General features: G+C 38.7%; 1 pseudogene; it reads right to left on the bottom strand.

Annotated features, from left to right (window-relative positions):
* Positions 1 to 48,550: 48,550 nt before the first annotated feature.
* Positions 48,551 to 49,689, bottom strand: LOC102912924 (tissue alpha-L-fucosidase pseudogene; annotated as a pseudogene).
* Positions 49,690 to 72,089: the final 22,400 nt, after the last annotated feature.

The raw sequence follows: 72,089 nt of genomic DNA, 5'->3' as shown, positions 1-72,089 counted from the left end.
TGACGGCAGGTCCGCTTTCCCGCAAGGGTGGCAGGCGGTGGCAGGCGGCGGAGGAAGCGGCAGGAAGCGGCCGGCGTCTTAGTCCGAGCTGCTGGCGTCCTAGTCCGAGCTGCCGGCTTCCTAGTCCGGGTAGCAACTTCTAGCCCGGGCCTAGGTCTGTGAGCAGCTTGCCTAAAGCCGGTGCTACAAACAACTCAGACCTGCCCTGCCGAACAGGGCCCTGCCTGTAAAGCCAACGCACGTGGTCGGAGCTTAAGGAAGCCAGACCCAAGCCTTGACTCGGCACAAGAGGGAACACGTGGCTGCATTTAAGCTTTAGCCGGCTACGCTTTCTTGTGCGTTCTCTCTTTCCTCTCTCTCTCTCTCTCTCTCTCTCTCTCTCTCTCTCTCTCTGGATTTACACCTGGGACACTAGGTGGCTGCTTTGAAAATCCCCTCGGATTTCTACTGTTCTACGCAGATTTGGTAAGTCATAACATATCAGATATTTTAAAGGAAACTATCTAAAAGAGAATTTTTTCCACATTAAAAAACAAATGGGTTTTATGTGTACATTGGAAAAAAATTGGTTTTTGTTCGAAATTTTAGGCAGTCTGGCAATGGAACAACTATATAATATTAGTATTGGTGGAATTATGCACCTTATCACTATAATTATCCACATTTTAATATTTAAAAAGATAGTCAATTTAAGTGCCAGGATAACAGCTTTAGAAGAACTTGTTAAACCTGTAAAAATTCAGACAGAAGAAATTAACAGTGAAGTTGTTTCAAGTCGGGATCATAAGGTTGCAGAAAGAAAGCCTGTTTTCACACAGTCACCCTTAATTTATCCTGTAACAGTACAGCAGATGCCTGATCAAATGGCTACACAAAATACTTGGGCTCCAATTGAAATGTTGGATTTAAAAAGGTTTAAGGAGGCAATAGTATCTTATGGCATGCATTCCCCATATGTAAAGCAAATGTTAAACACTTGGTCAACATATAATAGGATAGTACCACAGGACTGGCGGGACCTCGCACAAGGTGTTCTGGAACCCAGCCAGAGACTTCAATTTCTGACTTGGTTTAAGGAGGAGGCTAAAAACATAGAAAAACAATGGAGGGATAAAGGAGTACAAGTTTGCCAGGATCAGCTTATGGGCGAAGGCCAATATGCTTCAGCACAAGCACAATGTTTATATGATGTCCAAACCCTAATTTTATGTCGAACGGCAGCCTTGAATGCATGGGACAAAGTTGAGGAACCAGGAAAAAAATCTGAGTCATTTACAAAGGTGAAGCAAGGCCCAAAAGAGTCTTTTACAGATTTTTTACAAAGACTGGCTTCAGCAGTAAAGAGAACGGTCTCGGATTCAGAAGCTGGTAAGGCAATAATTGAATCTTTGGCCTTTGAGAATGCGAATGCAGCATGCAAAAGAATAATCAGGCCATTAAGGGCAAGATCTGCACCTATGGAAGATTGGATTAGAGAAACAATTAATGTTGAAGCTGATGAGCATGATGATACATGGGTAGGAGAAGTAATTTCAAAAGGTTTGAGGAGTGTTAGATGTTTTGGATGTGGAAAGCAAGGACATTTGAAAAGGGACTGTAGACAGGTCATTTCCAGAAACAATGTTTCTTCAAGGAACAATGGCAACAGAATGCCCCTTCCTTCTGGAGTGTGCAGAAGGTGTGGTAAGGGAAAACACTGGACCAACGAATGTAGATCAACAAAGGACAGACAGGGTAATCCTTTGCCTCAGTCTTCGGAAAACTCCCAGAGGGGCCTCAGGCAGGCCCCCAGTGCAAATCCAGTTCAAACCTTTCCTGCAGCCATAGAGGAAATGCCTGCTCTGGAGAGCGATTAAATAACCAAATGCCTATTGGAATAAATCATGCTGGTCAGGATGATGAAACAGAGAGAATAGAAAATTCAGGAGAAAACATAAAGAAAATTTTTTGGCAAACTTCTATTAATGAACAAAGACCAAAATTAACAATAAAAATAAATGGTGTTTTGTTGTCTGGTCTGGTAGACACAGGTGCGGACATTACCATAATTGCACCAGAATTTTGGCATCCAACTTGGCCTCTTCAGGAGGTAAACGTTCAACTGTTAGGAATTGGGACATTATCTCAGGTGAAACAGAGTGCAAGATGGCTCGAATGTATAGGTCCAGAAGGACAGAGAGGAAAATTAAAACCATATGTGGCTAACATAACTATGAACCTGTGGGGTCGAGACTTGTTGCAACAATGGAATACTCAGATTAACATCCCTCCAATCTCAGAAACAAATCATAAACTAGCACATGTTACTGAGAGAAATATTAGAAGATATTGTTCTAATGAGTGGTCACCAGCCATCCATATTATACAAGAACAGGGCACAATAACTGATGATCTTCCAAAGACACCAACAGCTCTACCTTTAAAATGGTTAACAGACAAGCCTGTATGGGTCCAGCAATGGCCTTTAACAACAGAGAAACTCCAGGCTTTAGAAGAGCTGGTAAAAGAACAGTTAAATGCTCAGCATATTGAAGAATCAAGCAGCCCTTGGAATTCTCCTGTATTTGTTATTAAAAAGAAATCTGGTAAATGGAGAATGGTAACAGACCTTAGGGCAATTAACAAAGTAATTCAGCCAATGGGTTCTCTACAATCTGGGATGCCTTTGCCTACTCTGTTACCAAAAGGATGGCCTCTCATAGTTATTGATTTAAAAGACTGTTTCTTTTCAATACCCTTACAAGAAAAAGACAGAGAAAGATTTGCTTTTACAGTGCCTACTTATAATAATTCTCAACCGGTTAAAAGATTTCAATGGAGGGTCCTCCCACAGGGAATGTTGAATAGCCCAACTCTGTGCCAATATTTTGTACAACAGCCATTGGAAGTGATACGTAAAAAATTTCCTAAATCTATAATTTATCATTATATGGACGATATTTTACTAGCTGACTCAAATGCAGATACTTTAGAAATAATGTTTGAAGAAGTAAAGAAAATTTTGCCTCGCTGGGGATTACAAATTGCTCCTGAAAAGATACAAAGAGGAGATTCTATTAATTATTTAGGATATAAAATAGAGCTACAAAAAATTAGACCCCAAAAGGTGCAAATTCGGAGAGATAGACTACAGACTCTTAATGACTTTCAAAGATTATTTGGAGATATTTCTCATCTACGAACTATTGTTGGGGTAAAAAATGATGAACTGACTAATTTGTTCAAAACCTTAGAAGGTGACAAGGACTTAAATAGTCCAAGAGAATTATCACCTGAAGCTGAGAAAGAATTAGCCTTGGTAGAAAAGAAAGTGCATGAAGGACACGTGAATCGTATTGATACAAAGCTGGATTGCATTTTGGTTATCTTACCTTCTAGGCGTTCTCCTACTGGAATATTAATGCAGAGGGAAGATATTATATTGGTATGGATATTTTTACCAAATAAACCAAATAAAAAATTAAAAACTTATGTGGAAAAAATCTCTGACTTGATTTACAAAGGAAAAATGAGACTTCGTCAATTAGCAGGCATAGACCCAGCAGAAATTGTCGTACCATTAACTAAGAAGGACATTGAAAAATTATGGACAGAAAGTGAACCTTGGCAAAGAGCTTGCAGTAATTTTTTGGGAGAAATTAACAGCAAATATCCCAAAAGCAATAGAATTGATCTTATAAAGAGAGCTGATTGGATCTTGCCTCGAATTGTACGGCAAAAACCCATATCTGGAGTTCGTACATTTTATACAGATGCCAACAAAGAAGGAAAGGCAGGTTACAAATCAGAAAATTTAAGTAAAGTGGTTCAAAGTCCGTATAATTCAGTTCAAAAATCAGAATTGTATGCTATTCTGTTGGTATTAATGGATTTTTCAGAACCTCTCAACATAGTAACTGACTCTCAGTATGCTGAAAGAGTGGTGTTACATATTGAGACTGCAGAATTTATCCCTGATGCTTCAGAATTAACTTCACTATTTATTCAATTACAAGATACAATCAGGAAAAGGAATCATCCTTTATATATAACTCACATTCGATCCCATACTGGTCTGCCAGGCCCTCTAGCACAAGGCAATGATGAGATTGATAAATTATTGATAGGAAATGTGCTGGAGGCCTCAGAATTTCATAAAAAACATCACATCAATAGTAAAGGTTTAAAAAAGGATTTTTCCATAACCTGGCAACAAGCCAAAGAAATAGTAAAGAAATGTCCTACTTGTTCCTTCTACAATCAGACGCCATTACCAGCAGGATGTAACCCAACGGGTACTCAGAGAAATGAAATCTGGCAGATGGACGTGTTTCACTTTGCAGAATTTGGAAAATTGAAATATGTACACCACACTATCGATACTTATTCAGGATTTCAATGGGCAACTGCTTTGAGTTCTGAAAAAGCTGATTCTGTAATCACTCATTTGCTAGAAGTTATGGCCATCATGGGTATACCTTCACAAATCAAAACTGACAATGCTCCATCATATGTCTCTGTTAAAATGAAACAGTTTTTTGCTTATTACAATATAAAGCATATTACAGGCATACCACATAATCCTACAGGTCAAGCAGTTATAGAAAGATCAAACAGAACTCTAAAGGATATGCTAAATAAACAGAAATGGGTAACAAAAACCCCCAGAAATAGACTGCATAATGCTCTTCTAACTTTGAATTTTCTGAATGCCAATGAGAAAGGAACAACAGCTGCAGAGAGACATTGGATAATAGAAAAAACTACAGAATTAAATCAGCCTATATACTTTAAGGATGTGCTGACCTCAGAATGGAAACCAGGGTATGTATTACATTGGGGACGTGGTTTTGCTTTTGTTTCTACAGGAGAAGATAAGCTGTGGGTACCATCAAAATTGATAAAGGTTCGATTTGAACAAGAGAGACCTCTTAATTAGAGGAGGTGATAGTTCATCAACCAGCATGAACATCCAATTTAAACTAACTTGTATCAATAAAACATGCCTTTTCATTTCATCAGATAATAACTTGCCAAAAAGGAACATCCCCAAAATTAGTCTTGGGGAAAGGTTTTTGTTTTTGTCTTTTAGGAGAATGAAGGTTAAGGAATCTGAAGAACACTGGACAAATGAGACAACTGAAGAAAAGGGACAAATCATCTATCCCAAGAAACAGAGTGAAACGGTGTATGGGTATATATTATCTAAAAAAAATTTTATGTCTTCCTAAATGTTTGTTTCTGCTTTTCTCTAAAGATTTAACACTATTGGTCTTCTAACAGTCCCAGTTCAATTAAAATTTAAAGCTGACTTTGGAGTTGGAGAATGGCTCTCTCCTTCTTTAAAATCAAGCATGTTATTAAAAGGAAAATGCAAACTCCCTGTATCATGCCAGAATAAGAGCCATCTTCTGCTATGGTACAGGACAAAAGCAAAATCAATTAAGGGACTATTCTATTACTAATCTCAACTCTTTGATTCTATCCTGATTCTTTAAACTTTTCTCAAAGTATAAATTTTATATCAAAATTTACAAGATTAATATATATATATACATTTTAAACTTTGTTAAGATATGAATGGTCATATAGAGTACTAACTAATTCTAGAAAAAAGGCTAGCTGCATATACATGTTTTTGTGTTCGAGTCTCTTATCAGTTTTCTGCAGGAAATCACGGCCAGGCCTAACATCAACTGAAGTCTCCAGAAAGAAGATGGGGCCCCACAACAACAACAATTCCACGTGGACAATAATAATATCATTAAGCTGACAAACATCATCCATAGATCAGCTTTGAACTACAAGGTGCTCAGAGCAAATTTTTAGATGACTAGCTGAGATGATCCAGTCTCAAAGACTACTTGAATAAGGACTTGAGATAAACCCTGAACTTTGGCATTATACACAGACTGGATAATGAAGGATATAGTTACCTCTCCTAGAATTTGACAATTAACCTAAAATTTTTCTTTCAGGATAAAGAAAACTTCACCCATACCCAGCAGGAAGCAATTTTAAGAATACGACGCCCACATTCCCAAAGAGGTGGTGTGGGGCGGGTGGTTTTTTGGTCTTTTAATGGGTTTTGGGTCTGGGATAATTTTCAGTATTTAGGGGGGTTGGTTACAAGTTATTGTCAAGGGTTAGGAAAAAGGCTAAGCAAAGGAGATTAGATTTAAGGTTCTTGTTTAAAAAAAAAAAGGAAAGAAAGAAAGAAAGAAAGAAAGAAAGAAAGAAAGAAAGAAAGAAAGAAAGAAAGAAAGAAAGAAAGAAAGAAAGAAAGAAAAGAAGAAAGAAAAGAGAAAGACAATTACTAGTTTTAAATACTTTACATTGGATTGAATTGTTTTATATTGTACACAAATTTGAAACTGATATTGTTAGAAAATGCTATATGTATATTTCTAATTGTATTTATTCCATCCATTTAACAATGTAATGCAAATTTCTGATCCTTGAATGTTATTATTATCAACTATTAGGATATAAAGAAATGAAAGCTAGTAGTTAGACATTATCATAGAACTTGTAGTCATATTGGATATGTTTTAAAAATTGAGCAGAGATGTTTTAGACAGGTCATCTTCAAACCCTTCAGAGATCTACAGAATATGGCATTTAAAATGTTTTAGTAACTTAGAAAATTTTTCTTTTTTGAGACATGTCGGCTCCTGGCAATACCAATCTACTTTAGAGAAAATATGGGCATTGAAGAAACTGCATATGGAGTCAACTTTCATTCTGGCAAAAGTTAGCCACTGGACAACAAAGTATCCTCGAATCAACAGGACAAAATGGACAGACAGATCACGAAACAAGGGACTACTGATTCTTGCCAAAACAAGTGTGGTTATGGCTTTATCAAAAGGCATCTTCTGAGGCCAGGACAATATGGCCCCATCCCTGAAGTGGCCTTCGCATCCGGAAAAGGTATGGTGCCCTTTTCTTCAAAGGCAGCTTAACAGGCAGAGGGCCGATGGATTCTGTTGTACAATGGAACAGCAGCTGAAAGCTCATGCCTCTCAAAAGTAGACTGGCATTTAATAGAGGGATGTGGAGAAGAAGGGGATGCTGAGATGAAGCCATATATACACAGCCAAGAAGAATGGACAGCTGAATTAAAAAACTGTCAACAATTTCCAGAATTTAAAATCCTGAATCATGACAGGACACTAGTGGAATTCAGGTGTTTCTGGTACGTGGACTGCTCTCACCCAATGTGAGGTTGAACTGTTGACCTTGTGTACATCCTACTTCACAAATGAGTCTGTCAGATACACTAAACCTATAGGCTGAAGATGATGCCCCAACACTGCGGAGAAACCTCAGGTGACTGCCCAGGCAGCTGGCTGTTTCTGTCAACTCACAAAATTTTTTGGAAGTTGCTTGCATGCACTTCCTGTTTTTATTTTTGTTAGCTAATATTATTCCCTTCTTGGGTCTCTGAGGGAGTTGAAGATTAGTTAGTTATGGTTGAAGATTAGTTAGTTATAGTTGAAAATTAATTAGGATAGAAAGTACATTAGATACATCTTGGGATTACCAAAATAGGATAGATAATGGAATTATTTTCTCTGATTTGTCAAATACCTGTTTAGGTATTTATTACTTGTATATATTGTATATAGTTATTGTACTTTTGTATATAGTTTTTCTTTTGTTAGTTATAACCTTTTGCTTTCTTTTTCTTTTTATTAAAATAGAAAAGGGGAAATGTGGTGATAATCTAATTGTACTGAATTGTTATTTTGATTGTATGTTAATAAATAAAGTTGTCTGGGAGTCAGAGCTATTAGAGCCATAGCAAGAGTGTGGCGGTGGTGGCACACGCCTTTAATCCCATAGATATCTGTGTGTTCAGGGTCAGAGCTATTAGAGCCATAGCAAGAGTGTGGCGGTGGTGGCACACGCCTTTAATCCCATAGATATCTGTGTGTTCAGGGTCAGAGCTATTAGAGCCATAGCAAGAGTGTGGCGGTGGTGGCACACGCCTTTAATCCCATAAGATCTCTGTGTGTTCAGGGATACAGCCAGCATTGGAGACATTTGCCTTTAAGACCTAGGGGGCTGTACATTCAGACAGTGACGAGGCAGTCATGTGTTTGGGTTTACAACCAATGAGAAGGCAGAACAACATACTTTAAAAAAACGAACCGACAGGAAGTAGGTCTCTTTTCGCGAAGCTGGGACAGCAGGAGGAAGGGTGAGATTTTAGCTCTGAGCTCTGACTTCTCGGCTCTCTCTTTTACATTGTTTCTGTGTTTCTTATTTAATAAGATGGTTGGTTACATCTACATCTTTTTTTTTTTTTTTTTTTTTTTGCTGTGGGACGGTCTGTATGTCAAATTGCTCTGATTGGTCAATAAATAAAACACTGGTTGGCCAGTGGCCAGGCAGGAAGTAGGTGGGACAAGGAGAGAGGAGAATTCTAGGTGGAGAGACACTGCAGCCGCCGCCATGACCAGCAGCATGTGAAGATGCCGGTAAGCCACCAGCCATGTGGCAAGGTATAGATTTATGGAAATGGATTAATTTAAGCTATAAGCACAGTTAGCAAGAAGCCTGCCACGGCCATACAGTTTGTAAGCAATATAAGTCTCTGTGTTTACTTGGTTGGGTCTGAGCGGCTGTGGGACTGGCGGGTGACAAAGATTTGTCCTGACTGTGGGCAAGGCGGAAAACTCTAGCTACAAATGGCACCCAACGTGGGGCGAGAGTTTCTACTTAAAACCTGAGAAAAGATTCTAAAATGGAGCTAAAAACAGCTTCCTAATTGTCTCTCTCAAAGGAGCGGCAGCCTGCCGGTTTGAGCTACTGGTGGGTTCCTAGCATGCGAGCTTGATCTGCAGTATGGCGGGAATGAGGCCTCTGCAAGTGGCACATTAAGCTGCATGGTGGATTTAACCTTTGCTAGTACAAAACAAAAAGAGGTTTCTGGGCTACACACTGCTTGGATAAAAGCATAGACCCAGGATGGCTCCCAGAGCTGGCGGAAAAGGTACCATCGCCATGTTGGGAAGCTGAAGTGGGCGGAGCCAGCAGCCGCAGCGCCGTTTCAGGCTTAAAAGGCTGCAGTTTAAGCAATAGGCTCAAGGTAATATAAAAAATAAGCCATGTAAAGATGGCTACCACACAGAGACTCTGGATTATGTTCTCTTTGATATTTGTAACTGAAGAAAAACATTTGATTGCAAAAGCTGTTGAGTTATGCCAAAATGTGTATTTTAAAGGTTCCTTGACTTCAAAATTTGGCTATAAGGATATGTTGCTTTGGAAAAGAGGCCCTGGTTTTGTTTCCACAGAAAGCCAGAGGCTATGGATTTGTTCCAGATTAAGATACATCAGGTTTGACCAGCCAAGACCACCTGAAAGATCTCTGATGACACCATGACCCAGATGATTCAACATCCAGAATCGTTTCAAGGCAACTGGCTCAGACAATACGGTCTCACGGACTACTCCATGATCCTAAAATTTTCTTTGTGTCCCCATAAGATACAGCGCCCCCCTCCAGCAGGAAGTAGTAAGAGAAGCTACGCCCAAATTCCCAAATATACCAAGCTGACTTTGGAGATGTGTAAAAGTTAAAACCTTCCTTTAAAAATAAAAAGAAAGGGGAAGTGCTGTGGGACGGTCTGTATGTCAAATTGCTCTGATTGGTCAATAAATAAAACACTGGTTGGCCAGTGGCCAGGCAGCAAGTAGGTGGGACAAGGAGAGAGGAGAATTCTAGGTGGAGAGACACTGCAGCCGCCGCCATGACCAGCAGCATGTGAAGATGCCGGTAAGCCACCAGCCACGTGGCAAGGTATAGATTTATGGAAATGGATTAATTTAAGCTATAAGCACAGTTAGCAAGAAGCCTGCCACGGCCATACAGTTTGTAAGCAATATAAGTCTCTGTGTTTACTTGGTTGGGTCTGAGCGGCTGTGGGACTGGCGGGTGACAAAGATTTGTCCTGACTGTGGGCAAGGCGGAAAACTCTAGCTACAACAGAATCTTCCCCTAGGGCTAAGGAAAGCTGCTGAGACCAATCATGCTGCAGGGGTGTCCCTGCATAGAAGCCTAGATAGGCCACTATGTGAAGCTATGAAGGTGAAGCCTGGATTGCCTTGGACACCCCAAGGTGTTAGACATGTTAGAGCCTTGGGATACCTGTCACAGAAAGCTACTAACAGGGCATGGGACCAGTCCAAGAGAGAATAGTGTGTTGAAGTCAACAAATCTGAAAGGAGTTGGAGATCTGAAGAGCATTTTGACATCAGACATGAAGATGCAGAGTTTAGAGTTTGCCCAACTTGTTTACAGTCTTGCTTTTGTCTAGTATTTCCTTAAAATCCTCCATTTGCTTCATTTTGGAATGGTAATTTATATCCTCTGCCATTGTATATTAGAAGTATACTTTTGTTTAATTTTGATTTTGTAGGGGATTAAAGTTAAAAGAGTACATGAATATCACATGAGATTTTGACCTATGGACATTTTTAAACATGTCTGAGACTGTGATAGACAATGGGGACTTGTTAAGTTGGACTAAATGTATTTTGCATTATGTTATGGTTAAAGGCCTATGGGGGCCAGGGAGTGTAATGTGATCATTTCAATAGGTATGGCCCCCATAGACTCATATGTTTGAAAGCTTGGCCGCTAAGGAGTGGCAGTATTAGAAGGTGTTGCTTTGTTGGAATAGGTATGGCCTTGCTGGGGAAATATGCCAGTGTGAAAGGAGGCTTTGAGTTCTCATATATTCAAGTTTTGACCAGTGTGGTACACAGTCACATTCTGTCTGCAGATCAAGATGTAGAAAACTACTCTAGCACCATGTCTGACTACATGGCACCATGATTCTTACCATGATAATATTGGACTAAGCCTCTGAAACCATAAGTCAGCCCCAGTTAAGTGCTTTCCTTTATGAAAATTGGCATGTTCATGGTGTCTCTTCACAGAAATAGAATCCTTACCTAAGGCAGAGGGCCACTAGCTTTTTTTCAGTTAATCCTGCATCTAACTAATTTGTTTAACATGCTTAGTCACTTCTAGGAGTTGTCTGGTAGAAATATTAGGGTTACTTTTATAAACAATCATGACATCTACAAATAGTGATATTTTGACTTCTTCTTTTTCAATTTGAGTCCCTTTGGTCTCCTTTTGTCATCTTATTGCTATAGCTAGAACTTTAAGTACTATATTGAATATATATGGAAAGACATAGACTATTCTCAGGATCAACATCTGGAAGGCCCTAGAGATACCGGTGAAATTTCGTTCACAGCCTGATGAATCTGGAGCCCCAAATTCAGGGGTGAAGCCAACAGGACAAACCTGTTCAAGAGGAGTTGTACAGATGAGCAAGCATAGCTCTTCTGGTTCTCAGTCAATCCCTAACTTCAGCTGTTGGACAAGATTTCATATTCAGGGCAGGCTTCCCTCATCACTGCTCCAATCCCAGAGCCAGCTCTGTGCAAGCAGTATCATAAACATGCTGAGGACTGTTCTTAACCAATGCCACACAATTCTCTAACCATTTAAGGTGGCAGCCAGGAGTAGTCATCACAGAAAATAAGCCAGACTGATGGGGGAGTTGATAAGACAATGTTAGCATCAAGTTTATGGCACAGAAATCAGAATGTATTTAATATGTTAGCGTGCTGACAGAGGAGGAGGAAAAAATGTGAATAAGACCAACTGCTAGACAGGAAAGAATGATTAAAAATTACTTTGAATACTACATTGCTAAGAATGAAAAATATATCATTGTAGAAATCAGATGGCAATTTCTTATAATATTTTATGTATAGTTAGCATATAACCTTATAAACCCAGTCAAAAATTGATGATGCACATTTATAGAAACAACAGTGTGTGGGCACTTGCGGCAGCTCCATTCACAGTCAACCCAAATCAGAGGGGAAAATTATAAATGCCTTTTAATGGTTGAAGGATTAAGTGGTTACACTTACAGTTACACAATGGAATATTTGGAGAATAAATAAGAATTAATTATTGTACAATAGAACAACTTAATTGAATCTTAAAACACTATTTCTTAAAATGTAAGTTTAGAGGCTTGTGGGATTGGGCAGGAATTAAGAACACTTGATGCAAAAGCTTGAAGAGAGTTCAAATTCCAGCACCCACAAAGCAAACCCAGTCTTGCCACTCATCCTACCACAACCTCAGCACAGAGGGGACAGAAACAAGATCACTGGGGTTCACTGGCTACCAACTACCTGAAAAATGTAAGGAACATTTAGGAGAGGTTTAGTGGGGGTCACAGTCTCCAAAGGAATATTCAGAGTAGTAGAAAGACGCTCAATGCCCCCCCCTTTGGCAAGCATTGGTTAATACAGGCACACAAATCTGCACACACATGTGTACATATACCACACACACACTCACACACATGCATGTGCTTATACATACACACACAAAGAAACTTAAAGAAACATAAAAGAGCTTATACAACAGGAAAAACTTGGCATTGAAAAGCTATATTCTTCAGTACTGAATGTTTTAATTTGCATGTTAATCTCAGAAAGATGGTATTAGAAAAAAGGGAAAATCTGAGTACTTCTAAAGGTAGCACACTATCATAGAATGTTGTGAGGGAGCACAGCAGGATGATAGAACTGCTAGGCCTCCAATGTGCTGGCATCTTCAGGGTTCTTGAGTGTGTTGATTGAAGGCAGATCTGAAAAAGTGGTTTTACTATAATATAATTATGCTTCTAAGATAAAAAATTTTCTAAATATAAAAGTCACATATTAAATAATTCCTTGAAAACACTTTCAAGAATAAAGAGTAAAGATAGTATAAATAACCAAACAATAAAGTTAATCATCCAACTGAGAATCATGTGTGTGTGTGTGTGTGTGTGTGTGTGTGTGTGTGTGTGTGTGTGTGTGTGCATGTTAGTATGTGTGCAGGAGCACATATGCATGTGGGTACTCGTGGACAAGTGTACTTGTGGTCAGAGAAGAACCTCAGGTGCAATTTCTTATGTTCAATCCACCTTGATTTTTTTGTAACAACAACTTCATTGGTCTGGGACTCACCAAGTTTTCCAGGATGGATAATTTGTCAACCTGCCTGTTTCTACTTCACCATTGGCATTATAAGGATATACTACCATGCACTTCTTTTGTTTAGGTGAATTCTGAGAGATTACACTCAAGACTTCATGTTTGCCAGGCAACTGTTTTATTGACAAATTACCTTTGGAAAAAACAGCAAAAGGTAAAGGAAGAACTGCAGAAACACACTACCAAAAGTGAAGTGTTTTCCAGCACAGCCATCATTTCCCCCTGACACTTACATGACTGCAAGTGTATTATTTTCCATTTGAATGGCTGTAAATATAGATGTAAGGAGTTTAGCATAATCCACATGTAGAAGGAATATTTCCATTACTTTTTGAAGAGTCCAAGTTGAACCACTTTAAGATGTTTTTAAATTGCTGTTGATGGGTTGTTAAGCACAGCTAATACTCTCAATGTTCCGAGATGGCTCAGTGGCTAACATGCTTGCTATTCAGCATTAAGACCAGAGTGTTGATGCACAATATAAATGCTGGTTGGCTATAGCACACCACCTGCACTTCTAGCCCTCAGTAGGTAGAGAGGAGGGACCACCAGAAAAACTGGGTAGCCAGACTATCATTACCAGGAAGCTCTGCATTCAATTCAGTGACCCTGCATCAAAAAGTAAGATCAATTCAGAAAAACACTGATAAGGTGGATACCTTGACTTTTATTGCATATGCACAGTTATGTAACCCCCCCACACACATGGACCATTGCACATACAAACATGTAGACATAAATATGTGTATACACAGAGAAAAAAATAATAAATGGATGAGTAAAAGATATGGCTCTTTTATTGTTGTTTTCTTCTTTGAAACAGGGTTTCCCTATGCAGCTCTGGGTGTCCTGAAACTCATTATGTAGACCAGAGATCCACCTGCCTCTGTTGTGGAATATTTGTACACTGTGTAAAGATATGTTGCTGTGATTGGTGTAATAAAATGCTGAATGGATAATACTTAGGCAGGAGAGGATAGGCAAGATTCTGGGGGAGAGAAAGCAAGAGGAGAAGGAATATAGGGACCCAGAAAGTCACCAGCTAGACATGGAGGAAGCAGCATGGACAGTACAGAGATGAGATAATGCCACATGGCAGAACGTAGATTAATATAAATGGGTTAATTTAAGTTATAAGAAGTAGTTGGGAACAGGCCTAAGATAAAGCCAAGAATTCATAATTAATAATGAGTCTCTGTATTGTTATTTGTGAGCTGGTGGCCCAAAGAAAATCCAGCTACACAACTCTGCCTCCAGGCATTAAAGTCATATGCTGCCACTGCCTGGCAAGACATGGTATTCTTGAAAGTGCTTCAAGTTTATGAGGAAATGCTGAAACATAATTATGGAGAACACCGTTCTGCTCTCACTTCCTAGAGTCTGAATAGACTTTAGGAATTCACAGATACTGAAATCAGATTCTCAAAGTCTCAAAGGCTCCAGTTCAAAGATCTTCATCTCTTTTTGCTAGTAAATTTATGAAAAGGGATCCATTCAATGCTAATAAGATAGGCTTTGAATGTAAATTCAGATAATTTTTCTAGGATTATTTTAAATCAACACATTCACATAAGTAAATTGATTGATTCAAGGATTTTATTTGTTTGTTTGTTTATTGAGACTATGTGATAGTTTGAGAGAAAATGGCCCCCATAGGGAGTGATACTATTAGGAGGTGTGGCCTTGTTGCAGTAGGTGTTATCTTGTTAGAGGAAGCATGTCACTGTTGGGGTGGGCTTTGAGATCTCCTATGCTTAAGATACACTCAGTGACTCAGTTTACTTCCTGTTGCCTGTAGATTGAGATGCAGAACTCTGAGATCCTTTCTCCAGCAACAGGTCTGCCTGCATGCCACCAGGTCCCACCACTGCCAGTAGACATGTCAGAGGAACAGCAGGTGGCAATTGGGGTTCAGAGTGTCAGCCCACCAGAAGAAAAACTCTCTGGTGCTAAAAGATATATGGTAGGATAATGATAGCCTGAACTAGAGTATCAATGACATTCCAGGCATCTCTGTCCTGAGACTTGATCTAACACTCTCCTGGCCTCTGAGATAACAGAGAGCACCCAGGTTCATGACGTCTGACGATAAGGTGTTAGTTAAAAAATGTTTACATAGTCATGGGTTCTATAATCATGCACTTAAAATGGGATATATAGCCTTTTTATGACTCCTGTATTGCAGAAATGAGTTTGTTGTGATATATAAGCTGTAAAAAGATATGAGAGAGCAGAGCAATGAGAGAGAACAGTGTGATGAGATCAACATGAGAGAATAAAGAAAGGAACCATCAAGACAATGTGTGAGTGTCTTCATTTTTCCCTACCCCTCAGAAAATGAAGTTGTAGCTTTGCCAAAATGCTGTGGAATTCCCTTTGATCCCTGAGTGCTGCCTTATAGGCTGGACCTCCGAGGCAGCATTACACCATGATGATAATAGACTAAACCTCTGAAACTATAAGCCACCACAATTAAATGTTTTCCTTTATACAAATTGCCATGGACATGGTGTCTTTTCACAGCAACAGAAACTCTAACAGGGTTTCCCTGTGTAGCTCTCACTGACCTGGAACTTGCTATGTAGATCAGTGTGTGGCCTCTAACTCAGAGATCTACCTGCCTTTGACTCTTTAGTTCTGGAATTAAAAGAGTACACCACAACACCCTACTTATTTATGGCTTTTATGTAATATTTTTAAGCACAAATAAGCAGATTGAAATGTGTACACAAGTATTGGAGATTCAAAAAAAGCTCAATGAATATTTGTATAATAAATAGTGATAAAATAGGCTTATCCATACCCATCTCCCACTATATTCAATGGCTTTGTTGACATATAATTTGTAAGGAAAATTGTTTATCTGCTTCAAAAGTAAAAGTCATTGGGTTTTTGCATATTTACAGACTAATCTTTGCAGCAGTTGTTATTTTAGCACTTTTATACTACTAAAATTAATAACATTTCCATCTGGTAGTCTCTCCATCACTCTGTATCCTAACCTTGGCTAGTGCTTAATTTACCTTCTATCTGTGAAAACTTGCCTATTTTATATATTAAATAGAAACGAAGCCATACAATGTGAGGTTCATCAAGACAAGCTTCTTCAGTTATATTTATGCCATGGGAGTTCACTCACATCATAGAGTATAGCATAGCATGTACACAGCTTCTGTTTTCAAAATAATGATTATTTAGAGAATGAATATACCACATTTTACTTGTCTATTTACTTGTTCACAAATAGTTGAGGTATTTTCACTTTTAGGCCATTTTAACAATATTTCCATAAAAATTAAGTCACCAGATTCTAGATGAGCACAAATTTCCATTCCCTTTGATAAATACCCAAGAATGGTCTTGTTTGAATGGTTTACATGGGATATTTTTGCATCCACGAGAAAATTGTAAGCAACTCAGTTTTCCCACATATTGCTAACTCTGCTTTCCATTTTCATTATGTGTTAGATCTCTAAGAAGCACAGTATAAATGGCTAACTGAGATGTCTATTAACATCACACCAGACACTGGCCACCAGATCTGCCAGGATAGAAGATGGCCAAATACCCTACTTGTCGTGCTAGAAACCTCATCCAATGACTGAGGGAACCAGATGCAGAGATCCAAGGCCAGGCCCCAGGTGGAGCTCCAGGAGTCCAATTGGCGAGAAAGAGGAGGGTTTATATGAACGAGAATTGTTGAGACCAAGGTTGGAAAAAGCACAGGGACAAATAGCCAAATGAATGGAAACACATGAACTATGAACCAATGGCTGAGGGGCCCCCAACTGGATCAGGCCCTCTGAATAGGTGAGACAGTTGATTGGCTTGATCTGTTTGGGAGGCATCTAGGCAGTGGTACCGGGTCCTGTGCTCATTGCATGAGTTGGCTTTTTGAAACCTGGGGCTTATACAGGGACGCTTGGCTCAGCCTGGGAGGAGGGGACTGGACCTGCCTGGACTGAATCTACCAAGTTGAACTCAATCCTCAGGGGAGTCTTTGCCATGGAGGAGATGGGAATGGAGGGTGGGCTGAGGGAAAGGCAGAGGGGGAGGGGAGAGGGAGGGGGAAGAACAAGAGAATCTGTGGCTGATATGTAAAATTAAATTCAATTATAAAATAAAATTTTTTAAAAAGTGATCTGTTACAGAGTCTTCCCACAGTGCTTCTCAACCCGACTGCCTACCCTCAATCTCCTCAGCCTCTGAGCTCTGCTTCCCTTTCCCCAGCTTCTCTTTCCTATATAATAGCCATTTTGCCTATTCACTCTTTGACTTCTCTCTTGGGACAATTGGTCTTCTGTCCCCCTCTCTCTTCTCTTCTCATCTTCTCTCACTCTCCAAACCTCTGTCCCCTTTCCTGGCCTGGTCTATTCTGCTGACCATGTTTAGTTTGGATTCTTGCAGATACCTCTGGCTATTCTATCCCTTGTTTCTACAATAAAACCCTTCTCAGCCATATCTAGAAGAGGTCATTGCCTCATTTTCATTCATCTGGTGCAGAAACCCTGGGAATAACATATATGGAATCCCTTCCAAGGGACTTGGCCTCTCAGAACCAAGTTGCTGATTTGACTTTTTCAAGGTATGTAAGAAGCATTTTTTTTTCTGCTGTCTTCTGCAATGCACCATATTTGATTCCAAGTTCTAGAATCCACCTCTTCAACCCCTTTTCCTTATACATACTATATCAACGCATGTTTCTCCTCCACAATTTGGTAAGTGTTCTCTTTCTGTCTCCTGGAACTTACTGGGGTCCCACCATGTGAGCATATTTCTACTAAGACACTTACTCAAATACTTTTATTGAAACTCCAATCCCCCATCTTTCCTGAGAGCTTCTCCCAGTCTGCCTCTTCAACTGCTCTCTCCTCTCCTCCTCTCCTGGATAGATATCACCATGGTGATGCCTGCTTTTTCCACTATTACTACAAAAGCTAACCTGATGTAACATCGTGTTCCTTTTGCCCCACTTGGCCCCTATTTCATGGAAGGGGCTGCCTCTCCTCTGTGATTTGATAGAATTCCCACTGATAGGTTTTAGGTGGAAACTGTTGCCACCATATCTGGGCACCAATTGTAGTTGGAAGTTTCTTGGGTCTCACCAAGCCCTGGTGGTCCTGTGGCCCTCTTATAAAAGCTTATATTAATTATAACTGCTCAGCCATTAGCTCAGGCTTATTACTGATTAGTTCTTACACTTAAATTAACCCATAGTTCTTTTCTATGTTTAGCCACGTGGCTTGGTACCTTTTCCCAGTTTTGCCTTGTCATCTTGCCTCCTCTGTGTCCAGCTGGCGACTCCTGACTCTGCTCTTTTTCTTCCCAGCTTTCCATTAGTCTGCTTGCCCTGCCTATACTCCCTGCCTGGCTACTGGCCAATCGGTGTTTTATTAAACCAGTGTACAAAAGCAGTATCCCACAGCATCCCAGTAAAAACATTTGCAGATGGAACACCAGCTAACACTATTCAGTGTAGAGATACTGTCTTCTAACTGGATATATAGCCAAATATCTTCTATATTTATGAATGTAATTTCTGTCGTCAACATCTGAAGAGACACAATCTGGTGGCTAGAAAAATTTATTTATATTAATAGACTAGCAGAAAATATGTTAGTATATGATGTGATTTCAATTTTTCAAATCATAACAAAAGGTTATAAAGTTACCAATTCTTTCTTTTTTTATAGGTATAAAAATATAGCAGAGGACTAGAGGGATAGACAGTTTAGTGGATAAAGCATTTACTGAGGAGGTATACAGACCCAGGTTCAAACTCTAAGAAATCATTTTTCAAAGATAGATGCAGTCATGTACATCTAAGATTCCAATATTCTTACAAAAAGATGAGAAGTAGAGCTAGGAGAATTCCCCAGAAGCCATTGGACAAGTGTGTTGTACAAAGAGACAATAAAACTCTGGGTTAATGAAGGTGAAAGCCCAAACCAACCCCCAATATTGTCCTCTCACCTCCATGTGCATACTGTGGCAAAAGCATACTCACACTCATGAACATATGCATACACAGGTATCACACACATGTACACATATGCATAGGCATCACTCATGTGCACACACACACAAACACACAAATTCACACATACATAGGCATCACACACATGCCACATGCACAGCCATCACTCACAGGCACATACACATGTCACATACACAAATAAGTAGCTTTGTTTCTGAATTTGCCATTTTATAGGACAAACAGTTTTGTAGACCCAAATTCTGCATGAGAATGAGATTTTTGAATGTCTAGTGATCTAACTATTATTGTCATGCTGCAGGCCAAAAATAAAAACTGAAATATCAAAAGCAAACAGTTTGGAACCATTACAGCTTTAAGGATTCTTGGAACTGAACTGGATGCTTTCTGAACTGTGGGACAGACATACAGCTCTTGAGAGTTAGGGGAGGAATAATAATTTAAAGAGTTGAGCTGGCTGTTAAGCTGAGAAGATTTACAGCTAAATTGTCATCTTGGGGGTGAAAAAGGATAAAGGGGCTAGTGAAATCATTGCTGTGGTTCAGTCCGTGAGTAAGGAGAAAGAGCTGCTCTGCATATAGGCAGCACTGTTCTAGAGAAGGGAAGCAGAGGAGGCTGGCAAGCTCGGGTGCTCTCCTAGGTACTCCCTGGCTTCCTGACTTCCTTGGGGTGAGCTAACATGTCTTTGACTGAGCCCTCTCTGCCATGATGGGCTGAAACTTTAGAGAGTGTGAGCAAACCCAAATCTTCCTGCAAGTCACTCTCTCAGGCATTTGAGCCAGTAGTGGAGGGCCTATCATGCCATATGATACACTTGCTATAACAGAGGCAAAAATTGAGAGAAGATACACAGTCTAATGTTTACACTGGGGTTGGCTTTGGCATGTTCTGGGTGTGAAATACTTAAATAATATTTGTTATTAATTTTGAGAGTTCCACACAATATATGTTGATCATATGTATCCTCCCACTCCTCCCAGATCTGCCCCTTCTTCACTTTTCACCTGGTCCTATTTCTCCTCTCTTCCTCTATCTCTCCTTCTCTCTCTCCAAGTCTAGTTTGTCTTGGCCCAATATTCTCAGGCATGGGACCTACAGTAGTGTATCTGATATACCAGAAATCACACTGTTAAAGAAAACTGACTCTGCCTTTCTCAGCAGTTATCAGAAGCCAACAGCCTTGCAGCTAAAAGTGGAACTACATTCCTCACTCCTACACACTTGTGGTAGGATTTTGCATGGCTTGACCTTGAGCAGATCTTCTGCTTGCTGTCACAAGCACTGTGAATTCATATCTATACCTGTCTAATTGTGTCCAGAAAACTTGTTTCCTTAAGTTCATGTAGTATTTCTTGATGTTATAATCTTTCTATGTCATCTTCCACATAGAAACCTAAATGTTCAGTGGAGGAGCATGATACAGATGTCCTATTTAGGACTGAGTACTCTGAAGTCTTCCCTACCCTGGTACAGGACATTGTACATTGTCTGTGTTAATTGCCATCTACTCCAAGAAGCTTCTCTGATGAGGTTTGAGAGATACACTGGTCTATGGGTATAGTAATGTTATTAAGAGCCATTTTAATCCAGTGTCCGATAAGCAAAATAACAGTAGTAGGTTTTCCCTGAGGGTTTATGACCTATGTCAGCCCAAAAGTTCTTGGTTTCATATGATTCATTCTCATTGAACAGAACTTAGATCCAATCAGAAAGTGAGTAGATATCTCCATAATATTTGTAGCACTATTATATCAGTAGGCATATCTTCCAGATCAGTAGTTTTGTAGCTAGCATGCTTTACAGTTATGTGAGAGTGACCGTTACTTTTATTCCCTGTTAGTATGCACAGCATCTTCCAGTATTGTGAATGTTATCCAGTAAGGATGGATCGTCTAGGTCATCAGCCACTTGACTTTTCCATGTATATAACTCAAATTTTTGGTGTCTTCAAGAATAGGATCTTGCCATCAAGTTATGATGGTAACCAAGACCAATGGCAACTGCTTTTAATGTTTGAGGGTCTATGTCAACCTGTGGGCCAATAATTCAAAAAGAGGTAGCTAATTCCTGGTACTGGGCGTTTTAATTGACAGCATGAGATGCCTAGTTGGGATATTGTCTCCCTATTACATGATAGCACTATTTAAACTGTTTTTATATGTATACATTTTAGGATGTCCCTAAGGTATAATAGGATATACTTCTTTTTTAAGATTTATTTTTATTTATGCCATTGTGTATACTTGCATGTATGTGCACATGTGTGCAGGTATTCATAGGCCAGAAGAGGGCATCTGATACCCTTTAGCTGGAGTTTCATGTGGTTGTGAACAGTCCTGTGGGTGCTGGAAACTAAATTCTGGTCCTCTGCAACAATATCATGTGCTCTTAAATGCCCAGTTACTCCTCCCACTCCAAGTACTGAATCACCACACACCAAATATGGAAAAATGAAAAAAGATCAACAATAGTTCTGCCATGGCATAACCTGTCTCTGGTTCCCTGCAGAGGCTAGAAGTATTTCTTTTCAACATTTTCTTTTTTCAGCAATGATCTCTATTCTTTATTTGTCACATTCCCAAGACCATTTGCATAGATAGAGGGAGCTTTAAAGTATTTGATATTAAATGTTTTTGAGATTTAGAGAAACATGGATCCTTTGGAACAAGTAGACCTGCCAACATTTAAAAAAAAAATATTTAATAATAAAATGTTCCCAGTGCCAAGTATTTTTTCATAACTTTAAATTTATTTATAGACTTAGACTTTGAAATCATCTTCAGTGCATCTGTGCTTTATGGTATGCAAGGGCACCCAGAGGGAGAATTCCTTTTAATAGAATCTAACATCTCAGAAACAACCACACAAACATATCAGCCAGCTTCCTCCATGGTGAACATTAGGTAAACATATGGCTATACCACTAACCAGTTTCACATTGAAATGAATTCTCAGGGGGTGACTTGTTGATTTCCTTCCTACCAACACCATTTCTTTCACTGAAGAAAAAGTCCTAAGAATCTAGTAATCTGAAGGGAAAAGTTCAAATTCTTTTTAAAAATTATTATCAATTTTGTGTACAAGTGTTCATGCATTTGTGTAGGTTTGCATGTAGAGGTCAAAAGTGGAGATTAGTTGTCTTTCCCAACCCCTCTGCATCTTATTCTTTTAAATATTTATTGATTTTATTTTATGTATATGTGTGAGTATCTACATATATACATGTGCACCTCTGGTGTACCCAGTGGCCACAGAGCCAAGAAGAGAGTGTTGGCCTCCATAGAACTAGAGATACAAGTGTTTGTGAGCTCCCTCAGGCAGTGCTGGGAATCCAAGCTGGGTCCCTCCAAAAGCAGCAAATGCTCTTACTTGCTGAGTCATCTCTCTAGTTCCACCTATTTTACTTTTTTGTTTTTTAATTTGAGACAATGTCTTTCACTGAACCAGAAGCCCACTGATTCAGCTAGAAAGGCTGGTTAGTAAGGCCCAGGATCTCTGTTTCTGCCTCCAGAATTCAGATTATAAGTGTACACCACTATGGCCACTGTCATTCTATGGATTTGGAGACTGAATTCATGTCTTCAGGTTTGCACAGTAAGCCCTTACTGAGTGATTCTTCGCTATAGTCCTTTCATTCAATTTTCTTTTTTCACACTATTGAACTGTACCACTTAAAAAAATGTTTTCGGTTAAAATTACCGAAATATCAGAAAAGGCCAAGAAATATCAATGTAAATTAATCAGAACAAGAATATGGGAGTAAGGATAAGAAATGTACACAGTGAGTATGTGTAAGTTCATGTGTATACATCTAAGCTAAACACAATGAAAAAAGAGTTATAGTAGATAATGATATATCAGATAGATAGATAGATAGATAGATAGATAGATAGATAGATAGATGATAGATAGATAGATAGATAGATAGATAGATAGATAGATAGATAGATAGACAGACAGATAGATGATAGATAGATAGACCAACACATAGAGAGAGAGAGATAGAGAGAGAGAGAGTCAGGGTTGGAGTGATGGCTCGATGTTTAAGATAACTGACTCTTCTTATAGAGGGCATGGGCTCATTTTCTAGCACATAAATTGTGGCTCCCAAACATCTGTAACTCCATTTGCTGTAGATCTGAATCCCACTTCTGACACTCTAGGTACACATGTTGTACACATACATATAGCAAGGTCTCATACACAAATATGTATGTAGATGAAATTACTCACAACCTTCTGCACACATCTGGCATGTTTCTGGCAAATGCTTAGATTATACACAGGGTTATAATCCCCCCAAACCCCTGTTCCTTCAATGTGCTTGCACTCATGTAGATGCTTTTTGCCTATCTTTTAGTTTGTTCTGCAACTTTCTATCACTTAATAAATAATCACTGCTCTAGCAGATAAAGAAAATCTTAGATACATATTTAAAGGAATACTATGTACCCATGAAACCATTGGAATTCTGTCATTTGCAACAAAAGATGAAATTGAAGACATGATTATAAATTAAATATACTCTGCAATTTACTTTTCTTATTGCCCACAACAAAGAAACGACATGAAGTAATTTTAAAGAGGAAGATTTGCTTTGGGATTACAGTCTCAGGCCAACACAACCCAGCAGGGATGCAGGGCACCATGAGCTCCAAGCAGCTACTTACAACACAATAGCTGTCAAGAGGAAGAAAAGGGAATGCTGCTGTTCAGAGATTGCTGACCCATGGAATGACATCACCCACTTCAAGGATGGATCTTGCCACCCACTTGACCTAATCTAGATACTCCCTCCCAGACCTGCACACAGGTTTATTTCCTACATGATTCTAGATATTGCCAAGTTGACAATCAGTATTAACCACTCAATCAGAAATGCCTAATTTGGCCCATCTCCTCTGAGAAATGCATCCATTTGGAAAGCTCTGTCTGCTACCCCTAAGTAACCATGATTTTGTGACAAAAAGCCCTTCTTTTCCTTTGAGCTGATTTTTAAAATAAACCACTGTATTTTCTTAGTACATTGTCTTGAATTGAGCCACCTAGATGGAGTTGTCTGCAAAAAGGGACCGTAGAAAAAGGAAGACAGTCTAATGAAAAATGATCAGTATGCCTAAAATATACTTTACAAGGTGGATGCTTGATTAAGCCATATATGAAAAGGCAATTAGGAGCAATGGATAATCATCTGTTGGAAAAGAAGAGAAAAAGATTTCACAGACCCAGATATGTGGTGATGACCTGTGTCCTTTTGCTTCTATATACCATCAAAATAAGGAACAAAATCAGTAAGTGCATAGTGAAAGGAGGTAGTGAAGTCTGGGGAGAAAAAGGGACTAAACAGCACAGCTCAGAACTATAGATTGTTGGCATATGTGGACACACCATCTCATTATTAGCTAAATTCAGATGATCGTGTTAAGCATTAAACCTTGAGCTACATTTAACATGGGTTCAGTTCTTGAGTAGGTATAAGATTGCCAGTAGGTGCGTACTGAACAATGTGTTTAGGTTATAGATAAGGAAGAGATTGTGACAGATATATCATACAACTGGAAAATAAGGAAATGGAGGATAGGGTATGAAGGACAGTGGAACCTGTAGGAAAAAATGCTGTTTCTTGTGGTATCCAAGGTTTAATGGATTAGAGAGCCAGAGTTAGATGAGCTGAGCTTGGAACTGAGTATGTACAATGCTGCTAAGCATGGAAAAAGCCTTGGGTATGATCAGATCAGCAGCATTGATAAACTAGCTGGGCTGGTTTATATCTATATCTATGATCTCTGTATTAGGAGTTGGAGGCAGGAGGATCAGAAAGAAATCTTGGTCATCCTTGACTATGCAACAATAGAGAGACTAGCCTGGGAACACGTGAGACTAGAGAGGAAGGATCAGGAGGGGAGAAGGAAGAGAAAGAAGAAATTAGACTTAGAACAGGTTCTGCTGAAGAGTTGGAAATGGAGACTTTCGGTAGGATTCTATTAAAGATGTATTTATTAACCCGGTTAACTTTAGGTATGAATTAACTATCCAGTAAAGAGAGAAACTTAAGGAACTATTTCAGTAGTTCACAGAGAGAGAGAGAGAGAGGAATAGCAGGTTTATGGAAAGATCAAGACCTCCTTCACAATGAGGTGTAAAAAATAACAATTCCTTAGGAATTAGAATAGAATTTTTTCCTTCAAGAAAATGACTGAAGTATGAGTAATATATGTAAATAAATGTACAGTTCTGATGGCACAGTCCTCTGATCCCCAATTCAAACTAAGTGTTGTGTTAATGGAAGTAGGGGAACATGACTTAGAATCACCATAAATATTGACAGGGCAGCCTGGTGTAGCCTCAAGCCAATAGAGAGATAAAAGAGAAAGTGCTGAAATTTTGGGAGAGCTACAAGAGACAGTGTCTTCAAGGTATAGAAGCATTAATTTGAGCATGAATAGTAATGTGAAATATACAGAGACGTGATCCAGGAAGCATATTTTGATAGCTCTCTGGTAGGGATACAACCACAAATGGTCTATAGAAATGATTTTGTGAAGTTGTCAATGAGATGACAGTTGGTGATATATGGGGGAGGTGGTCATGAATGTTTTGCATGTCTGAGCCTAAAATGCGCACATCTTTATGCATATATGTGGAGGCATGTGATTGATACAGAGTGGATTTTTTATTCTATTTCTGCTTAGTTTTTGAGGCTAGGTATCTTTCTGGACTCACAGCTCACCGATTCTGACCAGTTTAGCTAGCCAGCTTATCCTCACATACTCTTTCTCTGCCTCCTGAGTGCATCTTCTTACATAAATTTTGGAAATACAACATGTCCTTGTTTCCTGCAAGTGCCTTATCTGCTGAGCCACCAACCCAGCACAGAGAACACATTTTCAGGCAAAGACTAAGGAGATCTCCAAGGTTTTAAAAATGCTTCTGAGTAAAGATAAGAACCATAGTTTCATATGCTTGAGACAGATTATCAGAAATAATAACCACCTTTAACTAATAGAAAGAACAGAGGGAGGGACACTGTCTGGAGACAAATATGGGTTGCTAATTTATTCCTCGCAGCATCAGGTACGTGCTAGACAGAGATATGTTGATATGAAAAATAAATGTGCAAGGTCACGGGAGCAGTTATTAGCATAAGAATCTACCCATAGTGCAGTTTGCATTATTTTGAATGAGAAACATACACAAGCACATAAAATAGAAGCATACACTTACATAGATATGCATCAAGTCAATATGTACTAACCATTATCTGGAAAAGAAAGTAGAGAGTTTTCAGAAATGAACATTCCCTTACTCTGAACATCTTCATCTCCTCATTTACCACTCTTCAGGAAACTATGAGAGGAAACAACGCATCTGAAATGGAACATGATATAAGAATCTGTGTTTTTGCATTTGAGGGTATAAATGCAACCTAAATAACATAAGCTAGTTTTGCTTATTATAAAAAAAAAAAACCTGCATGAATAGAGTCACACTGTGTACATGCAAATTAGTTGTGCTCCTTCATGCTAATGAGTTTGTACATTTTACCCATAATGTTGTGTTTAAGTGTTTACTTCATTCCCTTTCCTCAGTAAAACATTTCATGGTTCATTAGTTCAGTGAATACACTCAGCAGAGTTGGCACCACTTTAATATTGAATTTCATAAGCAATGCTCTCAGATACATGTATGTGTGAAAATTTTGGTGCACAATTATCGCTTGAGGCCAAGCCCAGAAATTGAAATTGATAAAGTAAACTTTACACTTCAAAATATACATGAACACATATACATATACATATGTGTATAGTCAATCATCACATACAGTTCTATTCTAAGTCTCTTTGCTATTCAGTCTCTTGCTCCTGGTTATCTAAGCAGTGTAGGGAATGGGCTTGGGCCTCAAGTTAAACCAAATATTGGTTGACCGCTCCTACAAGCTCTGTACCACCATTGCCTCAGCACAGCTTACAGGCAGGACAGACTGTAGGTGAAGGATTTTGTGGCCATGTTGGTGTTTAGGTTTCTCTTTCCATAGCCTGTAGAGTGTCTTCTTGTGACTAAGAGATTAGAATGTATGCGTGAAGGCTCTATGCAGGCACCAAGTGGACTTCTCTACACTCAATGAACTGTGAGGATGTTGTCCCTGATAATGGGGCCTCACTGTCAGTTTTCAGAAAGTGACTTTCTGTCCTAGTATCAGCTTGAGATTTTTTAGAAATCTCCATAAGACTCCCCACACATAGACACCAGCCAACAGCTTATGGGCATGCAAGTCAGTCTCACCACCGGAAGCTGTCTTGCTACAAAATATTGATGGAGTAGACTCTGTGTCCTCCATTACTACGAGTCCTCACTGGGGTCACCCTCATAAGTTCCAGAAAGTTTCTACTACACCAGGTTTTCACACCACCTCCCAAATGCTCCCCAATTCCAGCTGTCTCTCCCCACACTCTTTTCTATCCCCCTACCTGATCCTTCCTGCTCTTGTCCCCACATGTGCCCAGTCCATCTGCAAACTTTATTCTATTTCCTCTTCCCAGGGAGTTGCACCCATCACCCCTAGAGTCCTCTTCATTACCTAATCTCTCTGGGTCTGTGGATTGTATCTTGATTTTAATTTAAAAGCTAATTGCCATTTATAAGTGAATATATAATATATTTGTCTTTCTGGATCTGGGTTAACTCATTTATGATAATTTTTCTAGTTGTATCTATGTGTTTAAAACTTTCATGGAATGATTCCTAATGATATTTTTCTATACTCATAGATCAGTACTCTTTCCTGTCGTCATCAAGAGGGCTTCCTCCAGCAACAGATGAAAGTGGGTGCAGAGATCCACAGCCAGAAATTATGCAAAGAGAGTCTAAATCGGAGGTCTTTGTCTGGTCCCTTCCCTTGCAGATCAGGGAACTTCTTGGAAGAGGGAGAGGAAAGATTTTAGTGGGGATGATGAAGGATTCCACGAGTACGTGGCCCACCAAATCAATTAAACAGCTCACATGGGCTCACAGAGAATGAAGGACCAAGCAGGAGACCTGCATGGGTTTGCACTCAGTCTTCTGTGGATATGGTATGGCTGATAGCTCAGTGTTTTTGTGGGACTCCTAACAGTGGGAACTGTTCCATCTCTGACTCTTTTGTCTTTGCCTATGCTTGGGATTCCTTTCCTTCTATTGCATTGCCTTGCCAAGTTTTGGTGTGAGGGTTTGTTCCTTGTCTTATTCTGTCTTGTCATGTTTGAATGCTGTCTCTTTGAGGCCTGCCCTTTTCTGAAGAGGAAATGGACAGCAAGTGGATCTGGGGAAGAGGGAAGGTGAGGAAGATCTGGGAGGGTTGGAGGGAGGAAAAAGTGTAGTTCGATGTATTATATGAGAGAGGAATCTATATTCAATAAAATAAAGAATTTTTAAAGTAATATAATTATTCAAGTAAATACTGTAATCCTTCCTATGTCTCTAATAGAGGTGTTACCCTCACAAAAAAAAAAACACCCTAGGAGAGTTTATTTTCGCTCACAATTCCATTGGGAAGTTAAGGCTAGAGCTTCAAATAGCCTGTGATAGCATTCCCATAGTACAGAACAGAGAGAAACAGAGGCACACATTTTCACTTGCTTGTTTGCTTGTGGTCAGTTGGACTTCTCTCTTACACAGTTGAGGAAGCCCAGCATAGGGAATGGTGCTAACCATAGTGGGCTGGGTCCTCTAATACAAATTCGCTTAATTAAGAAAATGCCACCCAGACATGCCCACAGGCCAACTCAATGTAAATAAGCCTTCCTTGAGACTCTATTTCACGATAATTATAGCTTTGTCAGGTTGACAATCAAACTACCTTCTGAGATTGAAATATTCTATTCATCTGGAAGAGGAGCTCTTCAAGCAGGGAGATAGATGACTCAAAATAGCTTCAGATAGTCCCTGAACCTGACAAGATACACTAGGCCCCTCCTTGCTAGATTAAGCAATATAAGGCTCCTGAAAGTCACTCTCAGAGAAGCCAAGCTGCAAAGGAGACTTGGAGACCACACCAGCCCCCTGGGAGAATCAGAAACCAGCTGAGCTGCCTGGAAGAGACTGAAACTGGAATCACAAGGAAAGGACACTCTCCAACTTTGTTGATCTTCCTGCAGGCTGCTCAGTGTGTCCAAGCTTCCCAGCTTTTTGAGCTGTCACCCATGCTCGGGTGGACCTCCGTGATACAGCTGTCTTTGAGTTATTTCTTTTTCTGTAAATAATCCCCACCCATACTGCTGTAAGTAACCCCAATAAAACTCATTAGTTCCTCAAATTGGATTTCGATGGTATCTGTACTTTGGTCTGTCCTGGGATCCCTATCTAGTGTGAGTAGATGTGCGAGTTGTGTCTCCCCAAGGAAAAGTTTTGTCAAACAACACCATCGCATGTACATATACTACCAATAATTCTTAGAAACTCTCCTTGTATGGAATTTAAATTTTGCCAATCTGGTATATCTTTTTGTAGGCTTACTTTTTATTTATGTATTTAGCTTTATGCACAAGCAGATGTATCTTCAAACTAATAAAGGATTTGGGATTCCTGGTATATAATGGTCCTTGTGGTCACAGTATCTCTCTTCTGTGGAACCAGAGACTGGATGTAGGGATGACTCCTTCAGATATTCTATAGTGATAGAAAGTATATACACCATAAGGTGCTGACCAAAGCTTTTTTATCAAGGTGTGAATAGTATTAAATAGCAGATCTTTCTTTGCTGTGTGTTTACAATGTGCAATGGCAAAGATTAGCACTGGATACTTTAATATTTATAATTTAAAAAGTATATCTCTAAATAAAATCAATCTCCTAAATATGTTTAAGTTTTATTACATTTATTTATTTGGGGGAGGGGCATGCAGGTGTGCCACAGCATGCTGTTGAGTTTAGAGCAAAGCATTCAAGAACTGTTTTCTCCTTGAGCCACGTGAGTCCTGGGCATCAAATGTGGGTCATCAGCTTAGGTGCAACTGCCTTTTCCTATTGAGCCTCCTTGTTGCCCAAGTCTCCTAAATACCTAACTACTTTACGCTCAGTCTATTTTACCATTCACTGAGAGGTTTGCAGCTGCTCACATACTCACTGGTGATTTTTATTTCCTACTTTTGAAGTCTATTCAATTCCCATTGCTTATTTCTTTTTAGAAATGTTTGTCCTATTGATTTTGCTGTCATTTACATATTATAATCCAGTCTTTCATTTCACAAATGTACATATATTCATGTATTTGTATAAAGTATTACCTATTGATATGCCTCTTTCGTGTCTGACAGGTTTCTTTGGTCAGCAGCTGTTGCTGATATTAGAACACAGTTGGATTTATAGTTGCTACTATTTATTCAACGTTCTCAGGGAAAAGAAATATTCCCTGATGTTACAGTGACTGAAGATATTCACCAATATTCTCTTTTCGAAATTTGGAATTGTAGCTTCATTTTAACAGTTCTAGTTAACTCTTAACATACCTTCAGTTTAGGGACGTGTTGTAGAGTTTATATCTACTTTCCCACATGCATAGTCAACACCTCTTTGGGATTTACTGGAAACCCTTCCTGCCTTTCCTGGGGCCTGGCAGGCTGCCTTTCATATCAATGCTCTTCTTCTTCTTCTTCTTCTTCTTCTTCTTCTTCTTCTTCTTCTTCTTCTTCTTCTTCTTCTTCTTTTTTCCTTTTTTGGTTTTTTGAGACAGGGTTTCTCTTTGCAGCATTGCACCTTTCCTGGAACTCACTCTGTAGACCAAGCTGGCCTCGAACTCACAAAGATGCACCTGGCTCTGCCTCCCAAGTGCTGGGATTAAAGGTGTCCGCCTGGCTCCATGCACTTCTTATTGACTGTAGAATTTCTTTTCTTTTACTATATGTTACCTATATGCAGTGCTCACGGAGACCAGAAGACAGTGCTGGGCCATGGAGCTGGAGTTACAGGCAGTTGTGAGATGTCCGACGTGGGTACTGGGAAAGAAACTCAGATCCTCAGGAAGAAAAGCACTTGTTGTTGAGCCTGATCTTCAGTCCTAGATGGCGAGAGTTCTTCTTGGCCCATTTCCTTTCTGTATTAAGAATATCTAGAAATACCTGAAACAATTCTAAATTTTGTTATGTATGGTAGCTTCAACTTAATTTTTGTAATCTAAGAGCAAAGTTTCCATCATTCTGGGGGTTTTTCAAGTACATATGGGCTATTTGTGTCAGTTGAGTCAACTTACCGAAGTTATACTGGATTGATCTACCAATGAATTTGTAGAGAAATAACAAAATATTAAACTTGTAGTTGATGAGATGCTAACTCCTTTCATGTGTCTGGGAATATCTGAGGTGCTTTCACAAGGCTTTGTTCATTTTAGTTTAATGAATTCCATGTGTTTTTACTTTTACATTGTTTGAAACATTTATTTATTTAGTGTGAATGTGTATGTATGTCCGTATCTATGCCTTTGTGTATATGTCTTTGTGTGTGCCTATGTGTGTGTTGGGGGGGGAGGTGACAGCGTATGCATGGAGGGCATAGGATGGCTTGCTAGAATCAATCCTCTTTTCAACATGAGAACCTAGGGGTCAACTGAGGTAATCAGACTTGGTGGCAAGCACCTTCACCATTGAGCAATCCTGCCAGCCCCGGTTTCATATTTTCAGTATCATAGTGCAGATTGGACCTAAATATATGCTATTTCTAATGTTATTGTAGAAGATATCATCTTTTAATTTTTATTTGCTAGGATTTTGTATATGGAAATGAAAGAGGGTTTTGTATTCACTTTTTATTTACATACTCGTGGTTCACTTATTAATATTTATAAACAGAAAATAGCATCCTTGACATTTCTATATACATAAGGAAATCATCCAGGACTGAGAATTTAACTTACATTTTTGAAGTGTTTATGTCTTTTATTTCTTTTCATTGACCTGTTGTATTATTAAATAGAAGAAACAACAACAGGCTGTGAGGTTCCTTATCTCAAAATAAGACTATTTCATATTTTACACAGATGGTCTCAATTCTAGTTACAGAAGGTTTGTGTGAGACAGAAATGATATATTTTCCTATTAATTATTGAAACCCCCATTATAATGTTTTGGTGTTGAATTATATCAGGACTCTGTTAGTGTTATATAAAATTTTTCTCTCTTATCATGACACTGTCACAATTGCATTAAATGTGTAGTTTTTAAGCATTCTTCAGTTTCTAAGATAGTCTAAAAAATTCTCCTGAAAATGCAAACAGTACTGCTGATTTTTAAAAAGTTTTAGCTGAGAAAATTACCACCTGGTGACACTGACAAAAATGGTAGAATGAAGAAACAAACAAACAAAAAAAATCATCCTCATGTGATGGTGGTCAGCAAAATGGCAAAGCGGTCAGAGCAGAATTGTACAGCACAGAAACCAAGCAAGAGTGCAGCAACCATTTCAACCATGAAATTGTTTACTGTAAATGAGAAGATAATTATGGAAGTAAAACACAGTAGGAGTTCTTAAATTCAAACCACCCAACTCATGAATTCAGGGGCTTTGGAGACATGTTCTTAAGTCCCGGACACTAGAGAAAAAAGATGAGCCTTTTCTAAGCTTTCTTTTATTTTTAACTATGTGTATGTGTTGCAGGACAGGGATGGGAAAGGTATGTGCACATGAGTGTAGGTCCCTGCAGAGGCCAGGAGATGCTATTGGATCTCCAAGAGCTGAAGTAATAGATTGTTGTGAACCATATACATGGATGTTAGAAAAGGAACTCTGGTCTTCTGCAGGAGCAGAAAACCCTCAACCAATCACTTACCTCTTCAGTCCCAAAGATGAACGTTATTCTAAAGGAATTATAGCTGCCTGTTTTGACTTATCTCGTGCTTCAATGAAGAGATGTCTCAAAATGTGTGCTTTATTCTTCCTAACATGGGACACATCCAGGGCTGAGGTAGCTATGCTTTCTGTATCTGTCACAACAATTATAGAAAAAAGTTTAGTTGACACTCAATGAAAAGAAGTCAGAGTAAAAACAGGACAAAATGAACTTGGAAACTTGGAAAGAAACTGTAAGCCATGATTGTTGGGGATGCATCTTCAGAACCTTTACCAATGTCAGTTGAAACACAGACTACCTGCAAAGAATCAGACGTTTTTCTCCGTGTTGGTTGTTTGTTTCCACTCCTTAAAGACATTTCCATCTAAGTATGTGTGTGTGCTCATGTGTATGTGTTCATGTTTGGAGCACATAAACACATGTGTGTGAGTGCCTGTGGCAGCCAGAGGACAGCTTGTGATGCTATTCCCCATGTGCCACCTTGTTTCTTTTGCCTTTCACTTGGCCTGGCACTTGCTGACAAGGTTAGGCTGGCTGACCAGGGAGTTCTCAGGGTCCAACTGTCTCTGCCTCCCCAGGCCTTGGATTACAACAGAGGTTACTATGCCTGACTTCACATATTAACTTGGATTCTGGGATCAAAGTGGCTCTGATCCTTGTATAGCAAGCATATTGCCAGCTGATTGGTACCCAGTCCTCTCAAGTTCTGTAGCTGATTGTACCATCATGAGACAGTGGTGGACACACAGGACAAGCATTAGAGACTTTATGGAAGGAGCTCACAAATACCACTAAATAAATAACTACACAAGCAACAACAAGGACCCTCCTGAAAGGAGAGGGTCTTATTTCATTTTCGCATTACTAAATTAGAAGTGGGAAGTGTCCAGTGAAGTATTAGGGGACATCTAAAGCATTAGGAATATGACTCAAATGATAGAAAACATTCATAGAAAAGGTTTTTAGAGCACAGAATTTTACTAACCTGTCAAGAACTTGATATTAACTATTTAAAATGCATTCAAAGAGCTAAAGAAAACAATTACAACAAAATTTAACTGACCATGGGCCCCTGAGATTGCTCAGTGGGTAAAGACACCTACCATCAAGCCTGGTGACATGAATTCAGTCCCCACAGGGGGATAGATAGTGCCAGATCCTGCAAAATGCCCTTTGATATGCCCACAGGAATGCTGTGGCATACATGCTGGCTCTTGCTTGCTCTCTATCTTGTCTGTCAGTCTCCCATTGTGTCTCTTTCTATGTCTTCCTCACTTACACACTAAATTAATTAATGTCATTTTTTATTGACTGTAGAAAATCATAAGAACAATAATATTTCACGAAATAATGAAAAGAATTAAAGTATCAGAGATTTATGATAAGACACAAATAGAATTTTCTCAGTTATTATAGTACCTTGAATGAGAATGAGAAGAGGTACCAGAGGCTTTGAATTGCAAATTTAAGCAAACCCCCCCCCCACACACACACCAAAAAAAAAAAAACCCTATCAGTGAAATTAAGAAAGGACTGTTAAGAAGGAGGAACAGAAAGAATAAAGACAAATTGTAGTCAGAAGGTTTCTCTGGTCCCTCCAAGCTGCCATTGGTCTGTGTCCTGCTTATAAAATAATCACTTAGAAGCTTATATTAATTATAAATCTTAGCCATTAGCTCAGGCTTATTACTGACTTAAATTATCCCATAATTCTTATTTATGTTCTGCCACATGGCTTGATACCTTTTCTCAGTTCTGCCTTGTCATCTTGCTTCCTCTATGTCTTCCTCTGTGTCCTGACTCAGCCCTTCCTCTTCCCAGAATTCTCTTTGTCTGTTTATCCTGCCTATACTTCCTGCCTGGCTACTGACCAATCAGCGTTTTATTTATCAACCAATCAGAGCAACACATATTCACAGCATAAAGAACAACATCCCCTAGCAAAAATATTAGAGTCACAAACTATGTGATTCTATCAAACATGTTAATACATACATTCAAATTAAGCCCCTGTGAAGAAGAAATGGCAGAATGGATATCTTAATATATAATACCATAAAATTTATTAACTTAGGTAATCCTTAAACCCAAAGAGACACTCAGGAAAACACTTTATGACTGGCCAGTTGAAAACCAAAGCAAAAGAGAACCATGCAAAAGGCAAAAAGAGAAACAGTTGGACCTGTACCTCCATATCACAATCAGCCAGTTTCCCATTAAAGAGTACCGAGGTTAGACTTCCAGGAAAGATGTCAGAAAGGAGGCTATCTCTGCAGTCTAGTGAAGGACTGCATTCTGATAAGAAAGAAGACACTGTATCCTATGGAAAAGAGCCAAAAGGACAATGGAAAAGAATGGATCAGGTGACAGAGCCTCAGCCTAGTATGCTATTGGTGAAGGCCGAGGCAGCTTCCGCAGGTGTACGTAAGTGTGTGAAACACAGTTACACAAACACAATGCAGTTTTTATTCAGTCATAAGGAGTAAAATTTTATTATTTTGAGGAAAATGAGAAGATCATCAAGTTAAGTGAAATAAACCAGACTAGAATAAATAAATATCACATTTTTGTCATATGTGGAATCTAGATTTTATGGACATAGATATATATGTTCAAACTTGAATATGTGCGCGCGCACACACACACACACACACACACACACACGTGTGTGTGTGTGTGTGTGTGTGTTATGAAAACATAAGAAATGGATTTGAAAGGCAGAAGGTACTAGCAGTAAGAGGAACAGTAAAGAAGAAACCAGTAGGGAAGGAATATAAGTATGCAAGTTTTGCAAGTTTCAAAAAAGTTTTGAAAATGTTTTCTTTTCTTTTTTTTTAATTTTTTTTATATTTTATTTTATTTTTTATTTTACAATACTATTCAGTTCTACATAATAGCCACAGATTCCCTTGTTCTCTCCCTTCCTGCCCCCCTCCCCTTCCCCACAGCTCACCCCTCATTCCCACCTCCTCCAGATCAAGGTCTCCCCCGAGGACTGGGATCAACCTGATAGACTCAGTCCAGGCAGGTCCAGTCCCCTCCTCCCAGATTGAGCCAAGCGTCCCTGCATAAGTCCCAGGTTTCAAACAGCTAACTCATTTTCTAATGACATATGATTTATTTAAAAATGTGTCTTAAGTATTCTAAGTACATAAATCTTTCTAGTTATCTTTTATGGTTTTTAAATTTCTGGTTACTTGCATTGTTGTCTTTCAATACGTTCTGTGTGATTTAAATAGTTTTAAATTTGATAAGACTTTATTTTTGTCCCAGTATAATAGATAACTTTCACAAATGTACAGTGCATGCTTTAAAATAAAATTCTGCTCTATAATATGAGTAAACACAAGAACATGGGCTGCCACCACCTGTAATTTAAACTCCTAGAAATGGGAGGCAGTAAATACAAACATGTCCTAGAGGACAGTCACAGGCATCCAGTAGGCACAGATATCATAGAACATCACAGTCAACAAAGGAAGCATAAAAGTTGTAGAGATTTTAAACTGCGTGGCTGATGAAGAAACAGGTCTGTGTCCAGCCTTCCTGGTGCTTCTTGTAAGGTCGCTTGACTGTGGCTCCCAACCCTGTGCCATGACATCTCCCTTCCAGACTGTAAGAGTCTGAGATCATTCTGATGTAAGCAGGCAGGTGAAGATAAAGTTTTGTACCTAAACTCGGTGACGTGTTGCATCCCCACCTTAGAATGCTGCCAGGACTGGTTAAATTGCTTTAACACTTCGATATAACTGGTTTACACAAGATTCAGCAGAGATTATTCTGTAAGACCACCCTGAGGGACTCCATTCTGAAATATGTACCTCATATATCTTCTTACACTAGGCCAAATTGTTAAATGTGTCTTTCGTATGTTGGTTTTTTTATCTACCTGCTGTTCTATACTACTTAAAATGGGATAATAAACTCACCTTGTCTAAAAATAAATTTCTCTATGCTCAAAGATTTTCATTGTTTTTCTCCTGAAAAGTTTAGAGCAAATTTAACCAAATGATTGATTTTTTTTACTACCCAATAAAGATGAATAAAATATTCTTCTTTATTCATTAATCCATTACATAGATGAAGGAAACTTCATCTACGCTTCTTCAAATATATCTTCTGACCCACCCAGTTCCCTCCCGCTATTTATCATTTCTTTCTCTATATTTCTTTCTCTCATTGTTTTGTTTTCCTTTCAACATTCTGGTGATTTCTTCTGATTTATCTTCACAGATTCTCTCTTTTCATTATTATATGTCTATGTGTGTGATGTGTGTATGAGAGGAGATTGGTGTGCCACAGCACATGTGCAGGGGTCAGAGAGCAATTTTGTGGAATCAGTTTTCTCCTTCTACATCTATTTGGGTTTCAGGGGTCAAGCATCTTTGCCTCCTGATCCATATGGCTGGTTCCATAGATTATTATTTTTGAATATTTTATATTCTGCTATTTAGTGTGCTCATTGTGGTCTTAATATTGGATTGCTATGTACCTTCAAAATGAATTTTGTTAATGAAGATATGCATGGTGCATGATCACCACATGGTGCAGAGAAAACATTTTGCATATGAAACAGCCTATTCATCCGGGGTGATGAAAGCTAGGATACAGGGCTACTTGTTTGTAATGACACTAGCATTATAAAGCCATACACTTAAATTTTTACTTAATGGAAAATGGAAACCAAGAATGTAAATCAAGAATGTGTACCAGACAAGGATGTCTGCTTCTATTACATTGGTCAGCACTGGGAACATTTCATTTTATAGAGCTTTACATTTTATACTTCCAAGAATGTCACCTTTGTTTTTCTGCTTTTTTAAAAATTAATCTATTTATTTTATATCCCAGCCTCAGCCTCCTGCCCCATCCCCCCTCCCTGTCCCACTCTCCCATTTCTCTCCTTGACACCCTAATCCCTTTCTTGGGAAAGGGCAGGTCTCCTATGAGTATCAGTAAAACATGGCATATCAAATTGCAGTAAGACTAAGCACTTCCCCATGTATAAAGGCTGGGCAAGATGACTCAGTAGGAGAAGTAGGATCCCAAAAGCAAGTAGAGAGTTGAAGACAGTCTCTATTCCCACTGTTAGGAGTCTCATAAGAGAATGAAGCTACACAACTGTAATATATAAATATATATATTTGCAGAGTGCCTAGGTCAGTCTCAATCATGTTCTCTGATTGTTGGTTCAGCATCTGCAAGGTTCTATAAGCCCATAGTAGTTGATTATTTTCCCGTGATGTCCTTGACCCCTCTGTCTCCCACACTCCTTTCTCCTTTCTCTCTCTCTCTCTCTCTCTCTCTCTCTCTCTCTCTCTCTCTCTCTCTCTCTCTCTCTCTCTTATTTTTTACTAATAGAAAGGTTTTAAGAATTGTTTTATTTTCATTTAGGGGTGTGTATGTGTGTGTGTGTGTGTGTGTGTGTGTGTGTGTGTGTGTGTGTGTGTGTGTTATGTGTAGTACCCAGAGGTCAGAGGAAGGTGTGTCAGAATCCTGGGAGCTGGAGTTACAGGCTCTTAAGAGTCACCCATGGTAGGTGCAGAAGTCAAATGGTGACCCTCAGCAAAAACAATGCATGCTCCTAACTGTGGTGCCATCTCCCCAGCCCCAGCAGCTAGAGTCTTCTGATGATGCTGTAGCGAACAAAGGATCAACTCCATTTTCTCACCATACAGAGGATTGTCAGCATTTTCTAGCAATGAAGCATTCTAATGAAGATATCTACCACTTTGACTATAACGTTATTGCACAGTAAGAGACTACAGTATGAATATAACTTTGATACGCACTTAGAGACCAAAATATGACATTCCTTATTGTTTTACATGCACTATTATTGGAGTATAGTACCCCAAAATACCCAATCTCTGAGCTATGATGATACTGAAAATCCTACTAAAAATAATTATGTAGCAGAGAATCTGGATTCTCTCTGTATGTCTGTCTGTCTCTCTCTCTCTGTATCTCTCTCTCTTTTTTTCTCTCTTTCATCTCTTATGGCATGGTACTTAATGCAGAAAAATCTCAGTCTCTGAAATAACTACTAGAGCTGAGAGAGCTTCAGCAAACCAGGGTCTATATTTAAAACACAGCAACATCTGTTGCTATTATGTGATCTGTAATGGAAATTCAAAAAGATCTAGGCAGATCATTCTATTCCTAACAGATTCCCGAAGGATTTAATACATAGGAATAAACAAAATCAAGTTAATTATTGATTTGTTGAGTGAAAGGAAGAAAATATTGCTAATAGTATGTTTAAAAGGAGTGAAAAATGGAAATTGAATTGGTTTCTTTCTTGTTGCTGTGATAAGAGTCTGACAAGAACATATTCCTGGAGATAGTTCTCTTTTGTTTCACAGTTCCAGAGGTGTGGAGCCCATCAGCCTGAGTAAAGCATGGCAGAGGTGTATGAGGGAGCCAGGCAGTCAGGTAGCAGAGAGGGAAAAGGAAAGGAAGGCAGGTAAAGCCCACCCCAAGTGAAGCATTCCCTCCAGTGAGGCTCCACCTCCTAAAGGTTCCATAAGTGTCCCAAAGAGCACCGCCAATCTGGGACCTCATCAGACCCTCTCATTCCAGCAATAGCCGCAGTTGATGCTGATGAAATGGAAGACATTATACACATGGGGGATTTTCAGAGACTGCAATGTAGAGTGAACTATGATTGACTAAAAGATATCAAATTTTATTTGACTATAACAAGACAGTTATATGCAACATTTCTGGAAGGAAATTGAATCAAGTGCTGTACAATATTTTATATCTACTAAATGACATTGAAATGTTCATTTCAAAATACTTAATTTCTAAAATACTATTACACCTATATTTGCAGAAAATAATTCTGATATAATTTATGTTTTAGGCTAAAGAGACACAATGTTGAGTGTAGTAAAAAGAGTGCAAAAATTAACTATAAATAATGAAAATCACTGTAAGGGAACTGAAAACTAACCTAACTTATGAATGTTAATGAAAAAGTATGAGACTAAGAAAGACTAGTAAAGCCTGAGAATATTTTAACTAAAGCTACCCTTTACTAAATGAGAGCATTCTGGTATTTCAAATTTCTGAAAATACACAAAAATCATTAACATTTACAGCAGCTTATTTAAAAATGGGTCAGTAAAACTGATTCTGCAGAAATGTGAAATTTGAACATTTCTTTCCCTATCATACAATAAGAAAAATGTGTACATGTTTATCTAGGTGTTTTGAGACCATGAAACTATATAAAAACAAAGTTGCCAGGAAAATATATCACAGGATTGATATAGCAGACAGATGAATGCATGACCATTTCAAGTGAGAAATTGGCAAAAAGACAACATAATACTTATTCAAAGACAAAGTGTCACTCAGGGGAAGGAACATTCATAGAAAAAAGCTACGTGGGTTTCATGAAATAATAACCTGAATCAACTCATCTGTTAAAGGACATTTAGGTTGTTTCCATTTCTTGGCTATTGTGATTAGGGCAGCAAGTATGTATGGAATATGATGTCACATATATATGTAGATATAGATATATGTATATATGTGTCTATGTATATATGTATGTGTGTGCATATGTATGTATGTATAAAAACATAATCAAACACAAATAAAATCAAAGAAAAGTGACTGTCAACTTGAGAGTGGGTGGATATGGGAGGTGTTCAAGCCAGAGTAAAAGGGAGGGGCTGGAGGGAATAGAGGGAAAGGGGAAGCAATATAATACTGTTGCAAATAAGAACACTTTTTATAAAGCCTGAACCCAACATTGCTCGCAGCCCACTGAACTAATAAAGAAACTCACTGAGGTAATCCCCTAGCAACAAGCAGGCTGGAATGCAAGCAGCTTAGGCCAAGGAAAACTATGACTCCTATAGAGCAAAGGGCAGGCATAGGTCTCTCTCACTGGATAGCATTGTTGCTTAAGACTTCTATGCCTGGGTATTGGAGGAGAGGAGGGACAATTAGAATAATTTCCCCTTAGCATGATAACATGTTAGAAATGTTCAAGAAAAGCCACCAAAGCATTATTAGAAGATATGCAATGTATCCTTAGAAGTTCACATTCAAAAGAATGTCTAGATTTTTAAGTTTTTTTTTTTTTTTTACTAAATGTAGAATGAATAAAAGCTTTATTTCTGGTGTTCAAATCATATCCTGGTGGATGAGGAAGAAAGCTGTTAAACACAGACCTCTAGTCTTGACATGGCTGTTGCCCACAACTCACAGCCCCTGGTGCTACCGAAACAAGATCAAGGCAGTCAAACTTTAAGTATGAATGAATAGCAGCCAGAAACCCCATTCTTTGGAGGAGCTATTAGCAGTTGATGGCTGCTTTTGCAAGGAGAGCCATTCAGTCCTTTTGAGGCATAGCCAGCTGGTAGGTCATCCATGCCCCAAGTGATGGCTCTAAACCCATGCACTGTGGGCAGATGACTGGTCCCTGGTATTACTAAGAACAACAACAAAGGAGGGCATGAAGATGGCAGAGTGAAGGCACAGGAATTAGGAAGTGAAAGGTCTTAATATTGGATGGATATGATCAAAATACATTGCACAAATAAAAATTATGAAGAATAAATTTAATATACATTTAAATTAAATATATATGCATATATGCTCAGTTATCATTCATCTTAGTCTTAAAACTGTTAACTTTTAGACATGAGATTAAAAAGAAATGCCTCTAACAGAATATATCAAAAATTTAAGAAAAGCACACATACACTTTTTAAAGCCATGTTGGCACAGAAGGATATACTCAACCTTCTGAAGCCAAACTTAGAATTCCATCCACCAACCTGTGTTTCCTATAGAAATGATTTTAAAGGACTAGCATATGATAATGGATATATTTTGTATAGTTGTGGAATTTTAGAAAAATAAAAAAAATAGAACCTTGAAGAGTAGTAACTCTTCATAAAAGCAATTAATGCATTTGGGGCAGATTATGTCACTTATTCTCAGCACTTTGACTAGTCATAGGTTTCTGCATTAACTCTCACTGCATGCAGTGAGAAGCTTCTCTGATGAAGGATAGAAACAACACTGATCTACGAGTATAAACATGGATGTTTAGAGAGCAATGTGACAATCAATAATGTGGCTGAACACAAGCTGCCCTTCCCCCACCAAGAAACTTCCCACTCACACGCTAACAAGAAACTCTGACTTCAGCAGGTACCAGAAAATGATGACATGTAAGTAGGGAGTGGGCTCACTGAGAAGAATGGTACAAATAAGAAAGTGAGGGGGATCAAAGAGAAAAGAATGGCATGAAAATGACTAGAATTCATTGTATAAATGCATAAAACTGCCAAACAATAAAAAGGGATAGAGTTGATAAAATTGTTCAGAATGTTTTCCTGTCTCCTTCCCTTTCTCCCCCGTCTTCTCATGTGTGATAGAGACAGAGTTTTGGACACAGTTGCTCTTGCTAAGGTCTGGGTTTATAACCATGATCAAAATGTTAGTAAGCTCATGAAAGAAAATTAGCTGTGATCAAGAGAAAGAAATCAGACTTGATTGTGAATGCTACAAAAGAAAGGAAAAATGCGAGTGAATTATTGATGAAAACCAGAAAGTGAAACCCCAATTTCAAAATATAATCACATTCTGAGGCTTTGATGAGATGACAGGTGTGTGATGTTGGAGAGTATTGAATTTGCTTAAAACTACAGAGCCAAGTTCAATGGTGCAACTGAGGCATGCATTCAATATTTATATTTCATTTAATATCTTGCCCATGTCTCTGTTATGAGAAAGGACTTCAGTAATGCCAAGTTCAAAACCTTGTAAATTTAATACTATCCAACAAGAAATAAAAAAGAGACACTAAAATGCACGTCGCCAAATTCTTACTGGCAATGTTTTTTTTTCCTCTTGAAGGATTTTCAAGGAAGAGTCTTGAGGACACTCATCAGGGTCTTTAAGGAAAGAAGGCAATATAAGCATTATCATTTATTCTTATTCACTGACCTCATTCAAAATGCAAAACAAATTAAAATGAATTTTAGACACTGTTCATGAAAACTAATTTAAGTCTTTCTTTCAGTATCTTTATTTGATTTGATTTGATCTATTTTAATTTTTTTTTGTGTGTATGAACATGAATGCATTGTTGCATGATCAGATGTGAGCACATGAATGTGGAAACCAGAGGTCAATGTCAGTATTCTTCCTCAATCAATTCTCCACCATCCCCTACTTTCACACGCAAACTTGAGTTGTCTTTCTCCATTGAGTCCCGTTTGTGTTGTCCAGCTCTTCCTAGGAAAGGGCCTACCGAGGCATGTATATGACCTACTAGGAGTCAAAGCAGCACTGAGAACTGATACCCTCTCACTCACCAGCCATCACATGGCAGTAGTTCCACCTCCCCCCTATTCTTTTTGTTTTTGTTTTGTTTTGTTTTATATGACTTGTGTGACTCAATGTGTCTTGTGCATGTCATAATCACTTTAAGTTTTTATGGTTATCTACCCTGTTGTGTCCTAAAACAGTGTTTCCTTGATGTTATTACCTATGTCTCTCATAATCTGTCTGTTCCCTCTTCTTCAAAGATCTCTGAGCCTGATGTGATAGGTATGCTATGTATGTCCCTTTTAGGGCTGAACACTATGAAGCCTCTTATTCTCTGAACGTTGAAAAGGGGAAGAATCTGTGTTAATTTCAATCTACTGTAAGAAAAAGATTCTCTGATGAGGGCTCTGGTCTATGGGTATAGGGATGTTGTTAGGAATCCTCTTGTACTATGTCACTAATCAGAATGACAGCATTGGGTTTTCCTTTAGAGCTTTCATCCTATCAAGTCACAGGTTCTTGGTCCCTTTAACAATGCTAGATATGGGTTCCATCTCATGAAGTAATCTTAGATCCAATCAAGAAGTGGTTAATTACTCCAATGAAGCTGATGCCGCTGTTTTAACAGTGAACATGTCTTGTCGGGACAGTTTTGTTATAGGTTTCAGAGTTCACAACTGGGTGAGAGCGATGATTAATTTTCCCTTTAAGTACCCTGAAAGATAGATAGTAAGAATTTAACTTCCAGGGATGTAACAGCTTGATTTTGGTATGTTCTAAGACTCAGTAATATGATCTTATCATCAAGTTTAGCAGGTAGTTGAAAGTGTTTATAATAGTCAATAATATTTAGGAGTCTGCATGACTCCATAGGCCAACAACACAAAAATAGATAATTCATCCTTTTTATAAGTTGCTTCCTTTATTTTTGTGTAATTAAAATATAATTACATCATTTCTTCCTTCCTTTATTCTTGGCACTGTTTTTGTTGTTTTGTTTTAATTTACTAGCATAAAGTGTCTCGTTAGGACATTGTCCCTTTATTGTACAACTTTATTAAATCCCTTCTTTCATAGATATGTATTTATGTAGCTACTGTAGTAATATGGCTTTCTCAAAAACTTTTGGTGTTAATTATCCCTCCACATATTGCCTCTGACACCTTGCTTTTTCATCCCCTATCCCAATTTAGCCCTCACTGTTCCATTACTTCCTGTCAACTCCTTATGTTGCTGTCTTCTAGCTTCCTTCCCTTGAAACCATTCTCTGCCATGATTCCTTACTAAATTTATGATTTCTATAAGCATTCAAATAGAACACATGTAGCTAAAAATTCATAGCTACTATCCATAAATAAAAGAAAACATTCCACACTTTAATGTCTTGATTACTTCACTCAGAATTATTATTTCTAGCTCCATACCCCTTTAATATCATAACTTTGTTTATCTTAACAGCTAAATAGCATTTCATTGTGTAAATACACCATATTTCCACCATCTATGTATTAGTTGCTGGACAACTAGGCTATTTCCTTTCCCTGGCTAGTGTGAATAGAGTAGCAATGAAGATGGGTGAAAAAGTATTTCTGTGGGAAGCTGTAGAGTCCTTTGTGTAAATGTTGGAGAGATATATAGCTGGATCATGTGGGAGACCTATTTTCAATAATTTGTATAACTTCAATAATCTATGCTGATTTCCATAGTGATTACAGCAGTTTGTCCTGGCACCAGCAATGGATAGGTGTCCCTCTTTCTCCATATCCACACTAGCATCTGTTTTCACTTGTTTCTTTGATCTTAGCCATTCTGCCTGGATAAGATAAAGTCTTAAAAGAGTTTTAATTTTGCATTTCCATAAGGCAAAACATGGTGAACATTTTCCAAAAAATTCCTAGATAATTGTATTTCATCTTTGGAGAGCTCTCTTTTAGATCTATGTCCCATGTTTCAGTTAGGGTGTTTTCCTGCTGTTTGATCTTTGTAAGTGCTTGGTGTATCCTAGATAGTTATCTTCTGTCAGATATATAGCTGGTAAGACATTTTCCCAGTCCATGCACTGCCACTTCAATTGAAAGATGGTGTCATTATTGTTTAGAAGATTTTAGTTTCACATAATCCCATTTGTCAATTTTTTATTTTAATGTCATACTATTAAAGTTTTATTCAGAAAGTTCTTTCTTGAGCCCATAAGTTCAATCGTATTCCCTATTTTCTCTTTTCTCAGATTCAGGGTATCAAGTGTTTTGTTGATGTCTTTGATCCATTAATAATTGAACTCAATGCAGGTGAGAGATATGGATCTATATTTCTTCTTCATGTAGCTATCAAGTGTGTTGAAGATCCTGTCTTTCCTTCAGTGTGCCTTTTTGACTTCTTTGTCTAAAATCAGTTGGCCTCAAGTGTGTAAACTTGATAAATGTGTCTGTTAATATACCAGTACCATACTGTTTTTAATAATATAGCACCGTAACAGGTATAACTTGAAATCTGGAATAGTGATACTTAAAGAGCTTATTTTATTATTCAATATGGTTTTGACTATGCTAGTGTGTGTGTGTGTGTGTGTGTGTGTGTTTCCAAATAAAATTAAAGATTCTTTTTTAATTTACATGAAAAATTGAGTTGGAAATATGATGGAGATTGGGATGAAGCTCTAAATTGTTTTTGATAGGATGGCTGATTTTACAGTATTAATCCTACTTATCTGTGAGGATAGATCTTTCCATCCTCTCATGTCTTCTTAAATTTCTTTATTCAGTGTCCCAAAGATTTTCTTTTGTTATGTCTCAAACCCAGAACAAATGGATGAGGTGACTATATAACATCAAAACAGACACTGGGCAAAAGGTTCTCTCTGCATCCCTCAGTCCCTACCTTCTACAGGGCGTGTCTAGCAAACCCTGCCCCTACCCTAAACTTTTCCAGTCCAGGGCTGGGCTGCCCTTCCCCCACCTGCCCTTTCCTGTATAACCCAACCATTTTGGTTACCTGGTCCTTTCGTCTCCTCTCCTGGCCAGTCTCTTGGCCCAGGCTGCCCTTTGTTAGGCAGCTGCTCTGCCCTCTCCTCTGCCCCATCTCTTCACATGACCCAGATCAGTGTGGTCGTGTCCACTCTGGACTCTCCCAGATGTCCCGGCCTCTGGCTATGCTCTCCCTTTTATCCACAGTAAACCTCCTCCACCATACCTAGGGACAGTCATGTCCTTGACTTTTTATTTCTGTTTTTCATTCAATTTTAAAATTCTCCCACTTCCTTAGTGCTATTTATTCCAAGATATTTTATGGAGACTGCTGCAAATGGGATTGTTTCCCTGATTTCTCACATTTTCCATTTGTATATAAGAAGACTACTGATTTCCATGCATTAATTTTCTATTCTGCTACTTCGTTGAATTATTTAGCAACTGTAGAAGGTTTATGGTGGGGTTTTTAGGGCAGTCGTTCTTTTTCTTTCTTTTTAATTTATTCTTTGTGTTTTTTGTATCATGCATCTCCATCCCACTCATTTCTCCAACTCTTCGTATCCATCCTCTGCCCTTGCAACCTCCCCCTGAAAAATAATATAAAGTTTAAGAGAAAAAAAAAACAGAAGGAAAGAAAAGAAATAAAGAAAAAACAATCTTACCATGGAAACTATGGTGTGACACTGTGAGTCACACAGTAAACCCTTCTATCCATATATCTTTACTAGCCAGCGTTCATTGCAGAGTCACTGATCTGGTTTGAGGCCTCTGGTCTCTGCTATACCATCACACTGTCAAGCTGGGCCTTCACTGGAACTCCTCTTGACTAGCCTGCTGTTGCAGCTGTGGGTCTGCAGGACTGGCCCCTTCAAGTGCTCCAGCAGATCATAGATGAGGTGGATGTTGGAGTGGGTCAACTCATAACTCTGGTACTGGGCCTGGGTTGTTACAGGTTGGTCAGCTAGCCAGATCTCCCTGGTCTCCACCACAAGGGTGAGATTTCCTGCACTGCCCTGGCTAGTTCACCCCTTGCAGCAATGAACAAGGGAAGTGGCCAGTCATTCTGCTTTCTCATCCTGGGGGTCCCTTCTCCCACACCTACACCTTCAGGGCCAATCTACTGTGTGGCCCAGGTGTGGCACCTAGGGCTACTCTCCTGAGTGTTGCAGTTGATGAGGAGCAGCAACTGCTCTTCTGCTCTTATGAACTCAGGGCCAGCTCTCCCATCTGCCTCAGGAGCCGATGGGGGAGGGGCATTTCTCCCCTGCTCATGCCACCACATGACTGATGAGTAATGGAGATTCCTCTCCCCATACTCACAACTTTGGGATTGGCTCACGCACACCTCTGACAATAACATTGGCTCTATTGTACTACCCAGGCAAGGTGCAGGGCCTAAGGCACTTATCTTGATTTAAAGATATTCACACTATTATTTTTAATGATGGATTTTTGTTTATGGGTGTTTTGCCTGTGTGTGTTTGTACACCATGTGTACAGTGCCCACAGAAGCCAGAAGAGGGCAACAGGCCTTCTGTCTGGAACTTGCAGACAGTTGTGAACTGTCATGAGTGTTAGGAACGAAGCCCTGATCCTCTGCTGAGCCGTCTCTCCAGTCTTCTTACTATTTTATTGTTTAAAAAAATCTCGGTGTAGGGCAGGTAGTGGTGGAGCACATCTTTAATCCCAGCACTTGGGAGGCAGGGGCATGTGGATCTCTGAGTTTGAGACCAGCCTGGTCTACATAATGAGATCCAGGACAGTCAGGGCTACACAGAGAAACCCTGTCTTGAAACACCAAAAAAAACAAACAAACAAAAAAGCCAGAAGAAATGAGTAAAAGGCTATAAACAGCCCAAACCAAATCTAGGGAAAGAAAACTTGACATGCTTTTGGTAGAAATAATCAGACATACAAATTTACTTCCATCTTTTTTAAAGGGCAAGGCAGAATCACATTCCTTCATCAGTATCTCTGAAGACATGCTCAATGCCAGAGCTTTGGCTTGCTTTGCAAACTTTTAAAGAGGTGACTTTGGCAGCCTGGCAAACCCTTCGGGACCAGTGTAATGCCCTTGGGATTAGTGGCAACTAATATAAGGCACAGGGGCTTGGGTTTGCCAGACCTCTTTGACCTGCTCCCACAGGCAACAGGTGACTTGGCTCGTCACCAGAAAGGGATATTTCACTCTAGTGATGGAACAGGTGAGCTCAGGTGAGCTGTCCAGGCCTTTCTGCTCACCAGAGAGACACCAACAATGGATCTCCCATCTTCAATCAACTCATTCGGTGACTCAGTGTACTAGGGTCCCATTGATTAAAATAGCCTGGGAAAGCTGTCACTGGCTGGGGAAGGGAAGCTAATTTATTGCATTGATGGTCCTGTAAGAGAAAGGCAAAGCTGCACTCAGGGCCACCTGCTCTTGAACAACAACCACTTCACTCTTGTCAGCTTTAGAGTCCAGGCATACTGCACCAAAAGAGCGCCAGGTGGCAACGGAGACAGAGAGATGAGAACATGCTCCTGGAGATCCTGGGTCCAGGTCAAATCTCCTTCCATTCCAGGCATCGTTATCTTTGTGGTCAAGGTCATTCGGGGGGGATTCCATTTTCTGGCCAGTACAGAAAAGTAGCATAAACTACTGAGTCTTTAGCAGTGTGCCACACCATTGTCACATTCTTTTCGGACTGCACTCTCCAGAGTTTGGAGACATAGATGGCCTCCCCATTGATCTGCAGCCACTTGCCAACAGCAAGAAGTCTTGGAAGATGGGAACAATCAGTACATCCTTAGTTGGTCCAATGTTGAGAAGACAGTTGCCTCCAAAACTTACTGTCTGAACCATTTCCTCAATGATTTCATTTTCATTGGCAATTGTAGACAAGGTCATGTCATGCCTATAGCTCCAGGATGACCTGTCCACTCTGGTGCACATCTCCCACTTGTGGCTTGGCAAGCTGTGTGGTGTGTATTTATCTTGACAGTTGTAGTATCCTCCATGATGACAGGAGCAGTTCTGACCCCACCGGTCATTCACTACCACCTGATCCTTGACAAGGCTATCATTAGAGAGCCAGGCAAGGAAAGCTGTGGAGTTCCAGTATCAGGACATTTCCACTCCCCATCAGACCAGATCAGGTCGGGTTTGTAGCTGTTAACAAGGTCATACAGCTCTGGCATTGTTTTTGCATTGACAAAGTACTGAGTTTTAAAGCCATTCTTCTTATCAAGCAGGTAGAGTGGATGGAACCATTCCAAAGGTGAGTGGTAGAAGCCATAGCGTTAAGTTCCTTTACTGAACAGCAGCTCCCAACTCACCAGCCAAATCACGGTGGGACCCCACGTCCTTTGGGTTCCAGTTCCAAGACCCAGGACTTGGCCAGTTTGTGAACCCCTTCATGATGCTTTGTGGTCAGGACCACATACTTGGCCCCTGCAGCCTGGAAGAGTTCCGCCAACTGGTCCAGGTGGAAGAAGCGCTCCGTAAACTGTGGTCCGAAGTCGGCATAGATGAAGCCGGGCGGGTAGTTTGAAGTATCAGTGAAATAATTTTACAATTGGGGTCACCACAACATGAGGGGCTGTATTAAAGGATCACCACACAAGGAAGGTTGAGAATCTCTCTTTGGGTGTTTTAGAAATAACATTATGTCATTTGCATATGAAGATACTTCTTTCTTGCCTTTTTGCATGAACTTTATCTCCTTCATTTGTCTTTCTGCTTTGGCTAAGTCTTCAATAATTACAATAAACAGGCATGGAAAGCGTGAAAATCCCTGTCTTGTAGGATTGTATTGGAAATGCTTTGGATTTTTCACCATCTAGCATGTTGCTGGCTGTGGGTTTATAGTATACAGCAATTTTTTTTTTTTGGGGGGGGGGGTGTTTTCGAGACAGGGTTTCTCTGTGTAACTTTGTGCCTTTTCTGGAATTCACTCTGTAGCCCAGCCTGGCCTCGAACTCACAGAGATCCACCTGGCTCTGCCTCCTGAGTGCTGAGATTAAAGGCATGCACCACCACTGCCCAGCTAATACGACAATTTTTATGTTGAAATATATCCCCTGTGCTCCTAGATGCTCTAGAACTTTATAATGAAGAAATGTTTGAATAATCAAAGTCCTTTTCGGCATCTGGTGATATGTTCATGTCGTTTCTGTCCTTGCGTCTATTTATATGGTAGATAGCATGTATTGATTTACATATGATGAACCATACATGCATTTATAGGTTGAAGCTGACTTCATCATGGCAGATAATCTTTTGATACATACTTGGATTTATTTTGCAAGTATTTTATTGAATACTTGTACATACATTTGTGCTCATAATGGATGTCCAAATAAAATGTATGATTTTATTTCTTTGTTGAAACTGTGTCCAGCTGTGGGATCAAGGTAATTCTAGCTTCATAAAAATAATGTGGAAGTGTTCCTTCCTAGTTAATTTACAGAATATTTTGATAGTATTAGTGCTCTTTCAAGGTCTGATAAATTTCTGTGAAGCATCTATCTGGAATTAAGCTTTTGTTCCTTTTCAATTATTGCTTCTATCTCATTCGTTGTTAAACACTATTGAACTTATTTAATCTTAATTTGATTTAGGTCATCATATTTATCTAGAAATGCATCCCTTTTCTTTAGATTTTCCAGTTTAATGTAATATAGATGTTTAAAGTATGTCCTAGGATTCTCAGACTTCTTCAGAATCCTTTGTAATGTCTCTCATTACATCTCTGTTTTTGATGAATCCTTTTTGTTTGTTTGTTTGTATGACTGGAGAGTTCTCTTTCTTATTAATGTTTTCAAAGAAGCAGTTCTTTGTCCCGTTCTTTGTATTTGTTTTTGTTTGTTTCTGTTTCTTTATTTGCAGGCCTAACTTCTGTTTTCTCTGGTGTATTGTCTACTCTTGTTTTTCAAATGCCTTCAGGTGCAGCATTAATATATTAATATGAAATCACTCCAGTTGTCTGATATAGGCACTTCCATATCTTTCCTCTTAGGACTGCCTTCATTGTGTCCCCTAGATTAAGGTATATTGTGTTCTCATCTTTATTATGTTGTAAGCTTTTTTTTTAATTTCCTTTTTAATTTTCCCTTGACACAGATCTCATTCAGTAGTATGTTGTTTAGCTCCCCTTCATGAACTTTCTATCATTTCTATTGTTGTTGACATCTAGCTTTATTCCTTTGTGGTTAGATAAAATGCAAAATGTCATTTCAACTTTTATGAATTTGTTTATATTTAAATTGCATTCTAGCATGTGATCTATTTTGGAAAAAGTCCCCTGGGCAATTGAGAATAAGGTTTATTTTTTAAGTTGTTAGGAATGGAAAATATGGAAATCCTTGCTTGTAAGATTTTATTAACAATTATTTGAGTTTTTCTCCATTTAACATGATGTTGGCCATGGGATTATTGTATTTTGCCTTTATTAAGTTGAACTATCTACCCCCTGTTTTGCAGATGTGTGTTAGAACCATTTGATTTATAATGTCATTTATCTTCAGTTTTTCTACTAACTTTGTGTTTTGATGACCTATCTATTGGTAAGAAGGGTGTATTGAAGTCAACACTATCATGGTGTCTGCACCAATCTGCGATTTTAGATTAGTAATATTTGTTTTATGAAACTGGGTACACTTGTATTTTGATCATATGTGTTTATAATTGTAATATTCTCTTGTTGGTTTCTATCCTTTAATGAGTGTGTTAGTGTCCCCTATCTCTTCTGAATAGTTTTGATTTCAAGTCTATTTTGTCAAATATTGGATAGTTACATCTGCTTATTTCTTAGTTTCATTTACTTGTGATGACTTTTCAAGTAAATATCAAGAGGTATCAGTCATAGATGTTGAAGGATGTTTCTTTATTATTGTTTTTGTTGTTATTGTTACTATTATTCTGCATATTACCTTATGACTACAGCTCTCTCCCCTCTCTCCCCTCCCAGCGTTCTTTTCCCCTTGATCTCCTCTCTCACCTATATCCACCTCCCTCTCCATCTATTCTCAGAAAAGAGCAGGACTCACAAGGACATCAACCAAACACAGAATAATATGCTACAATAATACAATGCATACACCATTATATAAGGGCTGGACAAGGCAATCCAATAGGAAGAAAAGAGACTTGCAAGTAGACAAGAGAGTCAGAGATATCACTCCTCCAACCCTACCCCAAGCTCCCACTGTTAGGAGTCCCTCAAGAACACCAAGGTACTCAGCCATAAGATATATGTAGAGAATCTAGGTCAAACCCCTACAAGTTCCCTGATCTCTACAAGCCTCCATGAATACCAGTCAGCTGATTCTGTGTGCCATGTTCTTGGGGTGTCTTTGTACCCTCTGGGTCCTCTGATCCTTCTTCTCTCTCCCTCCACGGGAATTCCAGAGCTCTGCCTAATGTTTGGCTGTAGCACTCTGTATCTGTTCCTATCATTTGTTGGATACAGTCTCTATGGTCTCTTGGATTATGATTCTGCTAGGCTTTGGTTCCAGAACACTCTGTAGGAATGATGAACTGTAGGTCAAAAGTTTTGTGGATGGGTTGATGTCCCAATCCCTCCACTTGAGAACTTTCCTGGGTACAAAAGATGGCTGGTTCAGGCTCCATGTCCCACGTTACTAGGAGTCTTTGCTAGGATTACTCTTAGAGATTCCATGGAGTTTCAGTTACACTAGGTTTCCAACTTGCCCTGAAATGCCCACCCCCCAGTTAGAATCGTTTCTCCCAGTATTTTCTGCTTCCCACCCACTTGATTCCTCCTATTCCCAATCCACAGGCCCACAGTCAACCCTTGAAATTTATCCTATTACCCTCTCCTAGGGAGATCTTGCATTCCCCCCTTAATCCCTCCTTGTTACTTAGCCTCTCTGGGTCTGTTGGCCTTAGTGTTACTGTCTTTTACGTTACAGATAATATCAACTTATAAGTGCATACAAACCATGTTTGTTATTCTGGGTCTGGGTTACCTCACTCAGTATGACTTTTTCATTTTCTATCCATTTGCCTGCAAATTTCATGATGTCATTGTTTTTAACAGCTGAGTAATACTCCATTGTTTAAATGTACCACATTTTCTTCAGTTTCTGTATTCAGTACATCTAAATTGTTTCCAGTTTCTGTCTATTGAGAGTAAAACTATAATAAACATAGTTGAGCAAATGTCTTTTCAATATGGTGGAGCATCCTGTGGGTTTGTGTCCAGGAGTCTTGAGGTAAATCTATTCAAATTTTCTGAGAAACAGCCATATTGATTTCCAAAGTAGCTGTACAAGTTTGCACTCCTACCAATAATGGAGGAGTGTTCCCCTCGCTCCAAATCCTCTCCAGCATGAGCTGTCACTTGCGGTTTTTATCTTAGCCACTCTCACCGGTATAAGATGGAATCTCAGAGTCATTTTGATTTACATTTCCTTGTTAGCCAATATGTTGAACATTTCTTTTAGTGTTTCTCAACCAGTTTGGTTTCCTCTGTTGAGAATTGTGTTTAGAACTGTACCCCATTTTTAATTGGATTATTTAGTTTGTTGGTGCCTAGTTTCTTGAGTTCTATATATATTTTGAATATTAGCCTTTTATCAGATATGAAGTTGGTGAAAATTCTTTCATCATTAGCAAAAGGCACTACAGTTTCTGCTGGGTCTATTTCTGCTAATTGATAAAGTCTCAATTTTCCTTTTAAAATCAACTCAGAGAACTTTTCCACAGAAGTTTTTAATTTTTTACTTTGTTTGTAGGGTAAAAAAGATCCATTCTAAGATAATAGCTTCCCTCTATATTAATATTCTTGTAGGAAAATGCATAGAGAATAAAATAACCAGAATGTCATTAAGCTCTGGATCCAAACGATCCACATGTGCATCCTGAAATTTCTTTTCAACCCAAACCAATTCTCTCTCAACTTCAGCTGATAATTCTCTTGAACTACTCAAGTTGTTCTGGTCACCATTTAGGGTTTTAAAAAAATTAATCAGTTCTTCATTTTTTACTCCAATAGTTAGCCATAGATAGGAAATATCTCTTGGTAACCTTTGAATGTCATTAAGTGTCCACAATTGCTCTCTCCAAATTTTCACCCTTTGATATCTAATTTTTTGTAGACCTACTCTATGACCTCAACAATTAATAGAATCTCCTCTTTGTAGTTTTTCAGAAGCAATTTGTAATACCCAACAAGGCAAAATTTTCTTTACTTTTTTAAACATTCTTTCTAAAGTATCAACATTTGAATCAGCTAGTAAGATATCATCCATGTAATGGTAAACTCTAGATTGGGGAATATTATTACCTATCATTTCCAATGGCTGATTTACAAAATATTGACATAAGGTGGGGCTATTTAGCGTTCCCTTTGGGAGAACCTTATATTGATATCTCTTAACAGGCTGAGAATTATTATAAGCAGTACTATGAAGGCAAGTTTTTTGTTTGTTTGTTTGTTTGCTTTTCCTGTAAAAGAATAGTGAAGAAACAATCTTTTAAATTGGTAACTATAAGAAGGCATTCTTTAGGTAACAGAAAAGGCAAAAAAATCCAGACTATAGAGAGCCCATTGGTTGAATCACCTTGTTAACAGATCTCAGATCTGTTGCCATTCTCCATTTTCCAGATTTCTTTTTAATAACACATACAGGAGGTTTTCAAGGGCTGGTTGATTCTTGAACATACTATGCATTTAGTTGCTCCTATACCAGCTGTTCTAAAGCCTGTAATTTTCTGATGTAAAAAGGCCAATGCCCAACCCAGACAGGTTTGTCCATCAACCATTTTAAAGGTAGGGCTGTTGGTGCATTAGAAGGATCAGCACCCATTGTGCCCTGTTCTTGTAAAACCTGAATGGGCAGTGACTGTTCTTTATTATACCTTCTAATATTTTCTCTAGAAACATATGTTAGTTTATGACTTCTTTCTGATGTTGGAGAAATGTTAACCTGGATATTCCATTGGTGTAACAAATCACATACCCACAAAATCATTGCCATATTAACCACATATAGCTCTAATTTTCCTTTCTGTCTTTCTGACCCTATACTTTTGACCCATTTCATGCTCTATTTCACCTGAAATAATGTTATAATCCCTAAAAGTTGAACATTTACCTCCTTAAGAGCCCAATTTTTAATGCCAAGGTTCAGATTTAATTATCGTTACATCTGTGCCTATGTCTATAAGACCTTCAATGACAATGTCATTTATTCATATTTTTTATTTTGGTCATTATTCATTTATAGCAATTTACCAACACATTCACATTATGGTTTCTCCTGATTTTTTGTTCTCTCTTCTATAGCTGTTCTATCATCCAGACCAATATGGTTTCTTAAAATGGGCATTAGTTTCTTTAATTGCTCTGAGAAGGAGTTTCCTTTATGGTGACAGGAAATGACTGAACTAAATTTGACATGGGTACCTAGGAGAGGCCTATCAATGCATTTGTCAATGGCAAAAGGTTACCTTGACTGTCCTTTGTTGATCTACATTCATTAATCCAATGTCTGCCTTTGCCATACCTTCTGCATGTCCTAGAAGGGAGGGGGTGTTATGTTGGGATTGTTCTTAGAAAAAAAAAAAAACACATTTTTTCTAGGAATGCCCTGTTTACAACCACTTTTTAGGTGACCTTGTTTACCACAAGTGAAACACTTGACATTTTGATTTTTCTTCAAATCTCTGGAAATCACCTCTGCTAACCATGCATCATCATGGTTATGAGGTTCAATACTGATTGTATCTCTGATCCATTCCTCTAAGGCTGCCGATTTTGCCTTTAAAGGTCTAATTACCCTTTTGCATTATGCATTAGCATTTTCAAAAGCCAGATATTCAATTATTATTTGTCTAGCTTCTGAATTTGGTATCAGTCTATTTACTGCTGAAGTCAGTCTTTGTAAGAAATCAATGGTTTCTTTTGTGCCCTGTATAACTTTAGTAAATGACTCAGTGTTCTTTCCTACTTCTTCAGTTCTGTCCGAAGCATTTATTCTGCTGTGGGAATAAAGCCAGGGTGTGGTCATAATATAGAAATTGCCTTTCTATATTAGCATAATCTCTCTCTCCAAGAAGTTGGTCTTGGGAGATCTCCATACCTCCAGCCCTACTTCCTTTTTCAGTGGTCTTAGATTCATCTTCCCACCAGGTCCTCCATTGTAACTAAGGATCAGGCTCCAAGAGTGCTGTAACCAAATCTCTTCAGTCTTGACCAGTTTAACATCTGCTTCATAAAAGGTGAATGCATGCAATATGAGATTATTGCTTCCTTGAATTGCCTCATTTCTAACATTTGCACAGGGGTCCAGTCAGCTCTTAAACAGCCTTGAGGATATCTATCATTTGATAGTTTGAATAAGGTTACTGGAGAAATTAAGATTGGCTGTTTGAAAACTTTAGGCTGTTCTCTGTAACCTTAAAATGCAATGCTGAGATTGGTTCTCCTTTAAATTCCTCTGTCTGGGTCTGAATATCTCTATGATTTGTTTAAATAAGTTTTTCTAAAATTTTTATCTTGGCACTCATCTTAACCAACTTTTTTAATGATAAAATGAAAGTTATCAAACAAATAATATTTATAATTGACATTATAAATAGATTTATCCCATCTAAATTAATTATCCTCTCATCCAATTGTTCCATTTTCAAACAGTGTACCGTGTGTACCATACAGAGACCTAACTCTCCATCATAATAGTGTTTCCTATTTTTTAACGTGGGAAAAAAAACTCTATCTTTTAACTAATTCCTCCCTTTAAGAATTCCTAATTGTCTCAGCAAATCTTGTTGATTATTGAGATTATTGAAATGTTAATTATTCAGATATGAGGCTGAGTGCTTCTGTGTAGAACCTCAAGTGGGTTTCAAGGCAGTTACCTTGTGTGGTAGCAGCCTGAGGAGGGAGTCCAGAGAGAGACCACAACCCACTGGGAGAGAAGAGGACAAAGAGCCAGCCATCTGCATAGGGGAATGTGTGAAAGTGGCTAACTCCTGCAGTTTTTGCGGACCAAAAGCCTATACAGTTTGTTGCAGACAGGCTGCAACAGAAACTTAGCTGGAGGGATAGTGACTCCAGTGGCATGCAGCTCTGGCTGCAAAGTCACAGCAAGCAGCTTTTTCATGAATTTGTGCCCCAAAAGTTGGATACCAGATGTAGCATGAATCCTAATTGGTCTTAATAATAAAAACCTGAAGTCAGATATAGGGGTGAATGCTGAAAGATCAGAGAGACAAAAGAGCAAGCTACAGCTACCACCTCTTATCTTGCCAACTCCTTGGCCTGAAAGAGACTGAGCTCCTGTCTCCTCCTTCTTTATATTCCTCTCTCCACCTAGCCATATCACTTCCTGTCTCAACCTCTTTAGTGCTGGTATTAAAGGCTAGAGATCCCAAGTGCTGGAATCAAAGGTGTGTGTCACCACTGCCTGGCTATATTTCTCTTTTAGACTGAATCAATCTTGTGTATCCCAGGGTGCCCTTGAACACACAAAGATCTTCTTGCCTTTGCCTCTGTCTCCCAACTGCTGGGATTAAAGGTATGTGCCACCACTGCCTGGACTCTATGGCTAACAAGTTGATTAGCTCTACATTCTGATCTTCAGGCAAGCATTTTTTAGACTACAAATTAAATATCTCCACAGATGATATTGAATGTAACAAAAGGATAGATTCTCTTTTCTAATAGAATCTATTAGTCTGTCTCTTTTTACTAAGGGAATTCAGATGACTCACCTCATCCAGCTCTGGGCCCACAATCAGAATCACTAGGTATCTGACCTGGAACCCCAGGACAACCTGAAAAACCTAGTTCCCTTCTAGAAACTCCCGAAGTTCAGTACAGAGAATGCTCTAAGCCTGTTGAAGACTTACTATTAGGCTTGGAATTTGTACATATGCCTAGCCAAGCTAAGAGCATTTCTGACACCTCCTTTGCACACCAACACAGAATGGTCCTAAGACCCAAAACCCCAAATCATTCAGCTGAACCACAACCTCACAAGTTGCGGTTCCAGCAATCAAGATCCAAATAACTCAATAGATGTTAGATGGGATAGTCACACCAAGAAACACTACCAGTGACCTAAACCTAGATGCCTAGGCCCAGTGGAAAATAACAAACAATAAATAGCCAATACAATATGTTTCCTCCAGAAATTAGCACTCCTACTGTAATGTTCTCTTAGAAAAGAAACTTAGCAGGTTCATAGGTTTGGAAATTCAGCAGATTTAGGAATTCCAAACAGCAATTGTAAATATGTTCAAAGAAGTCAAAGCAGATATGAACAAATGACAGGTAGATGAATCGGAGAGTGGATTTGGGTGACCTACAAGAAGTTCTGATGTCAGTTCATGGTAGGTTTCTATTTTATTCTTTGAGATAGCATCACCACCCAGCCCGGAACACAATAATTCATCTAGGGTGGCTAAAAAGTCTCCCAATCTTTAACTCTTTAGTAGGAAGATCACAGGTATCCATTGCTGTGCTCAGCCTTTTACATCAGTTTTGGGAAATCATATGATTTATACTCCAGGTCTCATGCTTGCAGAGCAAGCCCTTTACCAACTGAGCCATCTCTACAGCCCACCCACTTCACTTTATTTTTCAGAGTCTGAAGACTATTTAATCACATTACTCATTTTTTCTTCCAAAATTAAGATAGTTAAGCTATTTTGGTGAAAAAGTTTTACATTTATTTTTCATTTATCATCTTTAGAAATGGCACAGTACTAGTTCACTCCTCCTCATGGAAGATGAGGAAATTAGCACATTTACAGTTCCTCCTACACCATCTACCCCCACACCTCCTGGTTTTGGAGGCATCAAATGAGACCTTTTTTCCCAAAGCAAATAATTGTTAAATTATTTTTATCAGATGACTATTATTTTAAGAATAAAGCTTGCAATATGGGTGGTAATGTCATATAAAAATGCAATTTTATTTTTAAATGGACTCCTTATGAATATTCTTCATATGCAAATTTTTAAGCTTTCTATGATTACTTTCATTTTTAAATTCAAGTATGAAGTACTTTTTTTTTACTATGTAATGAGCCAGTGGCAACAAAGCTCTTCTGTGTTTTTCTCTTTGCAGTATCCTTCTTTTTTTTTTTTTTTTCCGAGACAGGGTCTCTCTGCGTAGCTTTGTGCCTTTCCTGGAACTCACTTGGTAGCCCAGGCTGGCCTCGAACTCACAGAGATCCGTCTGGCTCTGCCTCCCGAGTGCTGGGATTAAAGGCGTGCTCCACCACTGCCCGGCGCAGTATCCTTCTTTTACATCAATATGTAACAACAATGTAGCCAGGTGTCAGGGGCCTGTGAGATGGATCAGTAGGTCAGCTGGTAAGGGTGTTTGCCAACAAGTCTAAATTTCTGTTCCATCCCTAAAAATTGCTGGTGGAAGAATGAAACTGATTCCAGGAAGTTGTCCTCTGACCTACACATGTGCGAATGCACGCGCGCATGTGTACACACACACACACACACACACACACACACACACACACACAAGCTCCCAGAGAGAAAAGGGGGGAGAAGAAGAAGAGAAAGAAGAAGGAAGGGGAGGAGAAGGAGGAGGAGGAAAATAACTAATTAAAGTAAAATAAAAAGATTTAATTTCTTCTTTTTTTTATATAAAGGTACACAATATTGTAGTGATATATTGTGTACCCTAATAAACTTGCATGAGGATCAGAAGACAAAGCCAGCAACTAGATTAGACATAGAGGTCAGGCACATACCCTTAGTCCTATCACTTGGAAGGCAGAGATCCATCTGGATCTCTGTGAGTTCAAGGCAATACTGGAGACAGAGACAGGCAGTGGTGGCTCACACCTTTAAGCCCAGTACTGGGAAGCACACATGCCTTTAATCCCAAAAAAAAGTGATATCTGGGCAGAGAAAGGTATATAAGGCACGAGAAAACAGGAAGTCACTCTCTCTTGAGGCTGAGGATTTTTTAGAGGTAAGAACATGGCTGGCTTGTTCTGTTTCTCTGATCTATCAGCTTTCACCCCAATATCTGGCTCCAAGTTTTTTTTTAAATTAATAAGACCTTTTAAGATTCATGTTACATAATATATTTCATTTTATTCTGGATCATAAACACAATACCTTAAATCTTACTATAATATGTGAATATGTTGTTGCTAAATACAAATCTGAGACTGTTTTTCTTTCAATGTTTTTTGCCCAATTTAAATATCCAAATAACTTATTATGTTTTGTTTAATATCAAATGAGTACACAGAAATATAAATGTTACTTGTTATTCTTATATAACTTGGCAACCAACTATACAAAGTTTATCTACAGGTTCCTTTACCATAATATGAATTTCATCTAGAAAATTGGAAATCTCAGGGCCAAGCAAGATGGCTCAGTGGGTGGAGATGCTTGCCTCTGAGACTGACAACTTATATTTAACCACCAGAATACGCATGGTGGAGGGAGAGAACAGATTTCTGAAAATTGTCCTCTGACCTGTATATAAGACATAAGTGAGGAGGTACATGTGTGTTGCATACACACACACACACACACACACACACACACACACACACACACACACACACAAACACACACACACTCAAGTGTGGAAAAGTTTCAAAGAAAGAAATCTATTAGATTTGCTATAAGAATCTCTAGTATTACAATGTTTAAATAATTTATTCATTTAGTTGTATACATATGTGTCAGAGAGATAGAGAGAAAGGAAGGAAGAAAAGAAAGATAGCTAGGCAGCCAGGCAGCCAGATACATAGTACATGCCACAGCATATTTGTGGAGAGCAGAGAACTTGTATGAGCCAGCAGTTCTCTGTTTTTGTCATGTGGGTCAGGCTTGGCAGCAAATGCCTTACCCACTGAGCCACCTGACCATCTCTTCCAACATCATAAGTTTAACCTAACTATAGTTGGTCAATAGTTTTGAAGCTATTTTCAATTCTATGATCATGTTCTCTTGATACATAAATTCCATCAGTTCATTCATATAGATACATTACCATTATATATACAAAACTATGTTGATATGTTTATATGTATATATATACATATATATGTAATGTTATTATGTGTATAACAACATATATATATATATATATAATGCTGTTAGCCTTTGTTTTGTGTATTTCTGAAATAGTAGAGGTTGGAAAACTGGGCCCATTGGTAACATGCCTGACTAACAAGCATAAGGATCTGAGTTCAGATCTCTAGGACCCACATAAAACCCATATGAAGAGCAATGTGTCCAGAACTACAGTGCTGGAAAAGGACAGAAATAATAGGATGTCTGCAGATCACTGGCCAGCCAGTATACTGAATTAGTGATCTCCAGGTTCAGGGACAGAACCATTCTCAGAAAATATGTTGGAGACATCTAATGTTGGCTTCTGCTTTCAACCAACATATTTGTGCACATGTGCAGAGTCAAACACAAACATACACTCATGTACATATATATTACATAAATGTATGCGTGATACATATTCACACAGAAGAATATGTTGAGGGACATTACTTTAAGGTGTGTTATTTTGATTTAGGTTGTATTTGTTTAACTCTGAGAAGCTGTGTTACTGTGCCTGTCTAAAATACCTCATTAGTCTAATAAAGAACTGAATGGCCAGTAATAAGGCAGGAGAAAGATAGGTGGGCTGGCAGGCAGGGAGACTATATAGAAGGAGAAATATGGGAGAAAAAGAAGTAGCCAGAGAAGGAGGAGAACTCCAGAGGCCAGCCACCCAGCCAAAAAGCTACACAGCAACCCATGGAATAAGAGTGAGTTTCACAAAAGTAATAGAAAGAGAAAAGCCCAGAGGCAAAAGGTAGACAGGATAAGTCAAGAAAAGCTGGGGAGAAACTATCCAAGCTAAGGCCAGGCAATCATAATTAAGAATAAGCCTCTGTGTGTGATTTATTTGGGAGCTGGGTGGTGGGCCCCTCAAAAGAGAATAAAAAACAACCAACAACAAGAATAAGAGTAACTTCATGTTAAATTTTAATCATCTTAAGTGTATGCGTGGTATAATGGATTGAACCTTCCCTTACTAATGAAGAACTTACCAATGAATCATCACCCCACACCAGGTTATATCATTTCATAACACAAGTATTTCTTTTCCTTTTTATAGATGTTGGCAGGCCCTATGATTTATTAGTTACATTTTCTGCTCATGTCTATGCACACTCCTGGTCAAGGTCCTCCCCACCACCACTTGAGAATGTTCTTTTTGGCTTCTTTTTACCACAGTATTACTAATCCTTGTGCCTGTGGGGGGGAAAAGAGAGAATGCATAGATTTGTGGTACTCTGTTACTTCTACATATTTGATCTTAAGTGTTATCAAAATAACTATATGTTACAGCATTGTGGAACCTGTAACAAGCAGTCCTAGTGGAAGGCATTAGGTCACTGAGCTATATCCTAACCTGGGGTCTTAGTTTGATTTTCTATTTCTGTGATGAAACACCATGACAAAAGCAAGTTGGGAAGGAAATAGTTTGGGGTGTTTTTTGGGGGGGGAGGCTTACACCTCCACATCACAGTTTATTATTGAAGGAAGAACAGACAGGAACTTAAGTAGGGCAGGAACCTGGAGGCAGGAACTTAGGCTAAGGCCATGGAGGAGTGCAGCTTACTGACTTGCTGAACATGACTCAACCTGTTTTCCTATAGAACCCAGGAACACTGGCACAGGGGTGACACTGCTTATAATGAGCTGGACTCTCCCACATCGAATACTAATTAAGAAAATTCCCAACAGGCTTGCATACATCCAGGTATTAGGGAGACATTTTCTTAGTTGAATCTCCCTCCTCTCGGATTACTTTAGTTTATATCAAGCTGATATAAAACTTTCCAACATACTGGGTGTCAAAAGACCCTGGCCTTTGTTAATCACTTTACTCCTGGGCCATGAGATAAGTTTGTCTTTAGCATGAAGTGTTTTCTTACCACAAGTCCAAATATGACTGGGTCAAGAGATTGGGGCTATGTCAAAATAAGCCTTTTCTCTTTATTTGAGACTAACAGTCTCAAATATTTATTACAGTGACAGAAAGCTGATAAGCATAGACACTAATCCCTGAGTACTGGGCCTGGACCACTGTTGAAGAGAAGTGAAAACGTGGAGATTATGGTATACTTTGGATCCAGGTCCAGTTAAATTATGGACTACTGGATATTAGATTTTCCATTATTTCTTTCTCCAGCTTTTTAATGTATGTGTAAAAAAACTATTGTCAGAATATGAAATTTCCATATTTCATCACAGGAGATTTACATGTATATTCCCAAAATATATTTTTGAGAAACAAAGTATCTTTTCATTCCATTTGCAATTGCTCAATGACCCAGTGACCACACTGAAGTCCATGACTTAGAAGTGACAAAATCTCTTAAGTTATTTTTGCTTCTTGCCTCATTAAACTTAACCAATTCTCTGTCACAGCAAGGATCCCTAAAGGAACTATTTATTTGGGTACTTTCCTGGTTGTTGGTGACAAAGTGCTTTAAAGTTCAACTTAAGAAATGATTCATTTCACCCATTCATTCAAGGGTCCATCATCCTGAGGGAGTCTGTCATAGTGGTAAAGTCCATCGTGGCAGAGAAAGTGTCACAGCAACGGTAGGTAGCAGCTGGTCACATTGCATCTACATTCAGGAAGTAGAGAGGCATGAAGGCTGATGCTCAGCTTCACTTTCTTCATTTTTCATAGTCCAGTACTCTAGCTCATAAAATGGTGCAGCCCACGTTCAGGGTGAATCTTGCAACCTCTACTAATCAATGCAAACTCTCACAGACTGGCTAAGAATTTTTTTTCCCAATGGGATTCTAGATCCTGTCAAGTTGTCATCCAGTACCAACTACTACAAAATGTCAAGATGATACCATCATAACCAAAGGATGAGCTTCCTCCCAAACTATAATAGAAAAAAATATTTTTCTCTTTATTATATCGCTCTGCAAACCTTATATTTCTGATTTTTTTTGACTGAAATGAATGGATAAAGAAATGAAACTTCAAGATGCAGGCCTCCTACTAAATAGGCCACCTGGATATCATCCTCCTCCCTTCTTGAAGATCTGAAAATATGCACAGATTTCAAGAACTAGAGAAGTAGTAGCTTTTAGGGACAAAGAACCAGGGAATATGCAGTCTAGTCATAGAAAGCCTTGTACCACCTTAGTGTTTGAGACATTATAGACCATGACAAAAGTATCCCCTGCCCTGTGCTGCGTCAAACACAAGGCTTGATATTGTGTTATTGGCAAGGAGCAATATTTTCATGACCTGGTGAATTATAACACAGAAAAATAATAAGTGAATTTATTGTTGAGAAGCAGTCAATTAATTACAGATAAAGTTGGCAGTAGCATATCATTATCAATGGCAATAACTTGCTATATGGTTGATAATTTTTCTATTTAAATGGAGACAACCAGAAATTGTAGTACTGGTGTGGAAGTCATTGCTTAGTACACACAAACAGGACACTATGAGGTGGAATTACAATGGGACCCACTATACTAACTATACATATGTCTGCATATTCATTAGCTTCAGTAGAAGATGAAAATAAACTCAAACTTAGACATTTTGATTTTATTCTACTGCAGTATTTGTTAAAGGAGTTGTGTATCACCTTTGTTGACACTAAACAGTGTCTGAATACCACCAGTACTAATCTATTTTCCAGTACAAGCCAATCATGTTGATGAAGATTTTAGAGGAGAAAATTTAAAAAAAAATACCTCTGGCTTTATTCAATTGAGGATGGCCTATACTATCGTGCATGCAGTGAGCTTTGCAGTTCATATGTTTAGACAATAATCCTTATTCAGTTATATTTTGGTCCTTTAAGAATGCCCACCTGATAATAAATTCATGAGATTTACTGTCTTTGCTTCTAGCTATTATTCTTTTAAACTAGGGCTGTTACTTATTTTTTGAAAACTGTGTATGCATTACTTCTCTTGTTGTTGTGGGGGAAAAATCCTGGAAAAAGCAACTTGAGAGGTGAGTGCTAATGCTCTCCTTGTTTTCTCCCTTTCATTTGGACACCAGTTTGTGGAATAGTACCACCCATATTTAGGGTGGGTCTTCCCACATCATTTAACCCAATCTAGAAACTTCTGCATAGACATTCTTGTGCTTAGGTGACTTGTCCCTAGATCCTGTCAAGTTCACAATAAACATTAACCATAACACCCTGTACTCACACTCTGCATTATACCCACTTAAGATTAAGAGCTATATTTCTACTGAACATTTAGTTGCTGTTTTGGGGCTTATAGTCAATCATTCACTCAGATTCTTGGAAGTGTGATGCTCATAAAACATGTGTAATCATTGCTATCATTGCCAACAATTACCTTAAACAAAGTGAATTCAATAAAAATCTGATTTTGGAAGAGGGATGTATATCAACTGTGGTCACAGTAGTCTTCGGCAACTTATAATTCAGAGTCATTTCAGATTCTGCTTACAGAAATGCATTATGGTCTTCTTTTTCTGTGAAAGTTCAATAGGATTTAGGTGATACTAAAAATAAATCTCCAGCCATTTAGAATTTGGATGTAGTGCCAGACAGTTGTTGTTATCATTTGCAATGTTTTCAGAGATTTTACTATATCATTGATCTGTGTGTGAGCAGCCACTCTACCAGCCATCAATTTGTTGCATTTCACTTTCCCTTATTGTACTTAAAATTATGCCGGAAGAAATGACCAAGGAAAGGAACTATAGCTTGTGAACACAGATGTTGCCTCATGTATTGCTTGACCTATAAGCAATTTTCTGCCATTTATCATACTTGCAATTCCAATAATAAATAATAAACTATAATGTAAGAATGAAGGAAATGAGCTGAGGAGATGTCTCAGTCAAGGTACACTGCTCACCACATAAATATGAACACATATAAGAATACCAGATGTGGTGGAATGTGCTTTTAATCACAGAGCTGAGAAAGTGAAGACATGTGGGTCACAGGGTCTCGCTGACCACCCAATCTAATAGATTTGGTAAGCCCCAGACCAGAAAGAGATATCTCAAAAAGCAAGGTAGATAGTACCTAAGGAAAGAGAGCTAAGGTCTTCCTCTTGCTTCCACAAACACAAAAACATACAAGTATGTGTACCTCACATGTTCACTCCACATATATATGTACACAATCTTCATGCATGCTTCTAAAGACTTGTGCACCCCAAAACAATACAAAGCAAGAACATGTACATACATAGGCATGCATTTATACCATTGCATACATGTTTACCCCACACATCTACATATATATGATCATGTGCATATACATTTATATATACAAACACAAACATGTGCAAGTGTACACACATGCAAACAAACATGTACATACACACATATGCATGCATACCTATACACAATGTGCATACATTCTCACATACCTACACACAAGCATGTATATATGCATATACACACAAATGTTCATACATGTGTGTACATATGCACATACACACTCATGTATAACCCCATATATATATACACATGCAAATAAATATATATACAAATGCTCATGCAGTTACACCTGTGCATTACATACATACATACAAATACATATACACATATATGTGTGCCCAATACACATATGTACAAACATAAACACACGTATGTACAAACAAGCATACACATACTTAAACATGTATATATATATATAAATGTACACTCAAACACATGCATACATAAAGCATATACATATATATCTATACACAAAAACATATACACACATGTGCAAATATGTGGGCCCTACACATAAACATTTGCAAACACATGTATATACATACAAACACACTTACACATACAAACATACATAAATGCATAGACATGAATGTTCACCTCCTAATCTTTTGTACCGATGTTGCACGAATTCTAATTGGTCTTAATAATAAAAATCCAGAGCCAGATATCAGGGTAAATAGTGAAAGACCAGAGAGGCACAGCAACCAGCCACTAAAGGGACTTCTTACCTCTACAGAATCCTCAGCCTGAAAAGAGAGCAAAATTCTGTCTTCATGAATCCTGAGACTAAAAAAGACTGAGCTCCTGTCTCGTCCCACCTTATATTCCTCTTTCCTCCCAGCCATATCATTTCCTGCCTCTACCTCCCTATGGCTGGGATTAAAAGCCAGAGATCCCAAGTGCTGGGATCAAAGATGTGAGCTACCATTGCCTGGTTCTGTTTCTCTTTTAGACTGGATCAATCTTGTGTAGCCCAGGGTGGCAGATCCATCTGCCTCTGCCTCCCGAGTGCTGGGATTAAAGGTGTGTGCAACCACTGCCTGGCCTCTATGGCTAACTAGTGGCTTAGCTCACACTCTGATCTTCAGGCAAGCTTTATTTGTTAGATCACAAACAAAAGATCACCACATACACACTCATACATGCATGCACACAAATGTGTGCACACACAAACTGGCACACATACCTTTGACTGCGGGGTCAGTGATATGTCACTTAACTCTCAGTTATTCTGCCCAGGGTCTCTCACCTGCCTGGGTGAATGCTCTGCTGCTTTCTTTTGGACTTTTGAAAGAAACTGTTGGAAGAGTCATCTGGAAACTTGTATTCACACCAGCAGCTCTTACTGGTTTTGATTTGGGGACCTTAGGTCCTTCTCCATACAGTCTACCATGGTTAGACTGTTCTCTGTACATAGAGATGCCAAGACATTCACTTAAAAAAAACTGAGATGAGAAGATGAAAGGCTATAAAGGCTCCCATCTGAAATACTACTTATTGACAATATTGGTAAACAGTGTTGCTCTTTAGTACAGGAGCCAAGCTGGCCTATGTGCAAAAGTGGAAACTAGAGCCATCATCTCTGAACTGGAGGAGAGAAAGGTCACCAATCAAAATTCATTTATATAAATTGGACAGAATTTGTGGCTGATGGTGGCAATTTACTTCATACCATTCCTGACCAAATCGTGTACATCCTTCCTTCACTAAATATGCATGCAACTTATTCTCTGGATCCCCAGAGTCACAGCATGTTACAGCTCTGTGCAACTTTAAATTCAGGGAATATCTGTGTACCAGACCTGCATTTCACTCTCCCACACAAAAGGATGGGCAGGGGTGTGGTCACTGTCTGATAGCTGCATTCAAACAGGAGGAAAGGAAACGACCACAGCTGCTGCTCCCCCAGCATGGGTGCAGGGGACTGCTCCTTTTCAAGGGTCTTTTCCCATGCTTTATTCTAAATGGCTCTTTCTGGTGTCCTGTTGAATAGGAATTCTACTTTTAAAGGCAGATTGTCTTTCATTCCATGAAAACATCCTAAGTTTACTGCTGTATTGTTCTCTCAACCTGATTTTCTACTGCATATCTTTGAAAAATAAGAAGAGGACCTAAGTTTCTTGTTTTGTTTTGTTTTCCATTTTAAAGTACGTATCTCCTTTACTCTAACAGATGACATTGTCAACACTGTAACTCTTCTGAATTACATGGTGCTCCTAGGAACCTTCACATCTTCATATCTAGACATCTAGACACCTTCACATCTACTTGAAAGCAGTCCTTCAGTTTGGGTTGTTTGCCTGGTATGTGGTGATATGCTATGACTCCATTTTTACATAGTCTGTTTGTTCTTCCTCTCTCTTCCTTGAGCTTCCAGAAGTTATTTCAGAGAGCTTAGAGAAGAACAGCCTGACATTTTTATTCGTTTTAAAATCAGTTACTAGCTATTATCTAGTTAGTAATTACTTTGGGGACAAATATTACTTTGACAATATATTTGGATGACTGGACATGAGAAATAGTTACTTATTCAACTTCTTACACCCTGGATGTGCACATCGCCATAACACACTTGATTTTTCTGCAGTTGATTACCTGTACACAAGACCATCACAGGATTGCAATCTTCAACATTCCATCATGGCAGGAGGAGGACTTAAAATGACCCACCCCTCCCTGAGGATTGACAAACAGTTAACAGTTAATTTTGCAGAAGGAGCTCCTACGCTGTTTCCACCTCTAAGACTCTGAAGGCAGTTATCAGGGGCTGGGGTATGTTCGGTCAACATTTCCTCCAAAGTAATACATTCCATCCTACAGGGAAACCCCTAAGTTCAGGAACCAAACAAATCAAAAACCTCAGAAAATCCCTGAAACTCATGAGACTCACTAGCTCCCTCTCAACCTCAAACATATATAAGCAGTAATGACTGTTGAAAGACACTCTCAGACACTCTGAGCTGCCTGGAAGAAACTCTCTCCAACATATCAATCAACATGCATGTTGTACAATGAGACCCAGGATCTCAGCTTTGTGAGCCATGATCCATTCCAGCGTGGGTTTTGCGGACTTAGCAGTCTTTGAGTCTTTTCTGCCCCCATAAAGAACCCCTCACCTATATTCTTGTAAGTTACCCCAGGAAAACTCATTGTTTCACCAAGATGGACTCTGGTGGTATCCATACTTTTTTGCTTTTTTTTTTTTTAATAGGCTCCCTATCTTGGGTGTGTAAACATTTGTTCACAGCTCTCCAGGAATAGTGTTATAGAATAGGGCAGAAAAACACTTTTTACCTTGGTGTAGCCTCTGGTTGACTACCCATGTTTTTGTAAATAATCCTTTATCCATGGTCCTATAGGCACCTTTGATAAAACTCTTGTTACCATAAAAAATAAAAGATAAAAAGAGGAAAAAAAGTTATAAAGCAGAAGGAGACTAGACGTTAACAGAATCAGCAGGAGTGGGTATGTAATAACAGAATGTGATCAGGAAGAAATACAATCAAAATATATCATATACATGTATGAAACTGTCATGTTGAAATCCACTACCATGTATGTTTAGTATATGTTAATAAAAATTTAAAGGCCCTAGGTGCTGACATCCAGCCTGCACAAGCAGGCACACACACACACACACACACACACACACACACACACACACCCCTCTAATTGCCAGAATGTGGTAACATGTGATGGTTGTGTATTTATATCCACAGGCATAAAGGTAAAGGTAAATCCTAGAGAACAAAATAACAATTACAAATGAATACTTAATGTTTTCATAAATTTATGTTCAATGCCCTGTGGAAATGCAGAAGCAGAGCATGCAAACAAATTGAAAACATGTGGCCAAAACAATGATTAAGAACAATGTAAAGGAACCAGGATTATTGGTTCCAAGTCTGAGAAAAGATACTAGATAGGTAACTGAGATAAGGAGGTATTATGGTCTAGCATCCAAAGTTAATCTGAAAAGAACACAGAGGTTAAAGGTAAAATATGGGCCAGAAAGAGGACTGAGTATTTAAATACTCTTACCATGAAGCTTAAAGACTCGGCCAAGGACCTACTTAGTGGAAGGGAAAAAAAGTGAGTCCAGCAAGTTTTCTTCTGACCTCCACATATGTGTCATAGAGCACATGCTTCCATGCACAATAAATAAATAAAAGAAAGTTGATAGATGATAGATAGGTAGGTAGATAGATAGATAGATAGATAGATAGATAGATAGATAGATAGATAGATAGACAGACCGACAGACCAACAGACAGATTTTTTTTAGTAGAACATGCTTTAGGCAAGGTCTTCCTCCCTCCTGAAATTTATGTAGAACTATGAACTTACCTTTTTGAGAATAATGTGGTATGCAGATTTGTTCTTCAGAAACATTCCCAGTCAGCAAAGTCACAGCTTTAAAGACCCTCAGAGAGAAGCTAAACACTATGTCTTGTTGGATTCCACCAATCACAAGGGAGAAGAGCTGACATTTTAGTGAATAAGATTATACTTTTATATTCCTACTATATCTCTGTAACAAGGCTCTTGCTTATAATGAGGTATATGAATATACATTCATGAATATGGAAAAAATTCCAAAGGTAGCACAAGAATACAACCATTACACAAAGTTCTGAGAACCAGAAGCAATAACTCTTTCTTTTTCCCCCAAGCATAAAAGGGCATCTCATTCCTAGGCATTGCTGGGAAGTATCATCATCTCAAACTTGTCCATATGCATAAAATGCACATGTTTCCATTTAATTTTACTAATTTTTATCCATGCATGTGAATGTGTATGTGGGGGAACTGTGCAAGCATCACATTCAGTTAGTGGAGTCAGAAGACAACCTCAGGTGCTCATCTTCACCTTGCACCTTGATTGCGACAAGTTCTCTCATTTGCTGCTGCATACACCTGCCAGCTTCCAGAATTCTCTTGTCTTCAGCTCTCTTCTCACCACAGGAGTTCCAGATATAAGGATGTAAAGAACTGTGTCTTTCTTTTCCTAAATGCTGGGGATCAAAACTGACGTCATTATACTTGAACAGCAAGTACTTTACCAGCTAAACCATATCCCTAGGCCAATATGTTTTAGTTTTAATTCTGAGAATTACAATATTAAATAATGTATCACCATATATGCATGCATACACTATACACAATGTACATGTGAAATTTGAAATGTCTTAATTTTGAATATAGTACTATATTGCTATGCTATATAATTTTAATTGTTTAATAGTACTGCTATTCAAATCAGAGCCCAGAATGAAGTCAAAATATCTAATTCAGTACAGTCCAAACAAGGAAAAGGAATTATGTATATATACTTGTATCCTGGCATCCACAATATCACTGATTTTTGATTTGGTTGTCAACACCAAATTGAGACTAACCTTGTTAACCATCAATGACTCTGATGAGGCCATATGAATACACAAGTCTGTTATGACTGCTTCTCTTCCTTAACAGAGGATAAAAACAGAGTGCTGGGGGCATCACTGCATATGGTCAGGAGATTCTAAAAGCAAGTGCTAAGGAGAAGCCAGAAAAGCCCACATTGTACTCTTACCATCTGCTTAACAACTGACACCCTGGAGCTTGCCAGAATGCTGTTTTATTAATTTAAAATATCTTTATGCATTTCTATAACATTTTTAAATGGTATAAAATG

Source organism: Peromyscus maniculatus, chromosome 11 (assembly GCF_049852395.1).
Source record: "Peromyscus maniculatus bairdii isolate BWxNUB_F1_BW_parent chromosome 11, HU_Pman_BW_mat_3.1, whole genome shotgun sequence".
Taxonomy (NCBI): Eukaryota; Metazoa; Chordata; class Mammalia; order Rodentia; family Cricetidae; genus Peromyscus; species Peromyscus maniculatus.
Note: the sequence above shows the minus strand (reverse complement) of the source record. Positions and strands in the feature narration are given on the sequence as shown.